The sequence below is a fragment of the Meles meles genome, unplaced genomic scaffold, assembly GCF_922984935.1.
Source record: "Meles meles unplaced genomic scaffold, mMelMel3.1 paternal haplotype, whole genome shotgun sequence".
Classification (NCBI taxonomy): domain Eukaryota; kingdom Metazoa; phylum Chordata; class Mammalia; order Carnivora; family Mustelidae; genus Meles; species Meles meles.
In genome coordinates, this window is record NW_025721214.1 from 72,214 (window position 1) to 144,302 (window position 72,089).

A 72,089-nucleotide genomic window follows, 5' to 3' on the forward strand; every position below is an offset into this window, starting at 1 on the left:
GATATAGATCACAAGTAGGAAGATAGGCAGGCGGAGAGAGGAGGGAGGAGTCTCCCAGCAGAGCAGAGAGCCCTACATGGGTCTCAATCCCAGGTCCCTGGCATCATGACCTGAGCAAAGGCAGAGGCTTTAATCCACTGAGGCACCCAGGCACCCATGTCAAGGATTTAATGCTGGAGTCTTGTGTGGCCTGCTGTGTGAGTTCTGTGACCTTCCTGCCTTCCCTGCCCTCACAGCGCCAAGGCCAGAAGCTATTATGTTATCCCCAGGTTTCCCATCTAGGGTCTTTGAGTCTCTCTGAGAAGCCCTGCAAGCTCCCTCCCAATCTCCAGTTGCTGTGGTTCTTGTGGCAGGGATCCTCCTTCAGTCCAGGTGCATGTTGCAGGCACTGGGGCCTCGCCTCTCTTTGCACCACGCCTCCCCTAGGGCTCGCACCCTTGGGTGCCTCCAAGTTCCCCTGGCATTCGCTATCTGAGAATAAGGTCCCCTCCAAGTAGTCAGGGACCCTGGCATCATCCAGGGAGTGGTAGCAGGCACAAAGGAAGGTAGGAGGGCAGGTGGGCTGTGGCCCGGGGCCTCACAACTGGACACTGAGGCGCTGCCACTGGGCATCTTTTTTCTAGTGGGTCGGGCTGGGGGGAAGTTACTCCATCCACACCATGCTCCCGCCATGATTCTGGGGGCTCAAAGGTGGTGATCAGACTCACAGATGACCTTGGGATGCTTATGGTCCATCCACAGGGGCACGGAGGTTTGGTTTGGCTGGAACCCAGCTGCAGCAGGGCGTGGACTGCCGTGGAGGATCATGAGGGCCATGGAGGACCAGACACAAGGACCTTAGCCCTGTGGGGTCCCCTGGTACCATGGTGGGAGTGCTGGGTCAGAGAGGGCCGGGCCTGGGGCCGGGGGCATGGGGCAGCTGAAGCTCAAGAGACAACTTGGAGCATTCCCTACAGGTGCACAGAGCAGCCCTTTGGCATGCTGGTGCTTACTGGCCAGGTGTCTGGGAAAGGGTCCCCTGAGCAAGTGCACTTGGCCAGCCAAGAGTCAGGGCATCTGCCGCCCTGCTATGTGCAGACAGCAATTGGGACTTTCTGGCCCTTTCACTTCTCCTCCACTCCTTCCCCCAAGACCTTCTCCTATTTGCCCCCCCCCCCCCTTTATTCCCTGTGTCCTGGTGGTGCCCCTCCAGTTTCTCTGGAAGCAAACTGAAATTAGAAGGATCATGGAACTCTTGCCTAAGAAATGTCTGGAGGTACTGGGTTTCTATAATGAGAACCTGGAGGGGCTGTGTGGGCCTTTTGATGGTCCAGACGTCACAGCCTTTCCTGAGTCTGCACACCAGGATCCTGGGTTGGCAAGAAGACATTTGAGGAGAGGTGAGATGCTGCTCTGAATATGGAAAGGAAAGGGTGTTCCCCAGGATCTTGACCATGTCCCGGGGCACCTAGGGATGCCTGTGAACTTGGTGATATATGGGCCTAAGTGCTGGCCAGTCTCTGATGTATTGAGGCTGTGGTGTGACCTTGTGGCTTTTCCCCTTCTGAGATGAGAATGCACGGATAGGGGTGTGTGTTTGTGTGTGTGTGTGTGTGTGTGTGTGTGTGTGAGAGAGAGAGAGAGAGAGAGAGAGAGAGAATTCACCAAGCTAGGGCCACATTCAGGAAGATAAATGAATGTTCAGAGTAATTGACATGGACTTTAAAGCATTTTTTTTAATTCTTGTAAACTTAAGGAATTGGGAAAAATGAAAGATTGATACTCCTGGGCAATTTTCTTCCTTTACTAAGGGGAATTAAGCATACTGGCAGGACATTTGTGTAGCTTGATCATTTATCAAGTAGTACTTCTCCAATAAATGAAAGATTGCCTCACATCTTAAGCCGTTGTTCTTAAGATGCTGTCTTTCATTATATATCCTAATGGGCTGTCACATTATCACCACTCTGTTGCTCTTTCTATTTCTGCTTCTATTTCTATTTCTATTTTTCTTTCTTTTCAAAGGAAATTTTGCTAATCTGGGTGTTCTGTCGCTTTTTAATACCTTTGGGGCCAAGACGAGAATGAATAATTTTTTTCTTTTGCTTTTAATATTTTCTTTCCATAAAAGTGCTCCTTGGTCATTTTAAATATTAGCAGCCATGCCTTGATTCCACTCCTCCATATTAAGAATAGAAATTAATGATAATATATATATATATATTTTTACAAACTGTAATTCATGCATCATTGCCATTTATACTCTTATGGACACTAGTCTTCAGGTAACCCAAATACTCAACAGACTCATCTTTATGTTCCGTCTTGACCTTTTGGCCTTTGGTAGTTTTCGTGAGTCATGAGACTTATTTCCTAAAAAGTCTACTATGTGATTATACTATATGTTGTAGTGTTAACTACCAAGGTGTAGATCAATGTTGTTTGAATTGCCAGTTTCAATCAAAATTATAAAAATTAAATGGAAAAATAAATCCTAACAAATTAGTAATGGTGAGAACAGTTTTGTATTACTTCTTTTCTCTGTTTCAAATATGTGTCTCTATTTTGGCTAGTGATGTAAAACATGTTTTTCTTCTGAATGGGCTTAATTTTTAAAGATAATTTTATTGGCCAGATCACTATATGGAGACAGTTCATCTGGCTTTTAGTCTGATACTATCTTGATGGTCTTGAGGAATCACTTGACTTGTTTCAGTTTCTTCCTTTGTAAATGGGAATCAAAGGGATACTGTTGCAGAATGTGCTTTGAAAAGTGCATGGATGACAATTACTTCTTTTTTTAAATTTTATTAATTTTTTTTTGTTTATTTACAGCATAACAGTGTTCATTGTTTTGGCATCACACCCAGGGCTCCATGCAGTACGTGCCCAATTACTTCTTTTATTCTAAGATAACAAGGTGATGATTAATAGAAAAAGCAAAACAGCACCTTTCAAGCTCGTCATCCTGAGAGACTGTTAATCCAGTGGTACCGCCATTGCCTCTAAAGTAGTTTGTATTCCCCAAAATTACTGTTAAGGAGGCAATTGCATACAATGTTGTGAAATTTGGAGTGTGATCACCCAGTTTCAAGTCTTCACTGAGTTGGTCCTATTTTTCTGACCTTCATCTTCACCTTCAGTTTCCTATTTCTAAAATGAATATAACAGTAGTACCTATTATTCAAGATGGTTAGGAGCATTAACTGTGAAATGGAGTGAATACTGTAATAGAAAAAGCACTCAATAAGTATTAGCTCTTACTGTGTGTAGTTTCTCCATATTTGTGGTTCATACTTTTCTCCCACTTGTTCAAGCTAAAATATGGGTTTCATTTTTAACTCCTTCATTTGCTTACTCTATCACAACCATTAGAAAGGCCGGTCAACTATTACTTCACAACACAACTTTAATTTCTCCACTTCCTCTGTACTGCTGCCACTGTGGCCCAAGCGAGACCACCACCATCTCTCACTGATACCTTTCCAGAAGCTCTGTAACTTGTCTAACACCTTTCTTCCTCTTGCCTGGCCTGGTTTTCAATTGGTAGCACCAGAGTGATCTGTAAAAATGTACACTGATCAGACTTCTCCCTTCCTTAAAGTCCTATAGTGGCTTTCCATTATACTTAGATAAAAATCAGACGCCATTTCTTAGCCTTCTCTATTTCTCCCTTCTTACCTACCTTTTCCACCTTGTGTATTCTCCAGCCACATGGGCATTCCCTTGCATGTATCAGGTCTTCTGATTCATTCCTATTTTGAGGCCTTGGGTGTTGCTCCTCCCTCGGCTTCCGCCACAGGTCTTTGCAGTGTTGACTCTCTCATGTTCAGATATCTGGCCATCTCTGAGGCCTTCCTGACTACCTAAGTGGAAGTTGCTGCCCTCAGTCATGCTCCATACCTTTGTTTGATTTTCATCTTAGCATTCATCCTTGCCTCTTTTCTTATTTACTTCTCATGTGACCTGAGCCCTTTGCCAGATTTTGAAAACCACGGGAATTGGGATATTATTTTCTGTATTGTTATTAATTTCTGTATGGTTGTAGGCTGCCTCTCTAGAGCTTAGGACAGTGCACCTATGAGGTACTCCGTAAATACTGCTTGAACAGGACAGTGAATAGGACAGATGTTCAGAGTGTTTGATTTAGACCAGAATCAGCAAATCTTTTCTTAAAGATTCCAGATAATAGATAATCTAGATTTGTAGACCATAAGGTCTCTATTGCAACTACCCACTTTGCCCTGGTAGTGCTATAGCAGCCACTGATATTATGTAAATGACTGGGCATAAGTTTGTTCCAATAAAACTGGGCTTGGAAGAATAGGAAGTGTGTCCCTGGTGTATAGTTTGCTCATCCCCTGCTTTAGAGCATTGCTGTTGACTAGAACTTTCTGTGTTGATGGTACTGCTCTTTATCTACAATATCCAGTCTGATAGCCACTAGCTACATGTGGTGTTGAGCACTTGATGTGTGGCTGGTACAAGTGAGGAACAAAAACATTCTGAGCAGCTTCACTGAGGTATAATTGACATACAGGAAAGTGTATATATTTAAGGTCAATAAATCTGTAAACTTTGGCACATATATATACTGATGAGACCATCACAGTCAAGAGAATGGTCATGCTTATAATGTCCCAACTTTTATGTCCCTTGCGAATCGCTTGGTTTTCTCCCCGTTCCAAGGCAACCACTGGTCTGTTTTCTGTCACTGTAGATTATTTTGCACATTGAGAATTATATATAAATAGAATCATACTATGTACTTTTTCTAACATCTTTATATCAATATAATTATTTTAGGATTCATCCATGTTTTTGCATCTATCAGTGGTTCCTTTCAATGCTGAGTAGTATTCAATTATGCAGAGAAGCCACAGCTTGTTTATCCATTCAGCTAGTAGTAAATATTTGCATTGTTTCCACATTTTGACTACTACAGATAAAGTTGCTTTGAACATTTGTATATAGGTCTTCGTTTGGACCTATGCTCTCATTTCTTTTTGGTATACACCTAGAGGTTGAATGACAGGGTCATATTTTAGCTGTATATTTAACTTTTGAAGAAGCTATCCAGTTGTTTTCCAAAGTGGTTTTACATTCATTCCAACAGTAGTGTAAGGTCCCATTTCTCCACATCTTCACTCACACTTACTATCTTTTTGATTATAGCCATCTTAGAAGGAATAATATGGTATTTCACTGTGGCTTTGATTTGCCTTTTCCTAATGACCATGATGGTGAGCATCTTTTTATGTGCTTATCGTCCATGTGTTATGTTGAGTGAAGTTCGTATTCAAAGATTTTTCCCAAAATGAGTTGGATTTTTAGTGTTTGTATTATTGAGTTTTGAGGGTTATTTGTATATTCTGATTCAAGTTCCTTATCATATATGTGATCTATGAATATTTCTCCCATTATGTGGCTGGCCATTTTGTTCCTTTTTTTCTAAGACTTCATTTATTTATTTGACAGACAGATCACAGGTAGGCCGAGAGGGAATCAGAGAGAAAGGGGGAAACAGTCTCCCCTCTGAACAAAGAGCCTGATGCAGGGCTGGAACCCAGGATCCTGAGATCATGACCTGAGCCAAAGGCAGAGGCTTAACCCACTGAGCCACCCAGGCACCCCATCCATTTTATTCTTTTAACAGTGTTTTTCAAAGAACAATGTTCTCAATTTTGTTGATATCCAATTCATCATTCTTTCTGTAATTATATTTAATTATAATTTATCTGAATTTAAATTTAAGTTGCCATAATTGTCTATTGGATACTAGTCTGGACAGCAGAGGTTGAGAGAAAGAGACAAATGCGATATTAACAAGGATTAATAAATGGTGATAACTATTATTAAAAGAGCAAACATGGATATAGATCAAGGTCACTCTGGCATTAAGGTTTCCGGGAAGACCTCTTTTAAGTGAGTCCTTCCTCTTTCATGGGTTACAAGATGCTGTAAAAAGATTTCAAGCAGTAGGAGCAATTATTCAAAACCAGTAGGAGTAATTATTCAAGGATCCTGTGGTAGGAAAGGACATGATGTGTTTGAGGAGCCAGTGTGTAGAGGCTGTATAAGAAGCTATTCTCTTTATTTTATAGCCACATTTAGTATTTTCATCTGAAGCATAATCATCTGACTGGTTCATCCAAATTCACTAGTCAGATGATTTTGATTATTTCTAGAAATCAAGGATTTTCTGCCACTTACACTCTTCAGAATAATGCACAATAGATTTATCTAGTAATGTGTAAAAATATGGATCTAAAAGATAATAGGAACGTAAAGATAATGCTTCTGGATAATGCATTCTGGATATAATCCTGGATTAATCCTTCTGGATAAGGCGTCCTTGAGGATATCCACACTTGGATAGAACAGTTTTTATAGAATGAAATGGAAAGACATATTAGAGTAATTTCGGTTAGGGATGATTTCTGTCATACTCAGTCACTGTGACCCTTTTGTTTCCCATAGTAATTGAAAACTCCTTGAATAAGATGGGTGTTGGGTTGGGAAAGAAAGACTTAAAGACACAGACAGTCAGTTGGAGCAATGGGATTTTAAAATAGCTGCAACATATTAAAATGTAGCAGCTGTTGTTGACCACTTCATTCTGTCTCATCTTTCTGCATTCTCTGGGTCCAAATCCGTTTATAGCAGCTCATGGCACAAAACCCTCGAGAGACAACTTTGACCACCTGTGTGTCATATGCTGGGATTTGAAGGAAACATCTTGGTGAGTAAGCTTTAGTTATACTCTGTAATACTGAGAAAATATTATGCCTGTGGATAAACCAATATTTTCCTGAATTCTGTTCTTGTGTTATTCACAAAGTGACTTGATAAAATCAGGCCCATTTTTTGTTTTGTCTCAGAGGAGTCTGAAATGAATAAAATCTGAATCAGATTAATCAGAAATAGCCTCTGTTCTCTCTGGTGTGATCTCCACACTTGTGAGTGTACTCTGTTTCTTTGTCTGTAAAATGGTGGTCAGAAACCATATCTCAAATAGTTCACAAGTAGTTTGTTATGGGTCAGAAGAAGAAAGTATTCTCTGCACTTTCAGGTACAGAAGCCAATTAGTTATGTTTTACCACGTGAAAGGAGGTGTAAAGCAATAAAAAGAGTTTTATTTCTTTGAATTTGATAAGGGGACATTGACATGCAAAAGAATGGATGCTATCTGTCTCACTCAGCTCTTGCTGCCATAACAAAATACCCTGAATTGGGTGGTTTAAACATCAGTCATTGATCCCTAACACTTCTGGAGGCTGTGGATGCCTAAGATCTGGGTGCAAACCAGTTCAGTTCCTGGTTGAGGGTTCCCTTGGCTTGTGGTTGGCCATCTTCTTCTGTGTCTCCATGGGAGTGGGAGAAGACCAGGGAATGGAGAAGAGAGGGAGAGAGGTGGAGATGGAACTCGATAACTCTGTTCTCTTCTTATAAAGGCACTAATCCCATCCTAGGGGACTTCACTTTCATGACCTCATCCAAACCTAAATCAACTCCCAAAGACTCCTGCCTCCTAATGCCATGCATTGGAAATTAGACCTTCAGCACATGACTTTAGGTGGGACACAGGCATCAGTCCATAGCACTATACTTTCAAGTAGTCATCTTTGAAGGAAAGAAATAACAAATAACATAGAGACTTGAACAGAAAGATAAGAATTTCATGTTTATAATTTACGGGATAATAACAGGAAATTTTAAAACCTCGTTAGGTGAATACCTAACTACATATAATACACATCAATTAGATGAGGTAAGTATTATTAACTTATTTCTAAAGAAGAAGAGATTGAGCCCTGCCAAGAACAATTGTAGCAAGCAGTAAAGCTAGAATTTGGACCAGATCTCCCAACTCTGTTTCTTTTTCTAACTAGATTATAGATGCTTTTGTTGCTATTTATGACATCAGGTATAGAAGAGAATAGGTATGTTTTCCATACCTATTGAGAAAAGCACATATGAGAGGTTTTTCTCCTGAGAGGAAATTTTCTTCTTTGGGCAGCAGAACCTCTACTTTCTCCTTCTACCATTGAATGTTATGTTCACTCCTGCCATTCATTAGGTAAATTTTAGGTAACTGCTTTAGTCAGGGTTCTCTAGAGAAAGAGACCAATGACAGTCCTGTGATCTGCCGAGTGTACATTGAAGACCCAGGAAACCTGGTAGTTCAATTCATGTCCATCATTCCCTAAGGCAAGATGAGATGAGATGTCCCAGCTCAATAGTGAGGCAGGAAAAAAAGGGGGGGGGCAAATTTCTCCTTCCTCTACTCTGTTCTGTGAAGGCCCTCAAGAGGATGGACTGATGCCCACTCACTTTGAGAAGGATCATCTGTCCTATTGAATCCAGTGATATAAATGGCAATCTCATCTAGAAATACCTCACAGACACACCTAGAAATGTTTCATCCGGGCACCTTGTGGGCAGTCAACTTGGCCAATAAAATTAATCATCACAGTAAATATTAACTAATAGTGACAATAAAATACGCAAATTCTAGGTGATTACCTTGGAAATGGTTGATTTTTATGCCTTGGTATCTGTCATTATCAGAAGTGTTATACAAGGCACTCATCATCCTTCTGGTGTTCCTTAGCCATGTCTGCTTTCTAGGCTGGTATCTCAGTCTTACTTGCTGTCGGAAAGCTTGGCATCTTCCACAAACTTAGAGAATTGTATTTCAGAGCTACATGTGGGGGCTTTGAATTCTGTGCCTCTATGGACAGTCACATGATTGGCACTTCCTGTTGAAACTCTCTGAATTCAGAAAACATTTTATGTCATGAATCTTGAGTATAGGGAAAAACTCTTGCATCCCTAGTTATATTTACTTACAATGTGAATACAACTGTGTTTTAACAGGGCAAAGAAAAATTAATTTATGACTCTAACATTCATGTGTTAGAAGAGAACGAATTTTTTCTTAAGATTTTATTTATTTGACAGATAGACAGACAGCGGGAGAGGGAACAAAAGCTGGGGGAATGGGAGAATGAGAAGCAGGCTATCTGTAGAGCCAGGAGCACAATGTGGGGCTTCATCCTAGGACCCTGAGATCATGACCAGTGCTGAAGGCAGATGCTTAACCACTGAACCAAGCAGACACAACTAAATTGTATTTTTTATTAAAAAAAGACATAAGGACAATCATATGTTTACACATTTGTATAAAAAATTAGTGATCAGTTTAAAGTAAATAGTTAAAATAGAGTAACTGTAACTCAGAGACTGAAAATTCACAAGTCATATATACTAAATAGTGCAGTTGTTGCTCTTGCTTCCAAGGGAAGATGGCTGTGGAACAATCTGTCACTCTTTGTGATTTCTCTTTGTCCCAGGTTTTGACTCTGGGAAAGGTCTGCAGAACAAAAGTTGGACAATATCCAGAAGCAATCCTCCAATTCCCCACAGTGTTCTGTAAACTGGGAGAGGTGACACAACTTGATGGCACTTATAGTAAAGGAGACTATAGTCCTGAGGTGTCTGAATCCTTTCAAAGTTCTTATCCTGCCATCCAGGACATGGTGGTTGTTCTTTTCAAAGTAAAGACATCTTTAGAACCACATAACATCTTAACAGAAATATGTGATTATAAAGCTTGCCTTCCTAGAACTTATTAGTATCTGAAAATATACTAGATTTCAGTTTAAATTGCCACTAATGCAGGTTTGTAAACTATAAAATATCACAGAAATATCTGGATATATTACTAACACCAAAATTGTGTGTGTACACACACACACACACACACACACACATACTGGGCTCGGAAGTATATGTATATATATATATATATATATACAATCCTATGTTACATATATTTTCACATTTATTGTTTTATTTCAAAATGTTTGTCTCATAGAAAGAGGAAAGACAGTCAAAAGTCAAAGTATTTCTTTCTTAATCTCAGAAAAGTATTTATAAACTTTTACAACGGTCTGGTGTGGTGACATTTTTGTTAATGAAATGTTCACATTGATTCTGGTTAGGATGTTTATGAATAAATAGAGGATCACACACATCCCAGACCAAAATGACAGTAGTGAGAAGCTTCAGCTCACCCAGCCATCAAAATCTGGTTGTGATAATAGGATGCAGAAGCAAGGTGCAAGCTTAAAACTAATTTTCTTGTTTCCTTGCAGAGCCAGTGTCCCTGAGGTATGTCTCCACAAATTAAATATTACACAAGTTTTGGGAAGACAAGAAAGAAGCAGCTTATTGTTAACAAAATTGAATAGACAGCCACAAAATGATAAATGCTTAAATCTGAATAAGCAAATTCATAAATTTCATTACTTTTTTTCTAGCTTTGAAACTTGAACTCTACAAAAAATAAAAACATATGATGTAAAATTACACACAAATGATGCATATGAATGTACAAAGGAGCTTTATTTTTAATCTCAAAATTGTCAAAAGCCCTACCAGTAGGTAAAAGGGATAACAAAATTGTGGTATACCCACACTGTAGAATACTGCTCAGCAATAAAATGTAACATGGCATATTTATATGAAATTCTCAGAAACCCAAACTAACCTATACTGACCCCAAACAGATCACTGATCACCTGAGGACAGGTTGGTAGGGCAGCAAGAAAGAATGAATCAAAAAGGCACATGGGGAAACTTTTGGAATTATGAAAACGTTCATTATCTTGATTGTTGTGGTGGGTTCATGAACATAATGCACAAAATTCATCAAACTGCATATTTTAAATATGAGTACTTTACTGTCCACAATTATACTAGAATAAATCCTTAAAAATCCTTAAAAAAACAAACAAAGATTGATGAAATAAAAAATGAACACACAATGGTGAAAAGCAACCAAACCAACCAAACCAAAAGCTAGTTTGTTGAAAAGAACTAATAATAATAAATGAAACTGATTCATCCATAGACTGATCTAGGAAGAAAAAAGAATTCAGAAATTACTGATATCCAAAATAAAAGAATAAATGAAAGCAATAACTAAAATGATAGTTCATATATATACTAAACTCATAAAAAATATTATGAATAACTTTGTGGTGATTAAGTTGACAACTGGGATGAAGTGTGCACATTCCTTGAAATAAACTAATTACCAACACTAACTCAAGAAGGAGTGTTTTATTCCTGTTAAAGAATTAAAATCATAGTTTAAAACTGTTCCGGAAAAGAAACCCCTCAAAACTTAGATCACTTTTCTAGTGAATTCAACAAAGCATTTTAGGAGGAAATACTGGAATTCCCTATATGCCCTTCTGGAAGGAAGAGGGAACACCCCCCCAGCTCAATATATGAGTCCACCATTATCCTAGTGCCAAGACCAAACATAGACAGGACAGGAAAACTGCAACCCTATCCCTAATGTGTATGGACTGCAAATACTTAATAAACCCACACATAATGCTACTCTAACTGTAAGAAAACATCAGACAAACCCAAATGAAGGTCATTCTACTAAATGCCTCAAAATTGTCATGGTCATCAAAAATAGGAAAGGTCTGAACAGCTGTCATACTGTAGAGGAGCTTAAGGAAGATATAATGACTGAATCTAATATTGTACTTGGGATAAAATCTAGAGATAGAAAAAGGACATTAGGTAAAAATCTGGTAATTACAGTCTTCAGTCAATAACAATGTATTAATGCTGGTTCATTAGTTGTGACAATTGTGTTACAGTATTTTAAGATGTTTATAAGGTATACTGGTAGATGGTACTCAGAAACTCTACAAATGTTTTGCAACTTTCCTGTATATCTGAATCTATTCTAAAATAAACATTTAAAAATAAATGTTCATTTTTTAATAAATGTTCATTTTTTTCAAAATTTTATTTATTTGTTTGACAGAGAGAGATCACAAGTAGGTAGAGAGGCAGGCGAAGAGAGAGGGGAAGAAGACACCCTTGTGAGCAGAGAACCCGAGGTGGGGCTCAATCCCAGGACCCTGGGATCATGACCTGAGCCAAAGGGAGAGGCTTTAACCCACTGAGCCACCCAGGCACCCCTAAAAGTTTATTTAAAAAAAAATCACTCTAGTTAATTTAGTTAATACTAAAAAAAGAAAGCAGCAAGAACATATGATAATTCCAAAGTTGCAAGAGACATATTTGTCAAAATTCAACACCCATACCAGACAAAACCCTACAAAACTAAAAAGACAATTCCTCAATTTAATACTGGACATCTACAGAAAAACTCTATAGCTGGCTATAGAGATCACAAGTTGGTAGAGAGGCAGGCAAAGAGAGAGGGGAAAGAAGACACCCCTGTGAGCAGAGAACCCAAGGTGGGGCTCAATCCCAGGACCCTGGGATCATGACTTGAGCCAAAGGGAGAGGTTTTAACCCACTGAGCCACCCAGGCATCCCTAAAAGTTTATTTAAAAAACAAAATCACTCTAGTTGATTTAGTTAACACTAAAAAAAGAAAGCAGCAAGAACATATGATAATTCCAAAGTTGCAAGAGACATATTTGTCAAAATTCAACACCCATACCAGACAAAACCCTACAAAACTAAAAAGACAATTGCTCAATTTAATACTGGACATCTACAGAAAAACTCTATAGCCAGCTAACATCATACATTATGGTGGAAGATTATTTTCCTGTCTAAACTGAGGAACGAAAAAAGTTAAGTCTCTTCACACCGATTCTATTAAACAATATAGTGGAGGTTCTAGCTAGTACATTAAAGTAAGAAAAGAACTAGAGCGTATCATGCTTAGTGAAATAAGTCAATCGGAGAAAGACAACTATCATATGATCTCCCTGATATGAGGACATGGAGAAGCAACATGGGGGGGTAGGGGGATAGGAGAAGAATACATGAAACAAGATGGGATTGGGAGGGAGACAAACCATAAATGACTCTTAATCTCACAAAACAAACTGGGGGTTGCTGGGGGGAGGTGGGATTGGGAGAGGGGGAGGGGGCTATGGACATTGGGGAGGGGAGGCGAACCATAAGAGACTATGGACTCTGAAAAACAACCTGAGGGTTTTGAAGGGTCAGGGGTGGGAGGTTGGGGGAACAGGTGGTGGGTGATGGGGAGGGCACGTTTTGCATGGAGCACTGGGTGTTGTGCAAAAAGAATGAATACTGTTACGCTGAAAAAAAAATAAATAAACAGTTATGTTTCCTGTTAAAAAAAAAAAAAAAAAAAAAAAAAAAAAAGAAAAGGAAAATTGAACAGGTCAGAATGGAAGAAGTAAAACTGACTTTATTCATAAAGGAAATGAATGTGTACATAGAATACTCTGAGAAATCTACATGAAACTAAAAGCGCTTTTTAAAGAAAACTAACAAGTGAATTTAGAAAGATCAAAGATTAAAGGTCAATAAAAAAGTCTCAGTTGTATTTCTACATATTAGCAATTATCAAATGGAACATGCAATAAAAAGTTTCAATATCAACAAAAAAACATGAACATCTTATTAGAAAGTTCAGTAAGGAAATATGATGTTATTGGCAAGAATAGACATATAGAGTGATGGAAGAGAATGGAATTCAGAAGTAGACCTATACAAATATGGTGAGCTGGTTTTGGACAAAGTTTCCAGAAGGAAGACAGACCCTATTTATCCAATTGGCAAAAGAAACTCTACACAGTCATTGGTATTGCAACAACTGGATATCTGTAAGGATAAACAATAAACCTCTACCTTTACTTTATGCCATACACAAAAATGAAATCCAATCTATCATAGTCTTAGTACAGAAGAAAACATAGAATACTATATGTGGACCTTTCAAATACTCAAATATTTCTTATTTAAGGCACAGACATACAAGCTATGAAAGAGAAATCTTGTCCAATTGGACTTTATCATAAATAAAAATTTTTATTCCTCAAAAACAAGTACTAAAGAAAATGAAAAGACAGATTTAGAGGAAATATTTTCACTATATACATCTGTCAAAGGACCTATATATTCAGAATATGGAAAGAACTCATATAATTCGCTAGGTTGGCATGTAAAGAAATGCACAAAAATTCACTACACAAAGGAAATGGGCAATGATTACATGAGATGATGTCCAGTATCTTAGTCTTCAGGAAATGCCAATGAAGACTGCACTGAGATACCACTATATACCCAATAGAAAGCATATATATATATATATATATATATATATATATATATATATTTTAATTGTCATTCATTTACTAAGTTTTGGCCAAAATGGGGAACAACTGGAGATCTCATGCATTGTTGGTGGGTATGCAAAATAGTATGAACACCTTAGAATATTGTCTGACAGTTTATTTTAAAGGTACAGAAACACTTACTATAGGATCCAATAATTTAACTCTGTTGCATTTACCCAAAAGAGTGAAAACAGAAAAGACTTGGATACAAACATTCACTGCAGTTTCCTTCATAATAGCCCTAAAGTGAAAACAACTCAAATGTCTATTGACAGGCAAATGAAGAAGCTAACTGTGGTATATCCACAAATGGCATACTGCCTGGAAATAAAAAGGAACAAACTTCTGATGCATGTAACATGGAAGAATTTCAGACACATTCTACTGAGCCAAGGGAGACCGAGACAAAAAACAAAAATCGGACAAAAGAAAAATATTTCCACTTGATAAAAAGTAGAACTATCCTGAGCTTTATGGACCTCACAATCTAGGTTTCAAACTAATCGATTAAGAAGAAGAAATTGACATGCGCACAACTGAAGTGGAAAACAATACACAGCTCTCTTAGTGAGGGATAGAAGAGGACAAAATATTAAGAAGGGACTGATGAGGGGCGCCTGGGTGGCTCAGTGGTTTAAGCCTCTGCCTTCGGCTCAGGTCATGATCCCAGAGTCCTGGGATCGAGTCCCGCGTTGGGCTCTCTGCTTGGCGGGGAGCCTGCTTCCTCCTCTCTCTCTCTGCTTGCCTCTCTGCCTACTTGTGATCTCTCTCTGTCAAATAAATAAATAAAATCTTAAAAAAAAAAGGGACTGATGATTCACATAACTGATAACATCTTTTTCAACATACATGTCATACTTCCAAATATCTGATTTTGCAACAAGTCATAAAGAAAAGTCATAAATCATATAACATACAATTATATTCCCTGGCAGAGGCCAGAAACTTAGATGGTAACATTAAAAATTACAGTAAACATTGGGGAGGGTATGTGCTATGGTGAGTGCTGTGGAGTGTGTAAACCTGGTGATTCACATACCTGTACCCCTGGGGATAAAAATATATGTTTATAAAAAAATAAGAAATAAATTTTAAAAAAATTTAAAAATTAGAGTAAAAAGTGAAAATAAACCCAAGAACTACAAAATGCAATATACAACATTTCAACTTCCCTACTTTATACTAGAAAATACCCAGAGCTAAGTAACTAATTCCATTAAACAATGTAATTTTTAGCCTCTGTAAGTTGGAGATAAAAGTAGCTGAATCATTTCAGAGCCATTCTATAATTTCGTTTAAGTGATGATCTCTCATCTGTTGTGTGCAACTACTTCGGACAGAATCTAATGGCCACAAAAAGGTTATAATAGTAATAATGCAGTTTCATAAACCTAGCTTCTAAAAATGTTCTTTATTGTATGAGATAGGAAATCCTAAAACTTGAAATGATTTTATTGAGATAGTATATAGTACATTTGGTAAGGTCACAAAATGTAAGATCATAGAGAAATGAGAGTTTTGGAGGGGAGAGGGTGGGTGAGTGGGAGAGTGGGTGTCTTGGGTGAGCCTGGTGGTGGGTATTAAGGAGGGCACATATTGCATGGAGCTCTTGGTGTGGTGCATAAACAATGAATAAACAATGAACCTTGGAAATGGAAAAAAAATTAAATTAAGACGTTAATATATACATATACATATGTATGTGTACACACACACACAAAAATACATAACTAGGAACATGGTAAATAATAAGCACTCAATTTAATTTGTAGCTTTTATTAGTGTTGTTAATACAAACACTTTGTCCTATACCATTAGAATTCACCATGTTGAAAATTTGCTCAATTGGCCAATATGTTAATGTCACCATATTTATCCAGTCTTCAAAAGCTAGAATCTTCATGTGTACTTCCTTCTTTCTAACATCCACATCTAATTGTCACACTCTAAAGTTTTCCCCTTCAGCATGCTAGCTCTTCAATAACACTTGCCTGAATTTTTTTCAGCTGTCTCCTAAATAGCCTACCTGTCTGGACCATCTCTCTTCCCATCAATTCTTTGATAGAGCAGTCTTTCTAAAAACAAAAATTAAATCACATGATTAACTCTGATTTTCTTAGATTATAGCTCTACTATCTAGAAATCCAAAGTCCTGACCTGACAAAGGTGGTTACCAATCTGGTCTTTGTTTTGCTATCCTCATCACCTGTCATTCTTTCCTAAGAACTTTGAGCATTTGAATAGTACACTATGTCACCTGTTCCCTCTGCTAAAAGTCTCCTACTTATCCATCAAACCCCAGCATGGACAATGTCACCTCTAGGACACTTTCCCTCAAGGCCTAAGGCATTCACTTTGTTGTTTTATTTCTACCTGCATGATAGCACTTATAGTCTATTAAAGTAATTTATTTCTGACCTTATTTCCTTAGCTACTTGACTGTGAGCTCCCTGAAGGCTAGTATAGAAAAACTCTTATCTAGTAAGGGTGCTTCCCTCAGGGTGGGCAGTCATTGAGTAAATAAATGACATTTTTGCAGGAAAATGCAAGATCTCAGAAATAAAACATATACATTGTTACAACTACCAAAAGAGGAGCATATTTATTCCTCAACTCCATTCTTCATGTTATAAGTTAAAGCAAACCCATAGAATTGTATTTATTTTTAATACATTTGCATACATGATCTATAAATACAGTAAGTAGAGAGTATTTCTATCAGGCACAGCATCATACATGGTGTTTGTGATTCAATCATAAAATTACATACAGAAACTTTGAAGCCAACTGACAGAAAAAGGTATCAAGGTGGATATCCATGAATACAGACCAAAATTTCATTTTTAACCCTTGTATTTTTTTAGATTTTCTAAAATGCACATATTTAACTTTCTAACAACTATGTATTGAACAAACAAACAAGAAAATACTCTGAAAAGCCATGGTTATCCAAAAGTTTAAGATGATTAAATCTCTTAATTATAGAGAATGTATCTCAGAAATCTGCTGAAGACCATGCTTATAGAAATTAATTTTTCCCCCAAAATGGAAGGGTTAGTTTTAATGAAGGAGGAAAAGAGCAACCAAAACCAAAGATACACAATTGCAAAATGAAGTGGACAACTGAAGCTTGGTTGGTCTTTAGTTATCCAGGTGTTTCAGGCTCAGGTGCTTTGGGGGGCCTCACAAGCCTCAAATTAGTGCCACAATCCTGTTCTTTGCTTTGTGTTTATATGCACATAATACTAACAATGCTGTTTGGCAACACATAAAAAACTCTTTCATTAATAAACTCATTAATAAAAAGACAACCGAATTAAAAATGCTCTAAGTTTTAAATAGAACCTTTCCCCCAAAAGATACAACTGGCAGGTAAACACATGAAAAGATGATCAATGTCATAATGAAATGAGAAGCAAAAAGAGTCGCCTCTTCATGCTGGCTGAGGCAGATATAGTCAAAAAGCCAGAAAATCACAAGGGTGCTTAAGGGCATGGTAAAAGCGGAGCTCTTCCATGTTGCTGGCGGGAGTGTATGACAGTACAGCTGTGCTGGAAAACAGTTCGGCAGCTCCTCAATGAGCTAAACAGAGGATTATCACAGGGCCCAACAATTCCACCACAGGTCTATACCCAAGAGAAATAAAACATATGTCCACACAAAAACTTGTATGTGGATTTTCACAGCAGCATTATTCATAATAGCTACAAAGTGGAAATTATCCAAATGCCCATGAACCGATCAGCAAATAAACCAAATGTGGTGTATCTACCACCTAATGAAATCTTATTTTACAATTGAAAGTAATGAAGGACTAATGTAAGGTACAACACGGAAGAACCATGAAAACGTTACACCAACTGGAAGAAGCCAGTCAAAAAAGACCACCAGTGCATGACTGTGTTTATACAAAATGTCTAGAAGAGCTGAAGCCATAGGAACCAAAAAGAGAAGAGTGGCTGCTTAGAACTGCACATGGGGAAGAAGGGACATGCGAGACAAAGCGGAAGGACAGCTAATGGCTATGGGTTTCCTCTAGGAGGGATGATAACTCTCTAAGTCTATGGTAATAGGGGGCGCCGGGATGGCTTCAGTTAGTTAAGCGTTGGACTCTTGGTTTCGGCTCGGGTCATGATCTTGCAGTACTGGGGTAGAGCCTTATGTCCTGTCAGGCTCCCTGCGCAGCAGGAAGTCTGCTTCAGATCCCATCTTCCTCTCCCTCTGCTCCTCCCATCACTTGTGCCAAGGCTCTCAACTTAAATAAATAAATAAAATCTTAAAAGAAGATGACTGTGGGAATAGTGGCACAATTCTGTGACTATACTAAAAATAATTGAATTGTATACTTGCAATATTTTTTTGAGATTTTATTTATTTATTTGACAGAGAGTGAGAGAGTGAGATCACAAGTAGACAGAGAAGCAGACAGAGAGAGAGGGGGAAGCAGGCTCCTGTTTAGCAGAGATTCCTGATGTGGGGCTAAATCTCAGGACCCTGATACCGTGACCTGAGCCGAAGGCAGAGTTTTAACCCACTGAGCCACCCAGGTGCTCCTGAATTGTATACTTTAAGTGGATGAATTCTATGGCATAAACTGTATCTCAGTAAAACTGTTTAAAGAAAGGAAGAATGCCATCTGGCCCCCTTTCCAACAAAATACATGATCTGGGAAGTGAGCATTTTCATTTGCAAATGGAAACAGTATGTGTTCCCCTCTGTCCACCTCTAGCTGTAAGAGGACATAAAAAGTACATGGCAAAAACATTCTAGAAAGCTAGTTCAGTAAAGTGAAGATGACTGTTGGTTATCTATTGATGCCTAACAAATACCCCCAAACATAGCAGCTTAAAACAAGCACGTATTGTCTCACACAGTTTGTACTGGTCAGGAAAGAGTGAGTGGCTTAGCTGGCTAGTCCTGGCTCAGATCCCTTAGGAGGCTGCAGTCAAGTTGGGGCTGCAATCGCTGAAAACTTGGCTGGGGTTGGAATACCGGATTCCAAGCTCAGTCATATGGCTGCAGGTTGGAGGCTTCAGTTCCTCCCCTATCGGCCTCTACATAGGACTGTTCAGGACACTGTTTCCCACAGAACGAGAGATCAGAGAGACAGAGTATGACAACAATTAAGTCAGAAGCTCGGCCTTAATCTTACAAGTGATACACCATCACTTTTGCAATATTCTACTGGTTACACAGATCAGTTCTGATCAGTGTGGGAAGGCATTGGACAAGAGTGTGACTACCAGGAGGTGGGAATCACTAGGGTCATTATGGAGGCCAGCTACCAAAATAACGGAACCTAAAGATCCCACACAAGTGAATGCTTGACCTTTTCAATGAAAGGATAGATGGGATTCGGAGTCCTTAGTAGGACCACAGACACACTCCTGGGGATGCAAGCCTTGTGATAAAAAGTTTTGCAAGGAACAGTCATGCCATTTTCTGTTCTCCATGTGATGAAGCTACAATTCGTATAAAACAAAACTGAGAAGTTGACGACTGATGGGAGAAGTACATAAATGATGTGGTCAAACTCACTCTCCCCTCCTCCCTACCACTGACAGATGAGCAAACAGCCCTTGTTGCAGAAAGGCTGGGTGACTCTACCAAGGTCAAACGCTGATTGAACAGGAACAAGATCCGATTCTCTGTGTCCTCTCAATACACCAGAAGCTATACATCAGAGAACCAGTGGCAGGAACTCATAGTACAGATGATATTGTATACACGTGAGCATTACATCACATGCATTAAATGGCCAGTCACTCCAGAAATGATACTTCTTTTTGTGGTTTTCTGATACTGGCTTTGTTACTTTCCCAGGCAGTAGTGGACTCTTACCCTTATTTCCACTCCAACTGAGAGCTGTCCTACTTAGCTGGAAGTGAAACGACTCACTCTTTCAGCTCAGTGAATATTACAGAGTCTCTGTTCTATACCCACTACTGAACATGGAGATGTGAAGAACAGAAGACATGGTTCCTTCACTCACAAAGCAGATAGTCAAGTTGATAAAACAAGACCTAAACATGGAACGCTAAGAAAATGATGCCCCATGTGACAGGGCAGAGCAAGGATTTATGTATTTCAACAGTTTTATTTAATAAAAATCTTACATAATACTTACAGTGATCCAGATACATTATATTATCAATTCTCTGAAGTCCCTATGAGCTTATACTCATTTTATAGATGAGGAAAGCAGGCCCTGCAGAGGTTAAAGAACTTGTCAAAGTTCTCTGTCTTGTTAAGAAGCAGGGCCAGATTTTACCCTGGTAGGATGGCTACAAGGTTTATATTTTCTTAACCAACATTCTATGAATCTTCTTCATCATAGGGACAATTATTCTCCCATCTACCTCCTAAGTCCTTTTTCAGGGTTTGAGGGAAGGTCAGCAATGGAATTTTAAAGCTCCTCTGAGGAATCCTAGCTTTCAAGGGGCACAGGGGAAGGGAGGATCTAGTCCCGTAGAGTAAGGATGTTTGGGGACAGTGGCCATCCCTGTGGAGAGGGGTGTGGAAGGGGAAGTAAATATCACTATTGAGGCAGTCAGTGCTTTCCTGGTGCCAATATGAAAGATGAAACTGAATCATAACTGTAGTTAGGAAATTAAGCTATAGTTGCAAAGAAGAAATTAAATGGATACATTGATCTGCAAGTGCAAAAATAAATTAATTTGACTATCAATATCCACTAGAAAGTGGAGATTCTTAATATAATCTTCTAATGATGCCTTCGCAGCATCATGACATAGGAAAACAGCACAACATACCAGGAACAGATATATCAGATTATTTTTCAAGAAGATGAAAAGTAGTTTGAAAAGAATAAGGTGACCTGTGGGTCTGAAAGCATTTTTCCTTACAAAAAAGCAGTAACTTCTATTTTGGTAAAAATTTGCCAACTTTGTCATGTCATAAAGCAATCGGTATCTCTTTCCATTGCAATCAAATTTTACACCTTTGGAAAATGTCCTTCACAAGGAAAGGCCTTGCAGGCCACTGGCAATCTTCATGTATCTAATCCTACTTAGTGTTCTTCTCATCACACACCCTGAATTATCTATGCGTCTCTCCATGAAAACCAATGGATGCATGGTCCCTAATTGTAGAAAGAGGCCTCCTGCAGAGCCGGCTGGCACAGAGTACAAGGCTGCACAATGATGAGTATCCACACAGGTTTTCTTCTAAGACAATGTGTCTATGTAGTTTATTTGTGACTTTGAAAAGCTATTAAGGATTTTTAAATAATTCCTCTAAAATTCAAAATTTTTTTTTCAAAATCTTGTACAAAGAAACTGTATAATGATACAGAAGGTATACAGAGTTCCAAAAGAAAGTCTAGTAACTAACCATTCCTGTAAATTATATCTAACTGTTACCATAACTGTCTTAGGCTCCTCGGTATGAGAATGGCCTTTTTGAGGTCATTCAATTCATTCCAGTTATCATGTCTGGGAATTTCACACTAAATAATCACAAGTGGAGGTGGTTTTTCATTCTGTTATGAAAGTAGACGTGGCCACTCTTCTTAGTAAAACACTCCAGGGTACAAATGCACTCTACTCCTTGCATATGGAAGGATGATGTGTTATCAGCTACATTAGATGAGTATTAAAGTTGTAATGCTAACATAACGTAGAAGAAAAGGAAATGGGGTAATGAGAAGTGTATAGAACACAATATGGGATATTCTAGGTAAGGTAATGTTAGTGTATGTGCTTTTGTGGTGTGTGTGTGTGTGTGTGTGTGTGTGTGTGTGTGTGTGTGTAGTCATACACGACAGGAGTGATCAGGCCAAAAGGAAGCAGAAGCCAGCCAGCAAACAGCTGCTTGTCCTAGATATCCAACACGTTCCGATGTGGCTCACTCATCTTAGCATCCTTATCCCAAAGTGGCCAATTCTATATGTGTCTCATCTTGATTCATAGCTTTGGCACATATGGCTCTCCTAGAGACCCTATTCTGGAGGGGTCAAGCAAATCACGTCAATCCCCTTGTCTTAGCACCTTATTTCCCAGAATCATTCCACACATACTTTGAACTTCTGCTTAGGGAGATCTGAGGAGTTGACAGGGTCTACCAAGAATAAATACCAGATGTCCTGAGTCAATATTGCATCAGGCCAGATCCAGAAATATAATTATCTTTTAAAATAAATTTAATATTAGAGGGGCGCCTGGGTGGCTCAGTGGGTTAAAGCCTCTGCCTTCGGCTCAGATCATGATCCCAGGTTCCTGGGATCGAGCCCTGCATCAGGCTCTCTGCTCAGCAGGGAGCCTGCTTCCTCCTCTCTCTCTGCCTGCCTCTCTGCCTGCTTGTGATCTCTCTCTCTCTCTGTCAAATAAATAAAAAAAATTAATATTAGAGTTCAGTTTAGCTTCTAGATTGCATCTTTCATCCTTTTTAATTTCTAATTTGCCCCGGGGCTCAGACAGTTTTCCTATGAGCGTTCTATTTACTTCTACTTCTGTTATTACTACTGCTACTACTAGCACTACTACTACTACTACTACTACTAACAATAACCTTCATACACAGAGCACTGATCACATGCTGGTGATTCCACTAAGGAATTTTCATATGGAAGACCCACTGAGCCTTCCTTACCATATTAAGAGATAGCTAAGTATCCCTGGTTTAGAACCTTACAATATCATAAAGCTAGTAAGGACCAGTATCACGAGTCACACCTGGCAATCTGGCTCAAGAATCCATGCTCTCACACTCTAGACCATAGTCCTTCTGTTTGAACGATTCAAAGAATACACCATCAAAACCAGAGGACTGTCATTTCCAATCCCATCTCTAAGTCTATTAATCAAGCATGTGACCTAGAGACAATCTTTGACTCAATGTTCATCACATAAGAAGCCAGGCTCAATGATTTTCTTCTGGTTACACAATGCTATAATGATGAAGTAGGGACTCTTCACTAACAAATTTGACTTTGCTGGATGAGTCAGGAGGTTTAAGGCCTGAAAATGAAATGTATCTCAGGGAAGGAAAGAGGCAACGAATAATAACAAAGTCAATCTTCTAAGAATTTTCCCACTTTGTATTTTGTGATGCAAGCATTAGATTTAAACCTTACAGAGGAAACCACTGAGACTCAGAGATTAGGTGATTTTTCCAAGGTCACACAAAGGATGGACAGCGGGCATGGGAATGCAGCTAAAGCCCCAGCCCTTCCTGTGACACCACAATGCTTCCCTGCCTGTCCTCTTAGCAGCAGGGAGGAGCAGGGAGGCTAGATCAAAAAGGGAAACTATTTAAGTCTCTAGCATAAAGTCTTGCAAAGAGCACACACACAATCAAGTAATTTGGATGTGGGGATGGTAATAGGTGAATATCAACTGAAAAGTGCTAACAGATGGCAACTTCAAACAAAAGCAGAGACATTTCTCTGTAACTTCTACAGGGTGGTACCTATCAAAACAAAACAAGTGATTTTCTGGGGGAAAACTTTGTATGACTTGAATCTCTGTATGATTTGAATCTGTATAACTTGAATCTCGCCCTGAGTAAACAGTGAAGAAATACGATGAGAATGTCAATAAATGTGGTATTTCTAGATCAGATATATGAGTTCATGGGGTATTTTGCTGCATGAAAAAAACTTCCTAACAATAACTCAGAGTCACTTTGTCAAAAGGACTCTACCTTTCTCTCTAGCCAGAATTCACCAATAATACCGATGAACAAGGAAAGTCTCTCATGTGTTGACTACCTACAGGAGGGTAGGAAAGGCAGAAACTTAAGAAACTACTAAATTGTGCAAACTTACTAAGATCTGTTCTGGTCTGGAAATGGACTTACTTATTCAGTCACTAATTCAGCCAACAAATCATAATTGAACACAAGTTATGTACAAAATGTCATTTTAAGTGGCAGGGACCCACCAGTGAGCATGGCGTAGATGGTGATGTCAAATCAGGGGCAGGAGTGCTTACAATGAAATGCTCTAGAAGCCTGGATGTTATCTCTAATGGGTTAGAGGCGCACCTGAAGGAAGTGACAGCTGAGCCAACGTGAGAGTACAGTATTCCCAGGACACTGCAAGTAATTAAGAATGACTAGGATTCAGAGTATGCGTAAGGAAGTCTATGCACTTATTTTCACAAATCATAATTATGTAGCCACAGAACTGGAGGTAGAAGGGTTTTATGACATGATAAGTTCTACACACTCTCATTTTATGTTTAGGGAAACTAATCCCTCTCATTAGGTGCCCAGTATTTTACTGAGGACGCTAGCACATGAAGTGAGGCTGTTCTCAAAGACAGAACTGAAGCCGTTACATTTGAGAGTAAAAAGAGCTGAATGCAGCCACATTGGAGAACCACGATGACACTTAACTAAAATAATTACTTACAGAAATCACCTCTAGCTGAACTGAAATGTATCCACATACAAAAAAGAAAAGTTAAAGATCTATAAATGACCACTCCTTATGTACTGTAAAGGCTAATCGAAGAACACTGGAGATAACACTTCAACACAGTTAACTCACCAATCAACCTAAGTCTTCCTGTCTTTTAAAACTAGCTGCTGGTGGGTATTAAGGAGGACAGGTGTTTCATGGAACATGGGGTGTGATGCATAAACAATGAATCTTGGTAAGTGGAAAAATAAAGTTAAAAAAATTAAATACAAAAAATAAACAAACATACTGTCTTATTAAAAACATAAATAAAATGAGATCTTATTCGTTACATTCAATAAAAATTGAGGTGCAACAGCTATCAAATGAAGTGATTCTTATAAATCCCATGTGCATGTTTGCTAAACCTTGGACAATAATTTTACCATCATTAATTACTAAGCAACGCATTACTGGGAAACATTAGAAAGAGCAATACCCTGTCACAAAGCCAAAATTAAGTAACATACAGTACAAGAAATATGCAATGTTATGGTGACTGTGCAGGGTCATAGGGAAGTTCTATTTTTAATTTCTTAAGGAATCTCCACACTGTTCTCCAAAGTGGCTGCACCAACTTGCATTCCCACCAACAGTGTAAGCGGGTTGCCCATTCTCCACATCCTCTCCAACACACGTTGTTTCCTGTCTTGCTAATTTTGGCCATTCTTTCTGGTGTAAGATGGTATCTCAATGTGGTTTTAATTTCAATCTCCTGATGGCTATTGATGATGAACATTTTATGTGTCTGATGGCCATTTGTATGTCTTCATTGGAGAAGTGTCTGTTCATATCTTCTGCCCATTTTTTTGATATAATTATATGTTTTGTGTGTGTTGAGTTTGAGGAGTTCTTTATAGATCCTGGATATCAACCTTTTGTCTGTACTGTCATTTGCAAATATCTTCTCCCATTCTGTGGGTTACCTCTTTGTTTTGTTGATGAAGGTCAAAATTTCATTTTCGTTTTTGTTTCCTTTGCCTTTGGAGACATAACTTGAAAGAAGTTTCTGTGGCTGATATCAAAGAGGTTACTGCCTATGTTCTCCTCTAGGTTTCTGATGGATTCCTGTCTCACACTGAGGTCTTTTATCCATTTCGAGTTTATCTTTGAGTACAGTGTAAGAGAATGATCTAGTATCATTTTCTACATATAGCTGTCCAGTTTTCACAGCACCATTGATTGAAGAGACTGTCTTTTTTTCCACTGGATATCTTTTCCTGCTTTGTCAAAGATTATTTGAACACAGAGTTGAGGGTCCATATCTGGGTTCTCTACTCTGTTCCACTGTCTATGTGTCTGTTTCTACAACAGTACCATGCTGTCTTGGTGATCACAGCTTTGTAGGAAAGCTTGAAATCAGGCAATGTGAGGCTGCCAATTTATTTTGTTTTTCAACATTTTCTTAGCAATTTGGGGTCTCTTCTGATTCCATATAAGTTTTAGGATTATTTGCTCCACCTCTTTGAAAAATACCGGTGGAATTTTGATCGGAATGACATTAAAAGTACAGATTGCTCTAGGCAGTATAGACATTTTAACAATGTTTATTCTTCCAATCCAAGAGCATGGAATGGTCATCCATCTTTTTGTGTCTTCTTTAATTTCTTTTATGAGTGTTCTGTAGTTCCTCGAGTAAAGATCCTTTACTTCTTTGGTGAGGTTTATTCCCAGGTATCTTATGGTTCTTGGTGCTATAGTAAATTGAATCGATTCTCTAATTTCCCTTTCTGTATTTTCATTGTTAGTGTATAAGAAAGCCACTGATTTCTGTCCATTGACTTTGTATCCTGCCACGTTACTGAATTGCTGTATGAGTTCTAGTAGTTTGGGGGTGGAGTCTTTGGGGTATTTCATATCAAGAATCATGTCATCTGTGAAGAGAGAGAGTTTGGCATCTTCCTTGCCAATTTGGATACCTTTTATTTCTCTTTGTTGTCTGATTGCCATTGCTAGGACTTCTAATACTATGTTGAACAAGAGTGGTGAGAGTGGACATCCTTGTCGTGTTCCTGATCTCAACTGGAAGACTGTGAGCTTTTTCCCATTGAGGATGATATTTGCTGTGAGTCTTTCATAGATAGATTTTATGAAGTTCAGGAATGTTCCCTCTATCCCTATACTTTGAAGCATTTTAATCAGGAACAGATTCTGGATTATGTCAAATTCTTTTTCTGCATCAATTGAGAGGACCATGTGGTTTCCTATGACCCTGCAATTGCACTACTGGGTATTTACCCCAAAGATACAGATGTAGTGAAAAGAAGGGCCATCTGTACCCCAATGTTTATAGCAGTAATGGCCATGGTCACCAAACTGTGGAAAGAAACAAGATGCCCTTCAATGGATGAATGGATAAGGAAGATGTGGTCCATATACACGATGGAGTATTATGCCTCCATCACAAATGATGAATACGGAACTTTTGTATCAATATGGACAGGACTGGAAGAGATTATGCTGACTGAAATAAGTCAAGCAGAGAGAGTCAAGTATCATATGGTTTCACTTATTTGTGGAAAATAACAAATAACATGGAGGACATGGGGAGATGGAAAGGAGAAGGGAGTTGAGGGAAATTGGAGGGGGGAGATGAACCATGAGAGACTATGGACACTGAAAAACAACCTGAGGGTTTTGAAGGGACGGAGTGGGTGAGAGGTTGGGGGAGCCAGGTGGTGTGTATTATGCAGGGCTCATATTGCATGGAACACTGGGTGTGGTGCAAAAACAATGAATTCTGTTATGCTGAAAAGAAAGAAAAAAAAGAAATATGAAGTGCTAGAGAAGTCTATTTCTCTTACAGGATCATTCCCATGATATTACTCATAAAGAAATAGTAAATATTATTTTTCTTTCTTTCTAGGTTCTAGATTTTACTCTACATAATTTGACTTAAAACAAGTGTGCTATCGGCTTAGCATTTGTAAAGTTTTCATGTTTCCTGGGTGCAATTGACAGTAAAGCAAAATTCTTTTTTTTTAATAATGTATTCATTGATTTATTTAAGAGAGAGAGAGAACAAGCACATGTGTGAGGGGGTGGGGAGGTGCAGAGGAAGAGAGAGGATCTCATGCAGACTCAGTACTGAGCATGGAGCAAAACACAGGGCTTGATCTCACAACCCTTACTTAGACCATGTTTCTAAGTGGAAATCAAGAGTCAGACACTTAAATGACCAATCCATCCAGGCTTCCCTAAAACTACTCTTTGAATAAAAGGGATTCTTTTGTAGCTTGTCATAGTGGTTCTCCACCAAGGGTGTATTGAAATCAACCATGAGGAGTCTCTGACAATTGTGCAATTCTCTGGATCTCACTGCAGAACACTAACTAGAAAGCTCTGGAAACCACCAGATTAGAAGACATTTATGGTTCTTTCCGATGCAGAGACTACATTATGTACAAAAACCTTGTACACATTCAACACCCAACAGCTTTCTTTTTGTACACATTGACTGCCCAGCACTGCACAGAGTAAAAACACTGTTTCTGTACAATAGATGAAGACCCTATTCCCCTGTGCTATGCACTCACTTTCCTGACCTGGAGAAACTCGTAAGAAATAAATTGAAGATTAAAACATATACAACCTCAACTTAAATATACTTTTATTTCCTGTGGTTACCTTGACACAAGTTCTCCATATTTCATTATTCCTGAGACAGAAATTTAGGAACTGGGTCTAATGTAAGCCCTAATTATTGCAGAGGTAATGGGAAGGCAGGATAGGGAAGGACACGGTTGTGTCTTAGTGCATTGGTTCTCTAACGCACCACAATTTCACAAAGGTGGGTAGGTGTTTTCAGCATTATTGACCCAGTACTTCAACTGCCTCTTCCTTCTCAACCCTATGAGACCCAGATCCCTAATGGGATAGTGATGTCTACATGTATGTATTCATTTCCATTCCTTCTTTTCTACCATGAAATGAAATTCAGGCATATTTAAAAGAATTTCAAAAATATCAATACAATTCCTAATAGCAATACAAAGAAATTAAAATAAATGTAATCACTACTAAATTATATATTTCAATAGGTATATGCTCTCGCAGGACTATACTAAAAGACAATGACAGACCCATATGGTTATAGAACTTTCAAATGATACATTTAAGTTTAAGAAAAGACAGAGGGTAAGAAGCCATACCACACAAGTACAGGAAAATGAAGTCAAATGATTTCCTGAAATCGTCCCAAACAATATAAGGTACAACTAACTTTTGATAGGCGAGGTAGTGGCACTTTTGGAAAATTTAGTGTTTATTAAAACAAAAGCATATAAAAATACTTTGTCTTTATACCTCAAACAAAGTGAAGTTATAGACAGAAACAATCACATAAAGTTTTTCAGCTCCATGCTGAACATGGAGCTGAACACAACATGCCATGCATGGGACCCTCAAAGCCATGGAGGTTCCCACAAATCGTTGATGTGCAGGATACCCTGTGCATTACATGATGCCTACCATCTCTGGCCATTGCCCACTAAATCGCTGAGATCAATGCAAATGCTCCACAATATTCCAAACTTCCAAACACAAACTTTAAGTATCTACATGCCTGCGATTACAGAGTCTCACAAGCTTGGGGGTAAGTAGGCCAGTATGACCCCTGATCTTGGGCTAAAATTCCACTGATAAAAGGACTCCTTATCATTGAAAAGCCTGAAACATATCTATCATAGAAGCTTCCAATAAGCAATTATACCTAACACTGTTTTTATAAAGTAGATAATAAAGCTATTTTTGTATTAACAATATATCCATATATACAGTTGTACTAATAATTCTGCCTCTTCTGTCTGCCTCTATCGAACAACACTTACTCTTGAGTTTTCTAGATAATCATGGTCAAACTGTGAAAATATTACTGTTATTTTTTTCCACACAAAGGCCAAGGTAAATTAATGCCAATGATCCAGAAGTCATTTCTATAAACACCGAAAAGTATTATTTATTTGGAAGAAGAGTATCTTTCTAATTACATTTTGATTCGGCTTCAATCAAAAGTAATTTATATTTCCTGTTCAACCTAATGCCTAATGTGTCTTCTAGGGACACGTGTGGGAACTGCCAGAGCTGAGAACATACTGAGTACTAAGAGAGTGGCCACAGTACTCTAGAAGTTTCACTAATTGGGATTTGGTTCTATAATTTATTTTTGGCACTGAAAAAAAAGACCACCACGACTTCATACTGATTTTATGTTCAATTAGCACATCATTCACAGAAATTTCAGTTATACTCTTATTTTAAGAAAATGTGATAAGGATTTCACTTTATATAAAATGATTCACAGATTAGAGGAAAATCATCACAGGATTCCTTTGAACATAAAAACTCCTCCTGTGTAAAATGCCATTGAAAAATTAATGAATAAGTTAATGACTGAATATTCATTCAATTTCTACATATTATGAAAGACTTGTTGAAAATGTCTATCGAAATGATATTTAGTCTTCATGGGTAAAATGGTCATTTCCATAGAAAGTTAGCCTGTTTTCCCACTTCAAATTTCCTGATACATTCATTAATTAATTTAATAATGAATATAAGAAATCAGCATTCCATTTTTTATAATCTCATTTTGGTTATCTTTCTTCATATTTAAAACAGGAAAAATTTGCCTCATGCCCAGGCACAAGTATTATTTGGCCTTTTCTGTAGGGCTTATTCCAGGGTAAGAGATGGGGCACTCCTCCTCCTTTCTGCAAGTGTTTTCATTTTCTGTTGAGAGAAAAAAAAAACTAATTAAATAAAATGAAGACCATGTGACTTGTAAAGTGAGTAAGTGCCAATTTTGAAACCAACTCAGCAAATTTTGTATTGCCTGCCCTTACCTCTCAAAGAGACCCCAATCTCACTGTGGAGATAACTTAACATTTTCACTAGGATAGTAAGGGTCCAAAAGTGGAAGAGGCTTTAAATATTTTATGGACAGAGAATAAGGAGGTTAAAAGTTGATCAGAGCATTTGGGAAAAGTAGTATCATACCTATTATCATGAACTGGAGCTAATAGATACGTAGATGGTTTACTATGTTCCAGCCACTCTGCTAAAGGCAGAAGTGGATTATCTCATTTATATTCCAAAATGCCATTGAGTAGCTCTATTATCTCTCTTTCATAGGCAGGACAGAACATAAACTGGGCTTCAAAATAAGTCAGGATTTGAAGAGATCAAGTAAAGGGAGACAAAAGATCCTCTACAGCAAAAGAGACTATCTTACATATTTAATAGATTTAAATACTTACATATTTAGGATCCCATCTTCCAAACAGATTTTTTTTTCTTGCTGTAACTTAAAAAAAAAGATATTTTTTTTTCTTTTTCTTAGTGGTATATACACATAGGATTAACTATAATTCAAGTACTTTGTTTCAGAGGACCTCTGATTTTTGATAAGTGGAGAATTATTTGACTTGTATATTCAAGATAAATCACTCTCTAAATTACACCTTATAGATTTACCATTCTAGATAGAGTCAGCGGACCTGCCACTGGAAACAAATAAGTAAAATCACCAATATGCTTCTCAATGGCCAGTGCTGAAGTTCAAGCTCTGGCCATTTTTCCTGCTCTACTCTCTCACCTTATACTGGCCAGAGGTCTCCCCTACCACCAGAGGGCCTAGGTCAGCAATCCTGGGAACTGGGTGTTGCTTTAGGGGGAACTAGAGAAAACTAACTGGCTCAGTATCAGCACACATCATTACATTATTCATAAGGGAACTGCTTCTAGTAAAATCAAACCTAGATACTAGCACAGGAACAGGGGAACCATCATTCCATTGGAAAGGGATACTGGACTTCTTTGGCACAATTCTTATCCCCTAAATTCACTGTGTCCTCAGGATCTCTCCACAGTTACTGTCACTAGCATCGTGCCTCAGTGTTGCTATCCCCACCTTAATCTTGTAGCTCGCATATGGAAATTCTATGCCCCAACCTCCTTAGTACAGCTCAGAGGGCAACTGACACAATTACATAAACCATGAGTAAAAGACAGGAAGCAAATGGGTGAGAAATAGACAATACCATACTTCTCAATCAGGAATTATTAACCAGGAATGAGTTTCAGGGATGGTTCAATTGTGTACTTCTCCTTTTTAGATGGTATGTACTTATGCCTTCTTTTTGGAGAGAGAACCCACAGTTTTCATCAGACTCCCAGAAAAGTCTGTGGGTTTGATAACCTACGTTCTATCTTACAGATGGTCAGCTCCATCCCACTGTTGCCATTATTCACATCTCTTGGGGACATAACTCTCCTCAATCCACCATTCTGAGTCTAGTGTGACTGCAGAGGTGGCGGGGAGAAGAAAATCTGGGAGACAATTACTTGCACTATGAGGTCCAGTGGCTTGTCCCCATGTGAAGAATGTCAACTGTAAAAGACGGGTTAATGTTCCTAAGAAGGATAGCGGTTTGTTCACAGGCACATATTCTTATAATTCTGTTTCACCTTTGAGCCTGTGCTAGATTCCTTACACCAATCCTCCAAATTCCCTTTATTCAGCATCTATTTACCACGCTTTGAACTTTGAAATGTGCGAATCCTTTAAGTCTTCCCTGGGTTCCTTACTCCGTGTTGAGCTAGATTAGGATATGCCTAGTCCATCTTAGTAGAACCACATTCCTGGTTCTATCTCAGCAGCCTTGCTTATGTGGCCCCTAAAACTCTGACATCATATGCAGCAGATCCGTGCTCCTCACTGCAGCTTCATTCATAGAGGATTTCTAATTCTGCACTCCTCACCTTTCAGGTTTACAAAGAATTTAGAAATGTTCAAAAGACAACCATAGATAGTATTGAAAGTGTTGGGGGAAGAAGAGTCTGTGAGAAACGCTAATATGATCTGAAGTTCTTCATTTGGAAGGAGAAATAATCTTCACTTTAATGCTGAGTCATAATATGGAGGATAGAAAGTGTCTTCCAAGGAAGGCAACACAAAAAGAATCATTGCTAATCTGTAGACTGAGAAACTACATTGAAACCTAGGGGAGAGGTTCTCTGAAAAATTTAAAAAGCTGTGAATTACATTGTGCATGTAACTCCAAAGGGTTCAGAGACCTGCATAACATGGATTCCTTAGGGATTCATGGACCCCAAATTTGAAACCTTTGGACAAAGAAATCTTCTTGAGAGCGAAGGCTGGTAAACATGAGAATGAATAATCAAGTAAGGGTCACCAATCTTCTTCTGTAAAAGTGTCTTTAAAATAGGAGTTTTTCATGGAGAATCTCATGGATTTTCTCATGGAGACCTAACACAGAGGTTCATATCCAGGCTAAGTTCACCATGTTTCCTTAGTTACAAAATTATCAGATGAACAAGGAATGAAATGAAGAGTGTACCTACCTCATCTTTTGGAGTCACATGCAACAGAATGTAATCAAACTACAGGAAGAATGTTATTTTTATTTGAGATCCTACTGTTTGCAGTAAGTCTCACCACTATTGAGATATGCAACCCAAGGCAGTTCAGTCACTTCTCTGGGCTTTCATCTACTAATCTAGGAAATGAGAGAATTTGAACTACACAGTCTCTTAGAGCCCTTCTATTTCTGATATTCTCATGTTGAATGTCCACCAAAGATATACCCTGGGCATGCAAGAAAATAAATAAACATTATACGATCCAATTTGAGATTCAAGGGATTCATTCTTCTTGGAAGTAATTAGAAGTCGTAGCTGCACTGGGGTGGTTTAGTGGTTAACCTTCGGACTCTTTTTTTTTTTTAAGAGTCCAAAGGATATGGGGCACCTGGGTGGCTCAGTGGGTTAAAGCCTCTGCCTTTGGCTCAGGTCATGATCCCAGGGTCCTGGGATTGAGCTCCGCATGGGGCTCTCTGTTCAGCAGAGAGCCTGTTTCCTTCTCTCTCAATCTCTATCTGCCTGCCTCTTTGCCTACTTGTGATCTCTGTCTGTCAAATAAATAAATAAAATCTTAAAAAAAAGAAACGTCAAAAAAAAAAGAATTAAGTTAATAAAACTTACCTCATCTAATTGATGTGTATTATATGTAGTTAGGTATTCACTTAAAGAAGTTTTAAAATTTCCTCTTATTATCCCATAAAATATAAACATTAATTGTTATCTTTCTGTTCAAGTTTCTACATTATTTGATATTTCTCTCCTTCAAAGTTGACCACTTGCAAGCATAGTGCTATGGACTGATGCCTATATCCCACCCAAATTCATATGATGAAGGTCTAATTTTAAATGCATTATATTAGGAGGCAGGGGTTTTGGGAGTTGATTTAAGTTTGGATGAAGTCATGAAAGTGAGGCCCCCTAGGATAAGACTTGTGCCCTTAAAAGAAGAGAACAGAGGTATCTAGTTCCATCTCCACCTCTCTCCCTCTCTTCTCCATCCGCCGTTATCCTCCCAGTCCCATGGAGACACAGAAGAAGATGGCCAACCACAAGCCAGGGGAACCCTCTACCAGGAACTGGATGGCGCCCAGATCATAGGCATCCACCACCTCCAGAGCTGTAAGAAATCAATGTCTGATGTATAAACCACACAGTTTAGGGTATTTTGTTATGGCAGCCTGAGCTGAATGAGACAGATAGCATCCATTCATTTGCATGTCAATGTTCCCTTATCAAATTCAAAGAAATAAAACTCTTTTTATTGGTTTACACCTTCTTTCACTAGGTAAAAGATAATGATTTGGCTTCTCTACCTAAAAGTGCAGAATACACATTCTTCTTCTGACCCATAAGAAACAAATGTGAACTATACAAGATATCGATTATTACCACCATTTCACAAAGGAAAAAAGTACACTCACAAGTTTGGAGATCACACCAGTGAGAACAGAGGCCATTTCTGATTAATCTCATTCAGATTTTGAACACTTCAGACTCCTCTGAGACAATACAAGAAATGTGCCTGATTTTATCAAGTCATTTTGTGAATTTAACACAAGAAAAGAATTCAGGAAAATATCAGTTTATCCACAAGCATAATATTTTCTCAGTATTATAGACTAAAACTAAAGCTTACTCACCAAGATGTTTCCTTCAAACCCCAGCATAAGACACACACATGGCCAAAGCTGGCTCTTGGGGGTATTCTACCATGAACAGCTATAAAGAAATCAGGACCCAAAGAATGCAGAAAGACTAGACAGAATGACGTTTTCAACAACAGCTGCTACATTTTAATATGTTGGAGCTATTTCAAAATCCCATTGCTCCAACTGACTTTCTTTGCCTTTAAGTCTTTCTTTCCCATCCAAGCACCCATCTTATTCAAGGGGTTTTCAATTACTATGGGAAACCAGAGGGTCAGAGTGACTGAGTTTGACACAAATGATCCCTAACCGAAATTGCTCTAATACGTGCTTCCATTTCATTCTATAAAAAACTGTTCTAGCCAAATGTGGATATCCTCAAGGATACATTATCCAGAAGGATTAATCCAGGATTCTATCCAGAATGCATTATCCCGAAGCATTATCTCTACGTTCCTATTATCTTTTAGATCCATATGTTTAGAAATTACTAGAAAAATCTCTTGTGCATTATTCTGTAGAGTCTAAATGACAGAAAATCCTTGATTTCTAGAAATAATCAAATCATCTGACTAGTGAATAAATGCGGATGAACCAGGTATGTGATTCTGCTTCAGGTTAAAATACTAAATGTGGCTATAAAATAAAGAGAATAGCTTCTTATATGGCCTCCACACACTGGCTCCTTTCCTACCACAGGATCCTTGAATAATTACTCCTACTTCTTGAAATCTTTTTTACAGCATCTTGTTTTACTCACAAAAGAGTAAATCCTCACTTAAAAGAGGCCTTCCTGGAAACCTTAATGAGAGTGGCCTAGCTCCATTTCCATGTTTTTTTTTTTTTTAAATAAGAGTTATCACCATTTATTAATTCTTGTTAATATAACATTTGTCTCTTTCTCCCAACATACACTGTCCAGTCTAGTATCCAATAGACACCTGTGGCAATTCCAATTTAAATTCAAATAAATTATAATTAAGTAAAATTACAGAAAAATGATGACTTTGATTTCATTAAAATTGAGAACTCTGTTCCTTTAAAAACACTGTGAGAAGAATAAAATGACTAGCCACATAATGGGAAAAAGTATTTGTAAATCACATATATGATAAAAAATTTGAATCAGAATATAAAACTCAGTAATATAAAAACTAAAAATCCAACTAAATTGGGCAAAATCTTTGAATATGAACTTCACTCAACTTAACATATGGATGATAAGCACGTAAAAAGATTTTCACCATCACTAGTCATTAGGAAAATGCCAATCAAAGCCACATTGAAATGCCACATCATTCCCTCTAAGATGGCTATAATCAAAAGGACAGTAAGTCTGGGTGAAGATGTGGAGAAATTGTACTCTTATACTACTGTTGGTAAGAATATAAAACCACTTTGGAAAACAACTGGATATTTTCTTAAAAAGTTAAATTTACAGATAAAATATGACCCAGCCATTCAACCCCTAAGTGTTTACCCAAAAGAAATGAAAGTGTTGGTCCAGACAAAGACTTATACATGTATGTTCATAGTAACTTTATGTATAGTAGCCAAAACCTGGAAACAACCCGAATATCCACTACTAGGTGAATGGATAAACAAGCTATGGCTTCTTTGCATGATGGAATACTACTCAGCAATGAAATGAACCACTGATAAGTGCAAATACATGGGTGAATATTGAAATAATTATATTGAATTAAAGATGTTAAAAAATACATAGTATGATTCTATTTATATATAATTCTTGAAAATGCAAAATAATCTTCAATGACAGAAAACAGACTGGTGGTTTCCTAGGAATGGGGAGCAACACCTGATTTGCAAGGGACATAAAATTTGGGAGATTATAAGTATGTTCACTGTCTTGACCATGATGGTTTCATCAATACATACATGTGCCAAAGCTTCCTGGTGTATAGACCTTAAATATGTACAGTTTCCTGTATGTCAATTATACCTCAATGAAGCTGTTCCTCAGTTGTACCAGCCACAAGTCAAGTGCTCAAGAGCCACATGTAGCCAGTGGCTATCAGACTGGACATTGTAGATAAAGAGCAGTACTATCAGCACAGATAGTTCTAGTCAACAGCAATGCTCTAAAGCAGGGGGTGAGCAAACTATATACCAGGGACACACTGCCTGTTCTTCTAAACCCATTTTTTATTGGAACACACTTATGCCCAGTCATTTACATACTGTCAGTGGCTGCTATGGTGCTACCAGGGCAAAGTCGATAGTAGCAATAGAGACCTTATTGTCTACAAATCTAGATAATTTGCTATCTGTCCCTTTAAGAAAGGATTTGCTGATCCTGGTCTAAATAAAACACTCTGAACATGGGCTACATCTGTCCTGTTCACTGCTGTATAACCCAAGCGGTGTTTATGGAGTACCTCATGAATGCACTGTCCTAAGCACTAGAGAGGCAGTCTTCAACAATACAGAAAATAAGATCACAATTCTCATGGTTTTCACAATCTGGCAAAGGGTTCAGGTCACATGAGAAGTAAATAAGAAAAGATGAAAATCAAACAGAAGTATGGAGCATGAGTGAGGGCAGCAACTTCCACTTAGGTAGTCAGGACAGAACTCTGAGAGGACCAGACACCTGAACATGAGAGAGCCAACACTGCAGAGACCTGTGGTGGAAGCCGAGGGAGGAGCAACACCCAAGGCCTCAGGACAGGAATTAATTGGAAGACCTGATGTGTGCAAAAGAAGGCCCATGTGGCGGGAGAATACACAAGGTGGAAAAGGTAGGTAAGGAGGGAGAAATAGAGAAGGCTAAGAAAAGGTGTCTGAATTTTATCTAAGTATGATGGAAAGCCACTATAGGACTTCAAGGCAGGGAGAAATCTGATCAGTGCACATTTTTACAGATCACTCTGGTGCTGTGAAGTGAAAACCAGGCCAGGCAAGAGCAAGGAAGGTGTTAGAAAAGTTACGGAGTTTCTGGAAAGGTACATGTGAGAGACGGTGATGTTCTGGCTTGGGCTACGTGGCAGCAGTACAGAGGAAGTGGAGAAAGTAAAGTTATGTTGTGAAGTAATAGTTAACTGGCCTTTCTGGTGGTTGTGGTAGAGTAAGGAAATGAAGGAGTTAAAAATGAACCATAGATTTTAGCTTGAACGAGTGGGACAACAGTATGAACCGCAAATATGGGAGAAACTACTAACTGTAAGACCTAATACTGTGTGCTTATTCTATGACAGTATTCACTCCATTTCACAGTTAATACTCCCAACCATCTTGAATAATAGGTACTACTGTCATGTTCATTGTATAAATAGGAAACTGAAGGTGAAGGTCAGAAAAATAGGACCAACACAGTGAAGACTTGAACCTGGGTCACCGCACTCAAATTTCACCACATTGTATGTAATAGCCTCCTTAACAGTAATTTCGGGGAATATGAACTTCATTAGAGGCAATGGCGGTACCACTGGATTAACAGTCTCTCAGAATGACTAGTTTGAAAGATGCTACTGTTCTGCTTTATCTCTTAAACATCACCCTGTATTCTTAGAATAAAAGAAATAATTGGCATCTATGCATTTTTCAAAGCACTTCCTGCAGCATTATCCCTTTGATTCCCATTTACAGAGGAGGAAACTGAAACACGTCTAGTGATTTCCTTAAGATCATCAAGATTGTAACAGAACCAGAACTAAAAGCCAGATGAACTGACTCTATGTAGTGATCTGGCCAATAAGTGTGTCTTTAAAAATTCAGACCGTTCAGAAAAACAAACAAACAAACAAAAATGTGTTTTATATCACTACCCCAAATACGGATACATATGTGAAATGGAGAAAAAGAAGTAATACAAAACGGTTCTCACCATTACTAATTTGTTAGGATTTCTTTTTCTTTTTTTTATAATTTTGATTGTAACTAGCAATTTAAACAACATTGATCCACACTTTGGTATTAACACTACAACACATACTGCAATCACATGGTAGACTTTTTAGGAAATAAGTCTCATGGCTCACAAAAACTATCAAAACCCAAAAGGGCAAGATGGAACATATAGATGAGTTTGCTGAGTATTTGGGTTACCTGAGGACTAGTGTCTGTAAGAGTATAAATTGCAATGATTGCATGAACTACAGTTTAGAAAAATTCTTTATTATGATTATTTCCTATCTCTAATATGGAGGTCTGAAATCAAGGCATGCCTGCTAATATTTAAAATGAGAGAGGTGCATTATGGAAAAAAAATTTAAAAACAACAACAAAAAAAAGTGCTTCACCTTGTCTTTGCCCCAAAGGTAGTAAAGAGCTACAGAATGCCCAGATTAGCAATATCTATTTCCTTTGGAAAGAAAGAGAGAGAGAGAGAGAGAGAGGAGACTGGTGATAATGTGGCAGCCCATTAAGATATATAATGAAAGACAGCATCTTGAGGACAATGGCTTAAGATGCAAGGCAATCTTTCATTTATTGGATAAGTACTACTTGTTAAATGATCAAGCTACTCAAATATCCTTTGCCAGAATGCTTAATTTCCCTTAGGAAAGGAAGAAAACTGCTCAGGAGTATCAATCTTTGATTTTCCCCCAAATGCTTAAGTTTACAAGAATAAAAGAAAAGTGCTTTAAAGTCCATGTCAATTACTCCGAACATTCCTGAATGTGGTGCTAACTTGGTGAATTTTCTCTCTCTCTCTCTCTCTCTCTCTCTCACACACACACACACACACACACACACACACGTTTATCCCCGCATCTCATCTCAGAAGGGGAAAAGCCACAAGGACACTCCACAGTCTCAATATATCAAAGGACACCAGCACTTAGGCCTATACATCATCAAGTGCACAGGCATCCCTAGGTGCCCCGCAACACAGTCAAGATCCCAGGGAGGCCCATTCCCTTCCATACTCAGAACAGCATCTCCCCTCTCCTCACATGACCTCTTGCCAACCTGGGATCCTGGTGCGTGGACTCAGAAAAGGCTGTGAGGTCTGGACCATCAGAAGCACCCCATCGCCCCTCCAGGTTCTCACAATAGACACCTGGTACCTCCAGACATTTCTTATGCAACAGTTCAGTGACTCCTCTAATCCCAGTTGGTTTCCAGAGAAACTGGAGGGGCACCACCAGGACACAGGGCAAAATAGGGGGTCCAAATAATAGGTCTTTGGGGGAGGGGTGGAGGAGGAGTGGACAGGGCCAGAAAGCCCACAAGGCCGCCAGCACACAGCAGGGCTGCAGAGTTCTGCGACTCTGAGCCATGTATTCTTGCTCAGGGGACCCTTTCCAGACACCTGGCTGGTCCGCACCAGCACGCCACAGACCGGGCCGCCCTGTGCACCGGGACCAAATGCTCCAAGTGGTCGCCAGAGTCCCCGCTCCAGACTCTGACAGAGCACCCGCGGGCTGCCCCATGCCCCCGCCCGGGCCCCTACGGAGCACGCATTGGCCTGGGGACCAAGGGACCCCGCAGGGCGCAGGGCGAAGGCCCCTGTGCCGGCCTGGGACCCTCCGCCGCAGTCCACCGGTCAGCCAGGCCGGTTCCAGCCTAACCAAACCTCCGTGCCCCTGCGGGATGGACCGTGAGCATCCCAAGCACACCAGAGAGTCAGACCACCACCTCCGCACCCGGGAGCCTTGGCGAAAGCGCGGTGCGGGCGCCGGAACCTCCCCCCACCCCACCCACCAGAAAAAACCTCTCAGGGGCCATACCTCAGCCTCCAGGTGGGAGGCCCAGCGCCTCAGCCCCTCCGCCTACTTTCCTCAGCGCGGGTTGTAGAGGCCAGCGGAAGCCGCGGGCCCTGACGACTTGGAGGGGACCCTGTCTGCAGATGGTGAGCGCCAGGGAGACCTCGGGGGCACCCAGAGGCCAAACCCTCAGGGAGGGAGGGGGCCGGGGAAAGGCGAAGCCCCAGTGTCCGTCCGCGGGCCCAGATTGAAGGAGGGGCCCGGCCATCAGTCCTGCGGCAGACGGAGATGAGGAGCCAGACTGGGGGTCCCTCCGAGAGCCTTTAAGACTCTAGACTGGAAACCCGGGGACTCGGGGTGACTTGCCAGACCTGGGCGCTGGAGGGCGGGGATGGCGGAACATCGGGGAACTCAGGCTGCAGGCTCGGAGCCGCTAGTCCAGAGCATAAAATCCCCCAGGCGGCGATCTCCAGCGCGCCAGTTGCGGCGCAGAGGGCGCCCGCGTGGAGAGGGTGGGGGCGGCAGCGGCAGCGGCAGCAGGAGCAGCTCCATATCCTCACGTTCTTGGTGCCCGGGCCTCCTGAGGTCCCAGACTCGCCTGTCAGAGAAGAGGAGGGCCCTGGCTGCTCCCCTAAAGTGTCCTGCTGGGGGGACATCGCTTGCATGAAGAAGACTTTCCCGCAAATCCCAGCCCAGGAAGAGGCCGCACAGTCATGTCCGGGGGAAGCTGGCCAAACAGGCGAGGACGCGCGGGTCTAGGCTGCTGTCGCGCTCAGGCTTTGAGCCGGGTTCCGGGTGCTACCGGCGTGCCTCCCATCGGGGCCATGCACCGCCACTGTGCTTGGCACCATGGGCTGCAGGCCTTTGCAGCGGCGACCACCTGTTGGCGCCGGGACCGCCCGGCTTCGGGCGTCCCTATTCTGCACAGGGCGCCCATCGCCAGGACACGCCCCCCGTTCTGCGGCTTCAGTGGTCCTGGCCGCTTCCTCCGACTGGGGCGCAGCCAGGCTGGGTGTCTTTCTCTGCTTGCAGAGATCTGCTGGGGGACAGGCAGCCCACGGACCTTGCTAGCCTGCGACTCAGGGGCCCGTGTCACGAATGGGAACCTCTAGGGCACCAACGCGCGCCTCTCCCGCTGACCAGCCCAAGAGCTCCTGGCCGCGTCCCTGCCCGCCCTCCCAAAGAACCACCCCCCCAACCCGGACCCGGGGCCCCCACTCAGGAGGTCTTAGGTTGGAGCTGAGCATGGCAGGGTGCCAGGGCTGTGCAAATTGGGAAGCCCCAGGCATCACCTGGCCTCCTGAGCAATCCTGAACATTTGTGTAGCCCTCCTGGACTTCTGCAGCTGCAAGTCAGCAGCCTCTGCACCATTTGCCCCAGTGGTTTCAGCTGTCTGAGGCTGCAAAGACAAGGGCATTCCAATCCTCAAAGTGCAATTAGGGAAAATGCAGGCAAGAAGGACTCTGAAATATGGCTTAGCCGTTGAGAAGGCTATGATATGTGGGAGTGTTTATCAGATATCTGCGCTGAGAGCATGACTTCGGACAGCCCCAATAGTGGGTGTTTGTTGTTGTTTGTTTGTTTGCTTGTTTTTGCCAGAGAATAATCAGGAAGGGGATTTGGAACCAAACCAGGTTGAGTTGAGTGTTGTACTTTGCAGAACTGACTGATGGGTGCAGATGATTCCATAGGTGGCCTTCCTCCTTGGAGTCAGGTCTACATGAAGGGTAGATGAGTGACAAAGGACACACCCTCCATGATACTATGTTGTTGAAGGACGTTTGTTTGTTTTTGTCATTTTTTTTTATTTTATTTTTTTCCCTTTTTATTAATTTTTTCAGCGTAACAGTATTCATTCTTTTTGCACAACACCCAGTGCTCCATGCAAAACGTGCCCTCCCCATCACCCACCACCTGTTCCCCCAACCTCCCACCCCTGACCCTTCAAAACCCTCAGGTTGCTTTTCAGAGTCCATAGTCTCTTATGGTTCGCCTCCCCTCCCCAATGTCCATAGCCCGCTCCCCCTCTCCCAATCCCACCTCCCCCCAGCAACCCCCAGTTTGTTTTGTGAGATTAAGAGTCATTTATGGTTTGTCTCCCTCCCAATCCCATCTTGTTTCATTTATTCTTCTCCTATCCCCCTACCCCCCCATGTTGCTTCTCCATGTCCTCATATCAGGGAGATCATATGATAGTTGTCTTTCTCCGATTGACTTATTTCACTAAGCATGATACGCTCTAGTTTCATCCACGTCGTCGCAAATGGCAAGATTTCATTTCTTTTGATGGCTGCATAGTATTCCATTGTGTATATATACCACATCTTCTTGTCATTTTTTTTTTAATTGAGGTTCCTGTGGGGTTCAGCTGTTATCAAGACAAGCTGTACAAGAATAGGGCTCTGGCAGACTCGGTTCCCAGCAAGAGATGCTATCCAACACACACACACACACACACACACACACAAACACATACATACACACATACACACATTTACATACAACCCCCACCCCCAGTCACTGGCAATGTTTATTGTGCAAGTAATGGGTAGAAAATGTTCCAGCCCATTTTTTTTTCCATTTTATTTATTTTTTCAGCGTAACAGTATTCATTCTTTTTGCACAACACCCAGTGCTCCATGCAAAACGTGCCCTCCCCATTACCCACCACCTGTTCCCCCAACCTCCCACCCCTGACCCTTCAAAACCCTCAGGTTGTTTTTCAGAATCCATAGTCTCTTATGGTTCACCTCCCCTTCCAAATTTTTTTTTAATAAACATATAATGTATTTTTATCCCCAGGGGTACAGGTCTGTGAATACTATGCAGCCATCAAAAGAAATGAAATGTTCCAGCCCATTTTTAAGCCTTGTCCACACATTGTTCAAAACAAACTTACACAGGCTGTAAAAATCTTAAATTATTCCAATGTATATGTATGTATATATGTTCAGATGCAATTTTTCAGGGGTAGCTGTCTTTCTGCAGCTTAGACCCAAGTGTACTGAGAGGACTTTGCACCCACTACAGAGTTTATCAAGGATTGTATACTGCAGATGGCTTTGCAGTTCCTTTCATCTGGGCTGAAATCATGCTATTATGTTTCCGATCATGAATGGACAATCCCAGGTTCCTTACACTGGTTCATTTTTTAAATTTCAATTATACTCATCTCTTTTTAATATTTCATGTGATTAACTTATTATCTTTAATATTTATTATCTGTCTGTCTTCCAGCGGTCAGAAATATTTTTATTATTGTTGTTTAGAGTTGTGCCTGGCACAATAAATGTTTCTTGATTAAATGAATGAATGAGACACAAAAAGGATATGGGATCGGTTCCAGAAGGACCAACCCTGGATGGTTATTTTGTGCTGAGAGCCTCATGGATTATAAGCTTTCTTTTGGAGATGATACATCATGCTCTAATCACATGTGGAAAACTCACTTTCACTTTAGAATTTGTAAGTGCTTTTATTTCAAATTCCAAGTTTTGATTTGCATAAAAAGACCCATCCCACCCCTCTCCTGTAAGGAGCTTTGAGGGAGAACTCACTTCCTAAGGAACATTGTGTTTGCTCAGATTAATATTATCACCAGAGTCATATTGGAAAGAACACAAATAAGATCACAGTCACTCCTGGACTTAAAATCTTCCTTGGCTCCTATGTCTATGGGATAAATATCAAATGCTACAGTGTGATAGACAAGACTCTCTACAATCTGATACCTCACTCCCACTCCCTTGTGTTATCACCTGCTCTACTTCAACTCTAGCCCTGTTCTCCCTCACACTGAACTATGTGCACTTCCAGGAATGGCTTGATCTAGCCCATGGTCATGGCTTTGAACCTGCTGTTCTTGTTGCCTAGGAAGTTTCCCTTCTATATATTTCAACCTGTTGTTTTACACGGATTCCTCTAGGGCCTGCTGCATAGCAAATACCTGGTATGCATTTGTTGAGGAAAGAAATCTTTAAGGCTTATATCTATAAGTACCTCAAGAAACTCTTTCTGTCTTTCTTTTTACCTAGCTTCCACCACACACCAACCACACACGCAAGGTTAAGTGCACCTTCTGTATTAGTAACAAAATTTATTGAGTCACTTTATGCCAGGTACTAATCTAAGCATTTTACCCATTTTAATTCATTTAAATCTTAACTACAAGCTAGAGTCCCTTACACCCCATTTTAACCATGGGAAAACCCAAGTCACAATGATGTTAGATAACTTGTTCCAACAGCTGGTAAGTAGTGAAGCCAAAGTTGGAACCTGGGAGTCTGCTCCAGAATCAGTGCTCTTAACCCCTTGTCCATCCTGCCTCTCCTGTGTGCTTCCTTCTCCTTACAGCACACATTACACTAGGCTGTTACCATCTGGTTGACTTGACTTTAAGCTCCTTGAAATTAAAGGTTATGTTTTGTCTTCCCTCTCTTCTCTCTATTTTGTGACAAGCACAGAGTTAGACTCTCAATGATTCAACCCCCCCCCCGTGAGTTAGCTTTGAATGAATGAGTGAAGTAGTAAAAATAACCATTTTCATTCTCTATACAGGTTAATGAAGATGCTCTGATGTGGGAGAATTATTGGTAGACTAGTCCTCTCATTCCTTAGACAGTGAAAGCATTTTCCCTGCACTGGGAATCTTAGCTTGTAGAAAATGTGAAGCCAGAAAGCAATACTGATAACAAAGGCAACTGGAGGGGTGTGATGACCACGTCTGACACAAGCAGGATGCATCCAGAATATTTTGAAATAAACTGTAAAGTAAAGTACTAAGAATAGCGGAGATTAACAGCTGGGAAACACCAACACCAGACCTTTAACAGGAACTCCTCTAAGAATGAAACCAAAATGTTTGGCCAACCATTAGATTGAGAAATAGGGAATAAATTTAACTATGAAAGGGGATGTCTGCACAACTCATTTGTCCAATGTATATTTATTGTGTCTGCCATGTGCCAGGCACTGTGCCAGGCACTTCGAGTATAGTTAGGTTGAGTCCACAGCTGTCATGCTCGTAAGCCCTAAGATGGACATTAGAATCATTGTAGTGTATCAGAATATTCTAGAGCAGAGATTGTGACCTGATGAGCCGCAGAGTGAATTCAGGCATATTTTTCAGCATAATGATTTGTTTTTTTTTTTTCTTTTTCAAAGTACTGTTCATGGCCTCCCCATAAGACAGAGGTGGGTCCTGCTATTTAACTACAGACAATGGAAAACAGTCTTCATATAAGCCTCTGAGATGACACAAAGTGATTGGCTTTGTATCTAATTAACTTAGAACCCAGACATAAATGAGTGATAGCCAACAGCAATGATGTTTGTCCTTTATAAGACCTTATATACAGGGAAAGGCAGATTTATTGGAACAGCAAAGCAAGTACCTCTGCAATTCTTATTGATTTGTTCTGTAATGAAACTGCATTGTACTATGATCACACTGTGATGTGTTACAATATTAGAGTTAGTAAGATTCAACCACCTCATGTAAATAGGTCTTATGATAATACCAATATTGACAATCAAGTGTATTGAGAGAATGAATTAAAGTCTCCTCAGGATGTGATACCCTTAGAAAATGACTTGCCTGGGGAATAACTGAATCTAGCTAACCACTAGCTGATTTCTGTGCTCAATAGTTCGGAATTAGATTATCATGAGGTACAAAGAGCAGTAGGTTGGTGCCTGAGAGAATAATCAAATTGTATAAGAATATGAAAATGCAATAGTTTTGTAAGGCAAATTAGTTGTCTCTCAATTCATCTCTTTTCTCACAATGACTTCTCCAAGTATTAGGCATATCCATGTTGCTACCGCTGGTGTATCTGTTCTACAGCAAATATAAATGCTCTGAAAAATCTAATGACTTTGCTCTAAGGGGACCATGGCCTGAGACCAGAGTATGGACTGTGACATAGTAAGGAATGTCTATTTGGTCTCTGTCCCTGGTTCCAGACGAAGAGCTCCAAGTCATTTAGAAATCATTTATGATAGGATTATATTTCAAATTAGGCAACCCTTGGAGTGCTCCTGGATGGTGAGTTGTCATTAGAAAGACCAAGCATGATTAGAAGCTTGGAACTTTCTGCCCCATCCCCCATCCTCCAAGGAAGAAAGAAGAGCTGGAGATTAAGTTAATAAATCAATCATGATTATGTGAAAAGCCTCCATGAAAGTACCTAAACTAAGAACTTCTAGGTTGGAGACTACATTCACATGCTGGGATGTTGGCACACCCCAACATCAAGGGGACAGAAGTCCCTGTGCTTGAGATGCTCCCAGACCTTGCCCTACTACCTCTTTATCTTGCTGTTCATCTGTATCTTTTTTCATATCCTTTATAATAAAACAATAGACATAAGTCTTTCCCTGAGCAATCCACAATAAGAAAGTTATCAAAGGTCACACAATTAATCAGCGATTGAGAAAAGACTTGAAAGTAAATCTGATTGCAGAATTCAAATGCTAAGTATTGTACCAGGACTCAGGAAAGGCAACTGTTTGTCTTACAGTAACCCGGTCAACTGCATATTCATCTCCTTCATATTTTTGCTCTACTGCTCACCATATTGTTTTGTGATTGACTTACTTATCATGTGTCTTTTTATTTTTATAAGATTGTATTTATTATTTGACAGAGAGAGAGAGAGATTTTATTTATTATTTGACAGAGAGAGATCACAAGTAGGCAGAGATGCAGGCAGGGGTGGGGGGAGCAGGCTCCCCTCGGAGTAGAAAGCCCTATGTGGGGTTCCATCTAAGGACCCTTAGATCATGCACTCATGGCCTCAGCCTAAGGCAGAGGCTTAATCCACTGAGCCACCCTGGTGCCGCTATCATGTGTGTGTTTTTTTTGTTTTTTGGGTTTTTTTTTAAGTAGATCTCAGTGCCCTCTAGGGCAAGCAATGTGACTGTCAGAGTCCATTATTTGGCAAATGAAGTCAAGGAAGGGAGGGACAGGGGAAGGGTATATGGAAAGGAATAAAGAAATAGGAGTAAGAAGAGAAAGAGATGAGGATGCCTGGGTGGCTTAGTCAGTTGAGTGACTGCCTTCTCCTTGGGTCTCATGATCATGGAGTCCCAAGATTCGCATCTGTGTCTCTGCTCAGTGGGGAGTCTGCGTCTCCCTTTGGACCTCCCCCTTCTGGTGCTCTCTTTCATTCTCTCTCAGGTAGGTAAATGGAGTCAAAAATTAAAAAAAAAAGAGGTGAAGATGGATAATGTATACAAACAAATACCTGGTCCTGATTCTGCCATATATACTGGCTTGTAACTGGGGAGCTATAGACAATCAGGAACCTCCATATGCCCTTGTTCAGTTTCTGTGGGAAATGTCTTCAAATAATACAAATACAATTTATAAACAAATTGTTTAAAAGTTGTTGACGCTAATAAGTGATGAGTAAAATCTACTTATTTCTCTCTGCCCTGAGAGCACCAGAGTGATTGTGCAAAGTCAGATATCCACTAGAACTCCAAAGCATTAGAAAAACACAGAATAAGGTGGTTTCCATCTTTAAAGATTGGTCAACCTCCAAGGGATGAGTTTGGCAAACCTCAGGCTGCAGGAATGGGGATGATTCTTCTTTGGTTAACTAATACCTAATGCCTAATACCATCAACCCTTATCTGAATAATCAGTCATTTTAAAAACAACAAAAGGAATATTGTTTTACATGACATGAAAATTCTATTACTATTAAAAAAATCAGCTTCATCAACCCAAGTGTCCACTGATGAATGAATGGTTGAAGAAAATTTAGTGTACACACACACACACACACACACACACACACACATACACACACAGTGGAATATAAGTCAGCCATAAAAAGAGAATTAGGAGCACCTGGGCAGCTCATTCAGTTAAGCATCTGACTCTCAGTATCAGCTGAGGGCATGACCTCAGGGTCCTAGCATCAAGCCCTGTGCTGGGCTCCTTGCTCAGCAAGAAGTCTGGTGGAGATTCTCTGCCTCCCTCTCCTTCTGACCCTCCCTGCTGTGCTCACTAAATCTCTCTGTCTCTCCCATTCTCTCTAAAACAAATAAACCTTGGGCACCTGGGTGGCTCAGTGGGTTAAAGCCTCTGCCTTCAGCTCAGGTCATGATCTCAGGGTTCTGGGATGGAGCCCCACATCAGGCACTCTGTTCAGCAGGGAGCCTGCTTCCCTTCCTCTCTCTCTGCCTGCCTCTGCCTACTTGTGATCTCTGTCAAATAAATAAATAAAATCTTAAAAAAAATAAAATAAATAAATAAAATAAAATAATCCTTTAAAAAATGAGATCTTGCCATTGTGATGATATGAAAGGACCTAGAAGGTATTATGCTAAGTGAAATAAGGCAGAGAAAGACAAATCATTTAATATATTTTTTTTCTAAAGAAAGAAAGCAAATGTCAAAAAAAAAACAAAAACACAGAAACAGACCTATAAATACAGAGAACAAACTGATTGACCCAGGGAAGGGGAGTAGTGGCATGGACAATATGGGTGAAGGAAGTGGGAGATACAGGCTTCCAGTTACAGAATGAGTAAGTCACTGGGATGAAAGATAAAACACAGAGCATATAGTCAGTGGTACTATAACAGCGTTGTATGATGACAGATGGCAGCTAGCCTTGTGGTGAACATAGCATCACAATTAGAGTGTTCGAATCATAATGTCATATGCCTAAAACAAAGGCAACAGTGTGTGTCAACTTTTCTTCAATTAAAACATTAGCTTGATTTTAGTAATTTATAAGTTAATATCTCTCCCTCTAATCGATATACATCCAAGGTACAGTTTGGACAATTGTTGATGTGGCAAGAATAAGCAAAAGAAAAATGCTTTTAAAAGTTCATAAACCATATGATTACATTTTCAACACATATAAAATCATGCTAATACTTCAGCATTATTGTTATTGGTTTTTTAAAATCTTTTTGTTTATATCCACATTCCTGTATGTATTCCACATACCGATAACAATTCTATGAGTATGTAAAAGCTATTACTTTGTACTCTTTAAAAATGAGAAAATTAAGAGCAATATTTCATTATCTTTCCCTTTTTTGCTGTTATCAGTATTTTACTCTATTAAGGTTTTGAAGATTACTTTCTGTTAAAACATCAAATCAGACTAATTACTCAGAGACAGTTTAAAGTTAAAGATAAACTGAATAGTTCCAAAGATAAAAAGCACACCCATATTCTCTAGAGAATCCTCTGTGGATCAGATTTGACTGACTCTTAGCAATAACAAAACAGAATCTTGAAATAACAACAGGCAAGTACAAAAGAGAGCAGGTCACTCGTGGAAGGGTTTTCCTTTGAGACTGCTCTAAATTTATTTCCAAAGCTTTAAGCAACAATAAACCTCTCTTTCTCCCCACATTTGCAGTACCATTAACTCCAAGTCCCCACCAAAACAGAATGATGAAACCAGATTCAGAATCTTTGCAACTTCACAAAATGCCTGTCCACTAATCCTAAGCAAATGTGATCTTCATTCCTTAAATTGATTGGAAAAGTGACTTTTTCTAATGAATTAAATAAGTTAAATGAATATGAAGATATCATCTCCTTCAAATGCTTCTCCCCACTTCACATACAAGTCTGATCATTTTCCTTGCTTGACATTGTATCCCTACTAATTTTCTCTCCTAGGGTACTTTAGAAAGCTATGGGAAAAAAGTGAAAGTTATATCCTAATACATACATTTAGTTTTAGCTTTAATTTACTATCACTATCTCATTGATCAGGTATATGGCATAAAACAGGCTCCAGGATGATATGTAACTATAGCTATTGACAAAAAATGCTGGAAAAAAATCTGTCTTTATTTTTAAAATCTCAAAACTGAGCCTTGATGACTTTGTTAATTAAAAAAAAATCCATTTATTTGTTCCACCAAAAGAAATATAATCACAAAGTGTTGATTCCAACATTAATATTGATCTACCCAGTAAAAAATAATGTACTTTTTATGGTAAACACAGTGGTCTAAACCATTTTAGTTATTCTGCCCTTCTCATTATTTTTGCAGGTATTTATGTTACAAGTGACTCCATGAATTCTTGGGATGCCATCTGCCCCATAGTTGAAGATAAGCATCTCATAACTGAATCCATTTCCAATTAGGAAGCTGAGGCAATGGTCAAGGTAGAGAATAGTTTAGTGCCATAAGTATTCAGAGTCCCTTAATCCCCAGTTGTTTACAGGTATTGATCTCAGTGTGGGATGGCAATTGTTCTGAGTTCATATTTGAAGTAGTTCAAAGACATTTGTTTTACCACCCAACTTCTGTAAAGGAGCCAGAGTCCAGCTTAGAAATAGCACAGTACTTTGCTTATCAAGCACCTTATTAAAGGGGCATGGTATTTCGTCTACAACTTGGTAGACAAGACAAGCATTATTGGGAGAGAATGTAACACATTGTCCTCTCCTTAATCTAATTCCCTATTGACCTTTGCCTATAAAACTTTCTACTCATGCACTGCTCTCCAACTTCCTCTCTGTGATCAGTACTCTTCCTTCATGTCTGAAACTCTTAAAGAATGATTTCTTCTTACTGAAACCCAGGTCCTCACTGGGACTCCTCTGCAAGACTGTCTTCCAGGGACAGTTTTTTCTGTCTCACACTCTGCATACCTCCATCTGGGAGATTTAGAGGTCCTCCTCATTTCCTGTGCTTTTTCCAGTCCATACTTCCCTTTGTTCTGATCCTTGGAATTCATCCTTCTGGCTACAGCATCCTCTCTATAACTACTACCCCCTCTTTCATTGTACTTCCTGCTAATCTCCTAGACATACTTCATCAACGAAACACTCTAGGTAGGTCCTGACTCAGGGTCTTCCTCATTCCCCCAGCTTCTCGCCAGTATTCTCGGCATTGATAATATTCACATTGGTGGGCTAACAGTTTACACTTTTGGTTCTTTGGTCTCCTTTTCCTTGAACCTCCACCTCCTACACACTACCTCCCTGCACCTTGTCTTCACCAGACTTTACAACACTTCTGAAAACTGGATTTCTGAACACACCAGTTCACTTGCTCAGGTATACCCCTATCAAAGGCACATTCCATGACCGCCTGATACCTCCAATCCATTGACACACCCCCCAATAGCAATCCCACAGCTTTTGGTCCCACCTTAACAGGTCCCACCCACTTTCTTGTCCAACTTCTTTCCTTGGTGCATGATTACAATCACTCCTTTAAAATGCCTTTGACTTTGTGCTCTACACTTTTTTTTTTTTCACTGTGTTGGGAATAACCACAACTTATTTGAAGAATATCAACCTACAGAGCACCTCAACCAACAATCCAGGTGATGTGTTCCCTTTATCATCATGATTGTGAGTCTCAAGTTGTGAGTGAACTTAGTACTACTCACTAATGCTGCTATTTACTAATAAGCTTACTTTCCCATCCCTTAGAGGAATACTTCATACATTCTCTTACCTGTTAATACCATTTCACTTATCCTCCTCACAAATGATTAATGATTTTTCTTGCCTTCTATTTCATTGAGATAACAAAAATAATCATACATGAACACACTCAATTTTCCAACAACCAATCTGTGTATCTACCTGTTCTTGAATCCATTTCCTCCTTCCTTCCTATCGCAGGGCAGTAAGTGCCTCATATCGGCACAGAATACTTAATACCTCAAAACCTACTTCCTGGACCCATCCAAACCCTCCACTCATGTGGTTATCCCCACCTTCTCTTTAAACTGGATTATATTTACAAACAAGCTCACTTAAGTTTCTATTACCTAAAAATAAATTAAACTAAATTAAAATAGCAACGTAAAATTACATAGAGAGATAGCTATATGCACACATATGCTTTTACACATTTTTGTTCTTTTTTGTCCCCTTACAGCAAAAAGTCTCAACAGAGTTACCCCTAGAAGTTGCCCAATTCCTAACATCCAACCCAGGACAGTCGAGCCTGCATCCCCACTTCTCGAAAGACACCACTCTTGTTATGCTCAAAAATGACCTCCATATTGCTAAGTGCAGCCTAAAAAGCAATAAGTGTTATTGGCAACTCATGTCTTAGTTGTGAAATTAACAATTCATAGTGATCCTCCAAAGAATTAGGACTGAAGTATGGTACAGATTCACAAGTTACTCTGCAGCAGAGATGAGGCAGGGAGTGGCTCAGAACCACACAAGGAGTTAGGAGGAAGTATAGAAAAGTGAAGGTCAACACAAGGCCCTAGTCAAAGCCAGGAACTGGGGCCAGGAAGATATAAACATAAAGAATGGGGTTCGGGTGCCTGGGTGGCTCAGTGGGCTAAAGCCTCTGCCTTCAGCTCAGGTCATGATCCCAGGGTCCTGGGATCCAGCCCTGCATTTGGCTCTCTGCTCAGCAGGGAGCTTGCTTCCTCTTCTCTCTCTGCCTGCCTCTCTGCCTATTTGTGATCTCTGTCTGTCAAATGGATAAATAAAATCTTAAAAAAAAAAAAGAATAGGCCAAAGAACAAGCATGCTTTGTAATGATAAAACTAAAACCACTGACTGGTTCTCCAGAGCCCAGGGTCACCTTGGACATAGAGAAGTCATTTGACATTAAAGTTAAAAGAATAGAGAGAGAGAGAGAGAGAGAGAGAGAGAGAGAGAGAGAATATATGCATTTACACACACACATATTTGAGGCAAATATAAATATTTACAAACATACAATTTGACCTTTGGAAAGGATACAACCTTCTATAAATTATAAATCTTTTGTAGTAATTCCTTGGTACATACACACATAATTCTGTTTTTATAATTGTGTTTATTTTCAAACACATATACATTAGGTTATCTTATGTAAGTATGGTATTGAACAAAATGACTTTGTTGAACATTTGTCTGTCTACATATAAATAGAATATTTTGAATAAATAAATACAGTTCTATGTACTGTTCGTGAAAATGCAGCAATCTCTACATTGGCACTGTTCTCTTTTATGTCAAGCCAATCTGTTGCAATTATCCAAATGTCTATTTTTACTATTCAATTTCCCAATAACATGTGTCTGTCTTCCTTGTCTCATTAACTCTCTATTCTTTTATGTGCTTCCTATAGAATAATCGGCTCTATTCACTATATTCCAAAGAATATTTTAAGAAAGTAAAGGGTATTTTGGATGAGGGGCAGCTTTATATAGCTGCTGATGATTATTGTGATCTTTGATATACTACATCTATTTACCGTTTAAAGAAGATTTGATTCAGGCAGAATAATATTTTCATAAATTTATGTAGTAAATATAGTGCTTAGTATAGTAATAGTAACATCAAGAGTAATTGTCTTTACCCCTCCCTCTAATCTGGTTGAATTATACTGTACAATATAGTGCCCTCCAAATTAAAACACAGATGACTCGAATGTGGAGTTTGTGGTGGCTGTCAAAGATTCGTTTTCTGGATAGAATTCACGTCTCTTCTTTCTTGCAAGAGCTCTCCTGACATATGTAACAGAGTCCCTGCCCTGGGTAATGAGCAGGCACATGCACACTTTCCATGGGTTGTCCTTATTTCCAGAGCAGGAAACTTAGCATTGTATTCACATCAGCCAGTCTGCCCAGCTAGTGATCTCAGACTCATTTCTAGTTTCAGGAAAAATGCCAAGAAATCTCATAACTGGATCGAGCCTGAAGTCAAAACTGATTTTTGACCTAGTGTTGTATATGGCAAACTTGTTTGCTATCGGGGCCCTATAACCAGATTGTAGTCTGCTCTGACCTATAAAGTATGTCAGAGAAACGCTAAGGGTCCAATGACCACTTTAAAATAATTTCATCAAAGGACAAATGTTCCTGAAAATAAATACATCGAGAAACTATGTTTCTTTGTCCTTTTATCTTAGTCAAACACCTTATTCATAACCGTCTAATGTAACAGAAAGCTGGATTTGACAACTACTTCTAGATCAGACACTAACTGGAACTTTCTCTTAGGGAAGAGATTTAACCTCCATTCATTCAAATGTATTTACTGACTATCCACTGTATGAATGTAGGTTAGGCAGAGTCCTAGACTTTCCTGGTCATAGAACCTTCAAATGAATAAAACTTTTGGGTTTTAGTGTTGCAAAATTCTGTATAGTTTTATGACATGTTATAAGATCATGAACCAGGGTAGAGCCTGTTTTATGCATTAATAACTGGTATAGCAAGGTGGGAACACATTTTGTGTATTATTTTAACCCAGCATCCACCAAACATAGCATTCTTTTTTTAAAGATTTTATTCATTTATTTTACAGACAGAGATCACAAGTAGGCAGAGAGGCAGGCAGAGAGAGAGAAGGGGAAGCAGGCTCCCTGCTGAGCAGAGAGCCTGACCTGGGGCTCGATCCCAGGACCCTGGGATCATGACCTGAGCTGAAGGCAGAGGCTTTAACCCAGGCACCCAAAATAGCATTCTTTTGCGCACAAAGACATCTCTTAAGCTGTTATTTTCTAATAAACAAAATATAGTTCTATGTTCTGCAGGAGTAAAAATTATGGTTTTAGGTTCCCTTAGCACTTCTTTTTAAAACTTTTAAGTTTTGTTCAAAGCTTATTGAAAAGACGTCATAATGTCCCTCTTTGGAACAGGCTACCCTCAAGCGCAGCTCAGGACCTCTTTTTCCATCAAAACAGAAATACATTCCCAGGAAAAAACTCCCCTCAAAATAAACTGAAGAGTGTACTGCTACATCATATCAGTACAAAGGAAAGCACAATAAGGATATATAACTAATATCATGCAGTTTTTCTAGGTGACAAACATATTCTCTCCCAAGACCTGCTTATAACCTATCCCTTCAACCAGTTATCCTAGCTCAGTCATCATGTATGATCTGATGAGCAAATGAAATATTTATCCCGATTCCATGACACAATTTTTAAACCACTTTATTAAGGTATAGTTGACATAGAAAAGCTGCCCATATTTAATGTACACAACTTATTGAGTTTAAGGATAACGGTACACCCTAAAACTATCATGAAACAATTGTGAAAGGATTGATTTCTGAATCTTGAGCTATCTCTCCCTCTTTTACTTTTGAATGGGGCAGATAAGAAAAAAATTGCAAATACTAGGTTATAAAATGTAAATATTTGCTTCCAAAGTACTAATACCTCCCTACAAATGTATATTGATATTGCTTCTTGAATTACTTGCAAAATAAAATGAGAAGTATGGAAATGATGCACTTCAAGTTAGGAGTTAGTAGATTTCCAAAGCAAAATATCTCATGATGTAAAAGTACATGATGTTATACAACTGATTCCAAGAAGAGAGCACCTTCTGGGAAGGAAATACTCATGATATTTGGAATAAGACTTTATAAGCTATATGCCAAGAGGAATAATCACAAGGTAATAATAAGGTAAACTGGGGCACCTGGGTGGTTCAGTGGGTTAAAGCCTCTGCCTTCGGCTCAGGTCATGATCTCAGGGTCCTGGGATCGAGCCCCACATTGGGCTCTCTGCTCTGCAGGGAGCCTGCTTCCTCCTCTCTCTCTCTGCCTGCCTCTCTGCCTTGTTGTGATTTCTCTCTGTCAAATAAATAAAATATTTAAAAAAATAAGGTAAACTTACTCTGTTTATGTGATGTACGTATCATATTGCATATAATTATAGCTCAAAAAGATATTTTCACATGCTCTATTCTAGAGATATTCTTGTTTTCATTTTCATTTTATGATCCATGATCCATCCCAAATTGATTTTGGATTATAATGTCACATAGGAATACTTTTTTTTTTTTTTCCATTTGGACGTCCAAATGACCCAACACCATCTTCTGAAAAGATTTTCCGTTGTCACGGCAGAGTAAATTTTATCTATAGCACAAATAAGTGTGGGTTCCTTTTTGGATTCTGTTTTATCTCAATTCTAATTGTCTAGAGTAGCACCAATACCAAACTATATAATTTAGAATAGCTTTATTGTGACTATTGTATTTGATAGAATAATTCTTCCAACTTTATTCTTCTCCGAGACTCTCTTATTAATGCATGACCCTTTGCAATTTTAACAATATTTTGAAATCAACATGTTAAATTCTATCAATAATTTTGATGGTGGATTGATTAAATCTATATAGTTCTCTTTAAATACTACTTTATAATATTAAATCTTCCAACCCTTTGCCATGGTATATCCCACCCTTTGTGTTCTTCTGTAACTACTCAGTTTACATAATTTTCTTTTAGATGTTCTATGTAAGCTTCAGCACACTTATTCTGGCACTTGTTGTGTTTTCATTGTACTACTAATGCTATTTTTAACTTTCTGACCATGATCTTTAACACTTCAAATTCAACTTATGTTCCAATTAACCGAATCTGTGTCCATGACTCATGAATGTTCCATAGTTTTATACTAATACTTTGTCCAATATGTGAATTAACTGAAAAAGATCATAGCTATGAGCACAAAGGCATTTGTTATAAAAGTGTTTTGTTATTTGGATTTATTGGCCTATGTCTCATCATGATGGAGGAGGAAAATGTTTCTCACAAGACATTCAGAGAGCTTTGATCACCATTACGAGGGCTCAGAAACTAAAACGATCAGCACAGTAACTCAGAAATTGAAATTATGGTAAATGTAAAGATATGGGTTCCATCACTAATGTCACAAAAGGAAATTTTCAAAAATCCATTCCCAGGAAAATTCCCACGTAGCATAACTGGGCATTTACCCGGAGGGGATTCCGTAGCTTAGTGCTGGCAGACAAGTAGCTTTCTTATCTCAAACTTAAGGTGCAGAACTGAGCTCTGCCGACCACTGGATCTCTCTTTGTTGGTAAAAAGATTCTCAGCAAACACCCAGATCCTGTTCCTTGCTTTGTCCCACATTCACCTGCTAGTAATGGTCACCAGAGGTGAACTTTGAGGGGAGTTCCAGACACAAATTGAGTAGTTGAATCTCTAACACACACACATACAGCTTCTGTCTGTTCTTCCCACATTGCATGTTCCTCAAGTCATCAAGAATCATGAGGAATTAACTGATTCTGTCAGTATCCATGGTTATATCCACTTGGACCTTGAGCATTCCTGGATTCATCTGTGGAATAGCTCAGCTGGAGTTCTCATTCCTTGATCTTGGATGCCAGTTCTCCCATTTGGCAAGTGGATCTCACAGTGTTCTGCTGAGAGAACAAAGAGCAGAGGGACACAATAAGTAAACCCTCTTCATTGAGTTCCTTCTGCAGGTTGATGATATATACCATGTTGATTGACTTGTAAATTCTGAACCACACATGCCTCCCAGGAATAAATCTCACTCGATCAAGGTAAGTGATTTTTTTAATGTGTTGTTGGATTCAATTTGTAATAGTCAGTTGAGGATTTTTGCAACTGTGTTCATCAGAATTATTGACCTGTAGTTCTCTTTTTTCATGGTGTCTTTATCTGGTTTCATATCAGGGTAATACTGGCTTCAAAGAACAAATTTGAAAGTTTTCCTTCCTTTTCTTTTTTTGGGAAAAGTTTTAGAAAAGTAGATATTAACTCTTCTTTAAATGTTTGGTAGATGAGCACTGGCTGTTAAAAGCAACTAATGAATTGCTGAACACTACATTAAAAATTAATGTACTATATTTTGGCTAATTGAATGTAATAAAAAATAAAAAAATAAATGTTTGGTACAATTCACCTGTGAAGCCATATGATCTTGGACTTTTATTTTGATTACTGATTCAATTTCATTGCTGGTAATCAGTCTGTCCAAATTTTCTTCTTAAAGCTTCCTACTTCAGGTTTGGTAGGTTGTTGTTTATAGAAATTTATCTATTTCCTCTAGGTTGTCCAATTTGTTGGCAGGTAATTTTTCATAATATTCTCTTCTAATTGTTTGAATCTGTGGTGTTGGTTGTTAATTCTCTCTTTTGTGATTTTGTTTATTTGAGTTCATTCTCTCTATCTTTTGATGAGTCAGTCCCTCTTGCTTTCAAAGAGGAATGTTAGGCTCCCCAGTGTGATAGTCTGTTTCTCTCCCTTCTCTTGGCCTGGGGGTGTCTCCCTCCGATGACGGCCTTAGCATCTTTTTAGGTCCCCACTAGGACTCTGACCTTCCTATCCTTTTCAGTGTGACCTCTTTTTTGTTGTAGTTTTGTTTGTTTTTTGTTGTTGTTGTTGTTGTTCCTACCTTTAATTGTGGATTTGTTCTGCCAGTATTTTGGTCATTTTCTGGGTATTGACACTGAGAAAAGTGTTATCTAGTTGTGTCCAGGGGACAAGGTGAGCTTAGGGTCCTCACTGCACCATCTTCCCCCAAGGTACTTTTTTACCAGTTACTTCTTTAAAGTGCTCACAATGGCAACTGCCTGACCTCCACTAGATGTATAGATGCATGGATATCTTTCTTCATTCTTGATTCTGTTCCATTGTTCTAAAGCTCTGTCTTTATGCCAGTACCACAAAGTCAATTACCATGGCTTTGTTGTAAATCAGGAAATGTAAGTCCACTAAATTTGGTCTTTTTTTTTTTTTAAAGACTGTTTAGGCTATCAGGATCCCTTCCATTTCCAAATGAATTATAGGATCTGATTGTCAGTTTCTGCAAAAAAACACAGCTAGGATTCTGAAAGGTGCTGTGTTGAATCTGTAGATCAATTTGGATAGTATTATCATATTACTAATATTAAATCTCCGAGCCATGACTATGGAATATCTTTCTATTTATTTAGGTCCTTAGATTCTTTCATCAATGTTTTGTTGTTTTTAGTGTACAAGACTTGTTGTACTTCATTTTTAAAATTTATTCCTGAGTATTCTTTTTGATACTATTCCAGATAAGAATTTTTCTTAACTTAGAGTTCAAATTATTCATCGCTAGTGTACAGAAATACCGTTAGTTTTTTATAGATCTTAAATCCTATAAACTTTATGAATTTATAACTAGATTCTGTTATGTCCCAATAATGGGTCCGTGATTAAAGGAGGGAGACTGATATAAAGCAAAGGACAAGCAAAGCTTTATTTCGCGCCAAGCATCCAGAATCTAACCGAATATTCAGGGATGCACCTCTTACAAGAGAGGGCGGCCCTTCTCTGTTTCACAGACTAGCTTTTAAGGGCAAAGGCCATGCAGTCAGGCCTGGCCACGCACAGGTGGCCAATGAGATTGTAACACACACAGGAATCTCCACAGTGATACTAGGTGACCAGTTGAGTTACAATTTACCCTAGCAGACATTTGAACCAGCTTATTACACCTTGATTAGGATTGGTGCCAAAAAGGCTCCCAGAGAGCTGGAGTCCCTACTCCTTGGTAGCTAGGGAGACAGTATGCAACCCCCCCACTGATCAGATGTCTCCACCTGGCCTGACCCACCCCTGTATCTGGGCTTTGTTACCTGGAGCTGGTTTCTGGGACTTGTCTCCAAGTAAATCCCCTGGGGGAAGGGGAGCAGGGACAGTTTCTAAATAGGTCCTTACAGATCCTAAGTAATTCTTTTTTTTTAAAGATTTATTTATTTATTTGACAGACAGAGATCATAAGTAGGCAGAGAGAGCAGAGGAAGCAGGCTCCTCGCTGAGCTGAGAGCCCAATGGGACCATGGACCCTGGGACCATGACCCAAGCTGGAGGCAGAGGCTTTAACCCACTGAGCTACCCCAGCGCACCTAAGTAGTTCATTTTTAAAGATTTTATTTATTTGGCAGGAGAGAGAAAGAGCACAGACAAGCTGGAGTAAACGCAGGCAAGGGAAAGCAGGCTTCCTGCCCAGCAAGAAGCCTGAGGCAGGACTTAATCCCAGGACCCAGGGATCACAACCAGAGCTTAAGGCAGATGCCCAACTGACAGAGACACCCAGGTGTCCTGAGTCTATGTGATTTTATCTCTAACCCTCACAACAGTGATATACAAAGGATGTTATTATTATTTTTTACAGATGTTGCTAAGAATAGGAAAGAAGAATTATGAGACTAAGGGAAATTAAGAATAAATTTTGACAAAAATAATACATTGTAAAGACTATAAAACAATCGACAGGTTAAAATGTACTCTAATATCATCTACTTTCTAATATGCCATGTGCCCTCCAGTGACCCTGGCTCTCCTTAACCTTAGTAATTTATTCTTAACACCACCTTATGAACAAATAATCATTTTGCCTATCGGCGCACCTCAAGTATGCCTTATCTTTTTGTTTGACTCTGTAAATCTGCAAAATATCAACCATTTGTATTTTCTAAAATGACTTAATCCTTAGTAGCATATCCTAGTGATTCATTACTCAAGAGTAAAAACTACCTGCTATGTCATAAGAAAGACGTTTTTTTTTTTCTTTTTACAGTAATTTAAGTCTCATTGAAAGGCTAAGATTACATTATGCTTGATAATGAGGGGAAAAAAGAGGAAAGAAATCCTTTAAAATGTTCACAGTATCTTTGATGTTATTGATTTCATTTGCTCCAGATTAAACAGAATTCTGACTACCAGGAAGTTTGTAGGACTGTGGGAGTATGGCATGCCAGAAACACCAAAAATTAATGAAAGGTCAAATTATAATCTTGATAGGAGTTACATAAAACTTCTGTTTTCTCAGTTTTTGTTTCAGGCAACTGGCTGTCTCAGACTTCAAAGTCCAGATAGTGATGTAGACTCAATATAGTGAAACCAGATTCCAAGTAATATTTTATTTCACTGGATGTCAACAGCTCTTTAAAGTAACCTCTTTTATCTGGAATCCATGTGAGAAAGATAGCCTGCCACTGCTCAGAATAACAAACAAATACCCTGGCTATACCCACCTCTATGCTGTATACTGCCTAAAGTCCCTTGGAAAAGGAAATGGGCTGCATTACAGTTTCAAAAATAGCCAGAGATTGAAAATCAATGCACCACAGAGCACTTTGTTTTGACCCTTTGTCTAAAGGGCAAATGCAGACCGGTCAGATTCTAGAACTGAGTGCCATATACAGGGATTTGTTTCCTGCACAAAACCTCAAAGAAAACAGTGCATTCAAATGGTAATGAAGAGAGGGCCTGAGTGCATACAGTGGTATATTAAACTTGGAGGAGCTAATGTGCATTTTCCTGTGAATCAGCCTCCCCATAGGACTCATTAGGAATGCACATTAAAGATACAGACAAGTGTGCCATTTTTAAATCAAGTGTCTTATTTCTTACAGCACTATTAGTATTGTACGCATTCTGGTAAGTGGCATTTTTGACTGCAATTTAATTGTGCAGCTGGGAAATCTGATTCCATTTCCAAGCTGTAAAAATATCTTCCTGTGAGGGTAGAATGGGGAGAAGTGTGTGTCGGGGGAGGCGTAAAGAGAGTGGATCAGAATAGGAAGTGATCGATTACTTCCTTTTCTTTTAAAAACTAAATATGCTGGTCTTTTGAGCTCAATTCTTACTTAGAATCCATACGAATTCCCACAAAATAGCAGTCTACAAATGGTGCTGAGGAAATGACAGCTGCGACCACACCAGCAATGCTTAGGAAAAGTTGAGAGGCACTTCTGCAAGAGGGTGATTGAACCCATGGGGAGCTTCAGATGGAAAGATGTCACATACGGGGCAATCTGCATGGAGAAGAGCAGAAAAATACTCATATGATTATGATTAGACATGTAGCAGGAAAGCAAAACACAATTTAGCTTATGAAGAAACTGAAATTCAAGTGGGTCAGCCTTGAAGTTCTAAAATTCCTTGCAGGGGCACCTGGGTGACTCTGTGGGTTAAGCCTCTGCCTTTGGCTCAGATCATGATCTCAGGGTCCTGGAATTAAGCCCCACATCTGACTCTCTGCTCAGTGGGGAGCCTGCTTCTCCCTCTCTCTCTGCCTGCCTCTCTGCCTACTTGTGATCTCTGACTGTCAAATAAATAAAATAAAAATCTTTTAAAAATTCCTTGAAGAACAATATCCACTTTTTTTTTTCCAGTTCTTATTATACCATGCTTGTAAGAGGCAAACACTTAAAATCTGGTTGCATTTAATTCCAAAGTGTGTTAAAGGGATTAAAAAAAAAAAAAAAACACAGCATAAAAGACTTCTTTATCTTACAAAGATATGCCTAAACACTGAAGTCATTCCTCCAGGATTCTATGGCAATGGCATGCTGGTCACATAGCACTACTCCAACTTCATTGTCAATATCCTCTTTCTAGAGAAGGTGATAGACTCAGATAAGCATGTTGTTGGTTAATCATGAGGGTCCAAGGACACAAGTCCTGCTGGGATTTCTTTTTTTTTTTTTTTCCATTTTATTTATTTTTTCAGCGTAACAGTATTCATTCTTTTTGCACACAACACCCAGTGCTCCATACTTTTTTTTTTTTAAGATTTATTTATTTGACAGATAGAGATTACAAGTAGGCAGAGAGGCAGGCAGAGAGAGAGAGAGAGGAGGAAGCAGGCTCTCACCCTGCTGGGATTTCTGAGGAAGGAATTTAAGGCATGGTTTCCTTCTCCAAGGGATCTGAAACAAAAGACAAGGTTTGTCTCTCTTCAGTCTGAGGAGAACAGTTCATGAGTGGTCTCAGATGACTGGATCTTGGGATAAGAGGCAGCACATGTCTATTTATTTCTTGTGATCATTAGAACGGCTACTCCACCGTGTAAACCTTTGGGGGCTCTGGTGGAAGCAGTGCTGAGGGCCAGAGCTGTCATCTGGGACATGGTAGCCAACCCCTTAGAAAAAGAAAGCATAGTGGGATCCTCCCCAACAATAAAAGAATGGTTAGAGTCTACAGCTTACTCAGAGCTGCAAGAAACTGCCAGGCATTCCATCACCTGCTAATTTGCCACAGGGAACAGATCATCTGTCATATAACTTTCAAAAAGAGATAAACTCAAGATACATAAAGTTGGGTTAATAGAAAACATGGTATCAGAAGGATTTAAGATATAAGAGCAACTGTGAGACACCAAATGAAATCTTGAGGAAAACTATGAAATTTGATCCAAGAGATGAATAATCTTGACAGACACATAATCACAGAATGGGCCATTAATTAAAAATCTACCTTTCAGATGACCTCACTCCAGTGTGTTTTATAGCTGATTCTACCAAATTTTAAATATTTTATCATTTCTTTCTAGGTCATAGGAAAATATGGAAAGAATTTCAATTTGCCCTATAAAGCTAACGTTTTTGCTAATGATATTAAAGGAAACTTAGCCCTGGTCTCAAAGTATAAAAATAAACTTCACAATAAAAAAGTATGACAGTTGTTTTAGAGAAAAATTTTGTAACAGATTTTATTAGTCAGTATTCTCCATAAAACTAGAGCCAGTAGGATAGACAGTAATATCTATAAGAGATTTGTTATAGGAATCTGTTCAGGCAGTTATGGATGCAAGAAGGCCCACAATCTGCATCTGCAAGCTGGAAAACCAGGAAAGGTGGTGGTATAATTCAGTCCAAGTTCAAAGGCCAAAGATTCAGGCTGATGTTCTAAACCCTGGTCTGAGTCTGAATGCTCAAGAGAGTCCAAGGGCAGGGGAATATGGGTGTCTCAGTTCAAGCACAGAAAGAAGTTGCCCTTCCCCTGCCTTTTTGTTCTGTTCAGGCCCTCAACAGATTGGATGATGACCACCTGTAATCTTCTTTACTCCTCCTACCAGAAATGTCTTCTGGAGAAATCCTCAAAAACACAGGCAGAAATAATATTGTGCTAGTGTCTGGACATCCTTTAGCCTTGTCATGATGACACATAAAATGAACCATCACATATACTGAAGGGATCTTCCTAAGCAAACCCTATTTTATGACAGAAAATAATCATTTGCCAAAGCTTCTATGAAAAATGTAAAAGATAATAGATTGGAAAAAGTATTTATTCTGAATGAATATGACCAACAAAAAGGTAGTACTTTTTAAAGATTATATGTATTTATTTTATTTTATTTTTTTTTTATTTTTTTTCCCTTTTTATTAATTTTTTCAGTGTAACAGTATTCATTCTTTTTGCACAACACCCAGTGCTCCATGCAAAACGTGCCCTCCCCATGACCCACCACCTGTTCCCCCAACCTCCCACCCCTGACCCTTCAAAACCCTCAGGTTGTTTTTCAGAGTCCATAGTCTCTTATGGTTCGCCTCCCCTCCCCAATGTCCATAGCCCGCTCCCCCTCTCCCAATCCCACCTCCCCCCAGCAACCCCCAGTTTGTTTTGTGAGATTAAGAGTCATTCATGGTTTGTCTCCCTCCCAATATTTTAGATATGAGGAGGGGCAGAGAGAGATGGAGAGAAAGAATCTCAAACAGACTCACCACTGAACTGTGTGCCCCACAATGGGCTTGATCCCACAACCATGACATCATGACACGGCACTTAACTGAATGAGCCATCTAGTTGCCCCCAAAATAATATTTTTAATATATACAAGTTCTTCTAATTAATAAGAGTAAACTAAAAAAAAAAGCAATAGAAAATTTAGTGAAGGATATTAATAGACAAGCCACAAAGGACATATAATGGTCCTTATAATTACATTATATAGTTTTATAATTCAACATATAAGCATATGTTTAAACAGAAAAAGATTTTCAGCATCACTAGACATCCAAATTATGCATCATGAGGTCACCTGGGCGCCTTAATTGTTAAGTGTCTGCCTTTGGCTCAAGTCATGATTCCAGAGTCCTGGGTTCAAGCCCTGCCTGAGGGTCATAGTTTGGTGGGGAGCCTGATTCTCCCTCTTCCTCTGCCCCTGCTTGTGTTCCCTCTCTCACTGTGTCACTCTCTGTCAAATAAATAAATAAAATCTTTAAAAAATTTTGGATCATAAATGACATACACTTTTTCACTCATCAGATTAGCCGAAGTTTAAAAACTTTATGGTATCCCATGATTTTGAGGAGAAAAGGCATGTCCACCATTGATTTGCAAGTATGAATTGCAAAACTGTTTTGAAAAATAATCAATCTCTGTAAATTTAAAAGGCACCTCTTATTTAAACAAGTTATCCTATACTTTGGATGTCAATTCCCTCCTCTGTCACTCATGAATAAACAAAATCATTTTTAAAAAGTCTAAAAAAATAAAAATGAAAGAATAAAAAATAGAAAAAAGAAAAACATGTGAGGACAAAGAAAAGAATACTTGCATATTCCTCAAATTATCAAGAGACCTGGGGGAGGGTAAGGGAATACTGCAAAGGTGATTATTACATTTATTTTTAAACACTTCTACTTTTTTCTCTAAGCATTTCTATTTACAACTATGAATTTGTACTTTTTTCTTTGTGATGAAAAATATTATATATATAAACCTAAACATAAGTATATCTTGTATAAGTCATATATATCACTATATCATATAAATATATTGTATATACCATGCATATTATACATGAATTTTGTGCTAAATCTCTATCATTCATTTATAAATTATAGTTCTTAATCACAAAAATAAACAGTCACAAAAAACTTACAATAAAATGTTCCTTGGACTCAACTAAAGATTTGGGAAGTATGAAGATGCATTGATGTATCCTTTCTTGACTGCTGACAAGGCAACTTCCCACTCTGTCCGATGCGAGATGAGACTTACCCAAACTGCCTCTTCTAGTGATCTGCCTCTTGATCTTGATTTAAAACAGTTTCCCCAAAATTATACTATCCCAGCGAGGATCGTATGGGTTATTTCTACAACCCAAAGATCAACTGTTTTAAAAGGACCCAGAATTTACATAATGCAATTTACCAGGAATAATACAGTTAATAATAAGGCACGTGCTTGCAATTTGTATAAAGGAGCATAGATAGTAAAGGAACCAGAATTTATGGTCAGACCTGAATCTGGGTCAGGCTGGGCCCCTAAAGTAAGTGACAGCACCTCTGTCAACTGCCAAACTTAGAGAATAACTGTAATTCCCCTGTTGGTTGCACAAATGCTTCACATTGTTGGTTTCATGTACACATTAGGGAAAAGACATCTAAGTAAAATCCCTAGTCCAGGATTTTGTGGTTGCTCAATGACTCAATACATGGTGGTTACTTTTATTATTATTAGGTCGTGACTGTACAGGTATGGGGTGATACCTTATAATGTCATCTCATCGAGGAAAAACAGATTATATTTTATTTCAGTTTTATGTTATTTTCACTTTTATTTAAAGAAATGTTGGGCAGACACATGAAAAAATGTTCATCATCACTAGCCATCAGGGAGATTCAAATTAAAACCACATTGAGATACCACCTGACACCAGTTAGAATGGCCAAAATTAGCAAGACAGGAAACAACATGTTTTGGAGAGGATGTGGATAAAGGGGAACCCTTGTCCACTGTTGGTGGGAATGCAAGTTAGTGCAGCCACTTTGGAGAACAGTGTGGAGATTCCCAAAGATATTAAGAATAGAGCTTCCCTATGACCCTGCAATTGCACTGCTGGGTATTTACCCCAAAGATACAGATGTAGTGAAAAGAAGGGCCATCTGTACCCCAATATTTATCGCAGCAATGGCCACGGTCTCCAAACTATGGAAAGAACCAAGATGCCCTTCAACGGACGAATGGTTAAGGATGATATTGTCTGTATACACTATGGAGTATTATGCCTTCATCAGAAAGGATGAATACCCAACTTTTGTAGCAACATGGATGGGACTGGAAGAGATTATGCTGAGTGAAATAAGTCAAGCAGTGAGAGTCAATTATCATATGGTTTCACTTATTTGCAGAGAATAACAAATAGCATGGAAGATAGGCAGAGATGGAGAGGAGAAGGGAGTTGAGGGAAATTGGAGAAGGGGATGAACCATGAGAGACTATGGACTCTGAAAAACAAGCTGAGGGTTTTGAAGGGGCAGGGGTTGGGAGGTTTCGCCAGCCTGGTGGTGGGTATTGTGGAGGGCATGTATTGCATGGAGCACTGGGTGCAGTGCATAAACAATGAATTCTGGAACACTGAAAACAAATTTAAATAAATAAATAAACATAATACCATTGATTATATTCCTAAAAAAAAAAAGAAAAAGAAAAAGAACAAGCACTTGACTTAAATAAATAAATAACAAAACAAAACAAAAAACTTCACCTAATTGTTAGGCACACCATTTTTCCATGACAAATTATTGTTAGTTTGAGTAACTACAATGGACACATTTACGTATGACTTTTACCGAGACACAAGAAATAGTTCACTGATATAATATGAAATTAGTTTTTATACATATCTAACCAATATGGATGTTTCCTATCTCCTAGGCTGGTCTGAAAATGAAAACCTGTATTCCACAATAAAATGTAACACATCTGTTTCTTTTTTTTTTTTTTTCGCTCTTTTAATTTATATATATTAGTGGGGTTTAGTGCCTTTTCATGTATTTATTTAGTTTTTGCTTTTTTTTTTTTATTTGGAAGGGGAGGCGAACCATAAGAGACTATGGACTCTGAAAAACAACCTGAGGGTTTTGAAGGGTCAGGGGTGGGAGGTTGGGGGAACAGGTGGTGGGTAATGGGGAGGGCACGTTTTGCATGGAGCACTGGGTGTTGTGCAAAAAGAATGAATACTGTTACGCTGAAAAAATAAATAAAATGGAAAAAAAATAATTAAAAAAAAAAAACATCTGTTTCTTATGTGCATGGGGTCTTTATTCATTATTTTAACAGACTTGTGTGTTTGCCTGAGTTGTCATTAACGTTTTGCCTCATTCCCGGTGGCAGTTCCTTCCAAGTGCTGAAAGTGACCTACCCAAATGAGGGTGTTCTCTCAATCTTTTTCATTTGATCCATAACATTTTTATTAGTTTCTTATTACTGCTGTAGCAAATCACCACAAAATTAACAACTTACGGTTTTGTAGGTCAGACATTTGGTGAGGGTCTCATTAGACTACAATAAAGGTACTGGAAGGACTGTGTCCCTTTCTGGAGCCTCTAGGGGAGGACCGTTTTCCTTGCTCATACAGGTTATTGGCAGAATTCAGTTCCTGTAGTTGCAGGACTGAGATCTCTGTCTCCTTCCTGGAAAGCAGCTGAAGGCATTTTGCAACCTCTGTAGGACACCCACATTCCTTGGCTCATTGCCCACTCCTCCTTCTTTAAATGCAACACTCTCACATTTTGAATTCTTCCCTCTTCTTCCATTACATCCCTCAATGCCCAAGCCAGATAATATTGGGTCCATCTGGATCATTAAGGATAAGGTCCCCATGTATCTCTAGGTGCATCCTCTTAATCACATTTTCAAAATTCCTTTTACCATGGGAGGTAACATATTCACAGGTTCCTGAGAACAGAGTGTGGACATATTTGAGAAGACCATTATTCAGTCTGCCACACTACTGCAAGAAACTCTGTGGTCCACAGACTGGGCATCCTACTACTGTAGCACATTCAGGCTTTCTCCTCTCCTCACTGTCATGCAGAGAAAGTCATGGCACAATGCACAAGGACTATCATTTTCACTTGCACTGGATTTTCAGCCTCTCAGATTTGGTGGATACGCAAATGGTGTCACTTAATAAAGACCAGTCTTTGCCACCATCCAGTTGCAGATTCTCCACAAAGGACCCAAGGCTATATTTATATTTTCTAATATGCATATTCAATACCTTCAGAACACACCCTTTTTAAGAACCATAAAATGCAAAAAACATGAGAGAAGCAAGCAATAACTTGGTTTAGACTACTTCCAGGGAAGGTGCTTCAAAAATGTTTTCAATTAGGACCAAAAAAAAATTATAATGCCTAGATGAACTTTAAAAAATAAAAAGTGGGAAAGAAAAGATTCCTCTTTAAATGTAAATGAATTTAAATATAATAATTTCTTAACTGAGCTACTACTTGAATCGCTATCAAAATCATCTCCAGGGTGCCTAGGTGGCTCAGTGGGTTAAGCCTCTGCCTTCAGCTCAGGGACCTGGGATGGACTCCCGCATCAGGCTCTCTGCTTAGCTGGGAGCCTGCATCCTCCTCTCTCTCTGCCTGTCTCTTTGCCTACTTGTGATCTCTCTCTGTGTGTCAAATGAATAAATAAAATCTTTAAAAAAATTATCTCCAAATATTTGGCTTTTGTATTGGAAAAATAAAGCTAACATATCCATTCACATGGCTGAAATCTTTCTAGATGCAAATGAAAATGAATGTTAAAATTCAGTACATTTAAAGAAAATGGTTTCTAGTATGAATTCATTTACTTTTGAATAATCTGCACAAGACTAAGGGCATGTCAAAAAGGCCAATACCTCATCTTCATGGTTATGACCCCATTTTCTTAGTGCCAGTGTCTTTGCCCATATCTGCTCCATATGGACTATTTGGGATATAGCTTGCAAACCTGGGAAGTGTTTTTAAAATACAATGTTCATGGGGAACCTGGATGGCTCAGTCCATTGAACATTTGCCTTCCAATCTGGTCATGATAACAGGGTCCTGGTATCAAACCCCCATCAGGCTCTCTGCTCAGTGGGCAACCTGCTTCTCCCTCTCCCTTTGCCTGCCACTCTTCCTGCTTATATGTGTGCTCTCACTCTCTCTGTGTCAAATGAATAAAATATTCAAAAAATAAAGATTTAATTTAATTTAATTTAATTTAATAATATAGGATGTTCCTATACTTGTCCAAGGTTGGCCATCCATCAAGGTTACCTCCCTTCCTTCACTTTCGTTTTCTCTCTACCACTTACGATTCAATATTCCATATAAAAGGCCCATTTATTGGTGCATAAATAAGTGATTATACTCCATTTGAAATGATTATACTCCAAACATATAACAACAGCCATGAGGCTCCTTGCCCTTTGATGCACTATCAAACAGTATGAGTTTTACAGTCTAGAATGTTATATGATGATGACATCATAGGTCCAAGGCAAGGAATATGACATTTAGTATGAATGAATCATTATTCTTAGAAGTCTTTATTTGAATTCTTCTCTTTCCTTCTCACTTGAGGGTGTGTTGCGGAGTAGTGGTGTTTATCTGATTTATCTTACTGTCTGCACATCTTCTGTTGCTCAATTCAATTTTCTTCCCCTAGGGTCAACTGAACTATAACAGCAAAGACCTAGGTGATGACAGGACAATTCTGAGTAACAACACCCACAAGAATGTGAGCGAGCATGTGTTCTGCAGAAACCAAACTCTTAAACTAATGTCCCTGCCTGACCACTTTCAGTGGGCACATCATGTCATCTCTGCAAAAGAATGCACGTTTGAAATAAATAAACAAACAAAAAGCAGAATCAGACTCATAAATATAAAGAACAAACTGATGGTTGCTAGAAGGAAGAGGGCAGGGGGACAGGTAAAAATCTGTGAAGATGAAAGGGAGAAATGGGCTTCCAATTATAAAATGAATAAGTTATGGAATAAAAGGCACTGTATAGGGAATACAGGCTATATTGTAATGGCATGGTTTGGTGACAGTACCTACACTTGTGGCAAGCACAGTATAACATACAGAGAAGCTGAATCACTATGTTGTATACCTGAAACTAACATAACACTGTGTATCAACTATACTCAATTAAAAATAAGGCACATCAGTATACTTAGAATGGTAATGTTCTGCCTCAGATAAGTTTATTAACTACCACCAAACCAAACTCAAATATCATGGTGGAGCTCAGAAGACATCCATTTCCTTCTTACATGAGCTGATGGCCCGTGGCCTGGAGTCTGTCCCTAAATTCTCAGTCCCAACTACTTAACTGTATAATGAACATTCTCTGGTAGAAGATCGGTAAGCTTCCTTCCATCTAGAAATCCCTATAATTTTAGTCATTAGAACAGAATAACCATTCTCTAATGAAATAAAACATGCTTGGAATGCAAAGGCACAAAGAACTGTAACCTAATCCTGGAAGAAGTTATTTTTTCCTTGTGGTATCTTGAGGTCCAGTCCACATCCATTCTCAAGAGCAAAGATAATGGCTGATGAGGAATGTCCTATTTCATACTATAATTCATTCTAATGATAAAGGAAGACTTGAGAGCAAACTGTGTGTCGCTTCCCATACAGCCACAGGAATGAATAATTAACTCGCTTCAACCACCATTTGTGGAACTCCAACCATGTGCCATGATGCATTGGTTGGTTTAACCACCATGAGAAATAAGGAAACAGTTCTAACACTAATATGATCAGGACAAATGAAAAAATATTCTTTAAATACTCCATCCAATACAATATGATCAGGGTGATAATAAGTGGTGGTATAAACAGAATAATGATTAACTCTAATTTATATTGACACAAGGCCTGCATGTCCAAGAAAAAACTATATATGTGCCATAACTATGCAGTCAGAGAAGATAAAAGCAATTGTCTCTGAAAAGCTGACACTGAAACAGGACTTCAGTTTTTGTGCTAAATAAAGACATCAGTTTGTCCACTCTTCACACTTATGGTAAAATCAGGATGCAACGTTAAAGGAAATAACTGGTAATGATCCTGGAACAAAGCTGCATGATACAAGTGCTCCACTGGGTAGAAACAGACAAGGAGCAAGTTTGAGGGTTCTGTGCAATGAAGGTCATTTTCCAGTCCATTCAGCAGAATCAATACAGTGCCTTGGACTTGCAATAGGTTTCATAAGTCATACATTGACTGGGCCATGTATCAACCTCCGCCCTGCATAGGTTTCAATGCCCCTCATCGACAAGCATTGCTGAATAAAAATGTGTGATCAGAATCTACAATCGGAGTGGAATAGTGCCCACACATAGACTGGCTGAGAAACCGAATGGACAACCAACAGCAAAAAGTACCATCATTTTCAGGAGACTATGTTAATTCTGAAACTGATTTCCAAAGTCAAAATTGAAACTGCCATCAGAGGCTACCTCTGAAATTCCATTTCATGGAAGACGTTTGTCTCAATTAAAATAGCATTCTGTCCAAGTTGGAAA